Source organism: Triticum dicoccoides, chromosome 5B (assembly GCF_002162155.2).
Source record: "Triticum dicoccoides isolate Atlit2015 ecotype Zavitan chromosome 5B, WEW_v2.0, whole genome shotgun sequence".
NCBI classification, from domain to species: Eukaryota; Viridiplantae; Streptophyta; class Magnoliopsida; order Poales; family Poaceae; genus Triticum; species Triticum dicoccoides.
Genome location: NC_041389.1, coordinates 25,494,578 through 25,566,666, shown reverse-complemented (window position 1 = coordinate 25,566,666; position 72,089 = coordinate 25,494,578). Strand labels below are relative to the sequence as shown.

The 72,089-nt window shown below is 45.3% G+C and overlaps 3 protein-coding genes and 1 pseudogene across 3 annotated transcripts; 1 reads left to right on the top strand and 3 right to left on the bottom strand.

Annotated features, from left to right (window-relative positions):
• Positions 1-2,627: 2,627 nt before the first annotated feature.
• On the bottom strand, positions 2,628-3,290 carry LOC119305058. Its single transcript, XM_037581684.1, has one exon. The coding sequence runs from the start codon at positions 3,176-3,178 to the stop codon at positions 2,810-2,812; it is 369 nt and encodes a 122-aa protein (XP_037437581.1). The 5' UTR covers positions 3,179-3,290; the 3' UTR covers positions 2,628-2,809.
• A 5,182-nt stretch (positions 3,291-8,472) lies between these two features.
• On the bottom strand, positions 8,473-9,232 carry LOC119305057. Its single transcript, XM_037581682.1, has one exon. It carries the CDS (start codon positions 9,164-9,166, stop codon positions 8,696-8,698), a length of 471 nt encoding a protein of 156 aa, XP_037437579.1. The 5' UTR covers positions 9,167-9,232; the 3' UTR covers positions 8,473-8,695.
• Positions 9,233-37,971: 28,739 nt separating this feature from the next.
• On the bottom strand, positions 37,972-39,059 carry LOC119307157. Its single transcript, XM_037583251.1, has 2 exons — positions 38,786-39,059; positions 37,972-38,664 (listed from the first exon to the last, which is right to left on the bottom strand). The coding sequence occupies exons 1-2, from the start codon at positions 39,011-39,013 to the stop codon at positions 38,056-38,058; spliced, it is 837 nt and encodes a 278-aa protein (XP_037439148.1). The 5' UTR covers positions 39,014-39,059; the 3' UTR covers positions 37,972-38,055.
• Positions 39,060-52,341: 13,282 nt separating this feature from the next.
• Positions 52,342-61,201, top strand: LOC119308951 (annotated as a pseudogene).
• The last annotated feature ends 10,888 nt before the right edge of the window (positions 61,202-72,089 follow it).

Genomic DNA, 72,089 nt, shown 5'->3' with positions numbered 1-72,089 from the left:
GGGAACTTGCTAGAGCATATGATGGCCACGAATGAACCTAACCCCATGTCATGGTTGTCCTCTATGTTATATCACGTGAATAGCTTTTCGCCGGAAAATGCCAATGGTGGCCGAGCTTTAGGGAGCTCGTTTTCAAATTTCATTTTTCTCGAGCGTGATTTTGTTGAATTTATTTGTGAACACACATACACATGTATACTACATATGTGTAAATTTTCACAGTATTATGTTTTCACATGTGGCGTACAGAAAAAGGGAAAATGTTATTTTAAATGGGTCTTTTATTTTTGTTGTTGGGCCGGCATTTTCTTTTTTTTTGTACAACCTACAAATCATAACATTTTTAAATGAAATTTAACACATTCTTGTGGAATACATATATGTTTTCATGGAAAAAAATCATTTTTTTTTGAAATCTAAATATGCATTTTGATAATTTCAAAATATCGAGCTCCCTGGGCTCGGCCTCAATAAATCCGCACTCGTCTGTTTGGAAGTTACCTTGTGAGCGATCTGGACGGCGAGGAAAAAAGGCCATCCATGAGAGTATTTTCCAAACTACTTTCGCTACGCATGAATTTGTAAATCGGTATATCTCTGAGCTTGATGACTGAAAATGTTTAAGCTGATAATACCATCCATGCATGCGGCAGCGGAGGATAATACTCCGGTTTCGGAATTTCCTCAGGCAGTGTATGTAAAGATCAATGTGGATGGCGGAATTTCTAGGTCTGGGACGACTGGTGTTGCTACTGCGGTATGCAGGGATGACCAAGGCCTTTACTTGGGTGCTTCAACTCTTGTTTTACTAGGGGTCATAAACCCTCCCACTCTGGAAGCGATAGCATGTGAAGAAAGCTTTGCGTTGACAATGGATCTAAACCTCCAAACCTCCAGAGATTACACATACTGTCGGATTGCCAAAGTGTGATCAATGATATTGCGCCAGGCAAGGTGGCAAATATGAAGGTGTGATCAGGGGAAATTGTAGCATCAAGACCCTCATTCGCTCTTTATAATTTTGTCCATGCAAAAAGAGACTCAAATTATGAAGCCCACAATCTAGCTAGGTTTGCTTCTACTCTAGTTCAGGGGAGGCACACATGACTGGCCTCCCTCATGATACTCTTTTGTATTCTGATGATCATTAATCAATAAAACCTAGTGGATTGTCATAAAGAAACTACTGTTCAATATATCTATTATTACTTTTTCTTTATTTTTTTCATCTGAACTGTGGTTCAGTATTAACCGAATAAACATCATCGTTACAAGAAATCATGGACGCAAAAAAGAAAATACAACCCTCCACCATCTCCATCCCACACATAGATTTACGACTAGCTCGATGGAATAGCAAAATCGGCGCCGCCGGTGCCAAAGCACCAATGGTATATATTACAAGGCTTGTTCAACATTGAGGTTCAAGTTGGGTTCAACATTGAGGTTTTCAATCTATACAAGGCTTCTACGATGGTGCCTTCTTCTTCAAGGCGTTGGTCCAAGTAGACCTTTGCATGACGACTTCTCGACCGTAGGATACAATGTCATGCTGAATTTGGTGATGGAGTGGTACTAGCTGGACGCCTTCGGTTCATTCGGGAGATTTTAGTTTATTTGGCTTTTTTCAGAACCTAGGTTGTCATTTCCCTGTTTTTTGAGATGCCTTATATCAATCTATATATGTACCTAATAATAATAATAATAATAATAATAATAATAATAATAATAATAATAATAATAATAATAATAATAATAATAATAATAATAATAAAGGGAGAAAGATTTCTTAGTTCTCCTTTCATCACCCATTTATATCCGTTAATTTTATGTAAACCATAAAGATTGATGGTTGAGATTTAAAAGGAGAAAGGCTTCTCTATACCTAAAAAAAGGTTTAAGTTCCCTTTCCGTTTGGTTTCGGCAAGCCTTTCCCATGATCGATACCGGTACCTCACATACGCCTGATTTTTCCTTTGTTAGTCTTTATACTTTCGGACTCGGTTTATACCTACCCCATGCACGCCTAATAATTTGGGCTGGCTGCAACATAATTTCATTGTTAGGAAATAATAAGCATAGGAAAAAGCAATAGATGATAAGACATAGTTGCTTGTAGATGAAAACGGCCGAAGATGTACGGCTGGATCCAAAAGAATAACAATGGAGACGAAGATGTACAGCGGGATCCAAAAGAACAACAATGGATATGCAAATCGAGAAAGGCAAATGCTGGCGGTGAAATTTGCACAAAAAATTATGTGAGCAAAAACTAAACTTCATGACTTACATAGTTGCCTCACTACACAAACCAATGTTGAACTATGACATACTGAAATCTATGTCATACCGAAATTAAACATACTCCCTACTTGTCATAATGTAAGACGTTACATTATGAGACAGAGGAAGTATTATATTGCACATGAAGGAAGTAGCATGTCTTGCAGAGGGGAATACATATTAACTATTATTCCCTCCGTTCCTAAATATAAGTTTTTTAGAGATTTCAATATAGACTGCATACGGAGCAAAATGAGTGAATCTACACTTTACAATATTATATCTATATACATCCGTATGTAGTACATACTAAATAAAATTTCTAAAAAGACTTATATTTAAAAACGGAGGGATTACTAGCATAGAGAGATTGCTCCAACATATGAGTGCATGAGAGGCAGATAAGATAGATGGAAATTGTAGGGTAGATATTAATACATTCAAATACTGCAAACTATATAGTGCTCCACTCAATACTACTAGGGAGGGATAGATAGACGGTGAATACTACTAGTGCTCCTTCGATCTACTGGTAGAACTTAGCTGGTGGTTCGGTGCCAAAAACCTTGAGGTACGCCTTCCTGTGAGCTTCATGGTTGATTCGCTTGTTGTCTTCCCGGAAGTTGTCGGGGATCTCGACGTAGCCCTTCTCCTCAAACTCATCCCTGATCTCCTGCTGGTACTTGAAGTTTTCATCCCTCAACTTGTTGAAGAAACCGGCGTACTTGCTCTTCTTTCGGTCGAAGCGGGCAGGCTTTTCCCAGGACAGGATGGACCTCACCTCCTCTTCAGACATCATGTTCTTCTCCTTAAGAGGACCCTTCTTGCACTTGTCATGGCCCCCCTGCGAACCGGCCTTAGGAAGCCTCTTCTGTCGACCATGACGCCCTTGCATGATCACTGACTCCTCCTGCGAACCGGCCTTCGGAGACCCCTACTGTCCACGACGACGACGCGTCGGCTTGGTCGCCGCCGCCACCACCTCCACCTCCTCCGACGAACCGGCCGAGAAAGAAGGTCCCTTTGGAACCCTAGCTTCCGACTCGAGGCGATTCAGATTGGGGAGGAGACGACGCCGCGTCTTCTTCCATCTTATAGGGAGCGGCGGAGGCCAGCCTAGTCGGTGTCGGCTCGCTCTTGGGCTCCAGCTGGGCTTCTCGTGCCACGCCAGGTAAGATGAGCGCCCGATGCGGCCCGGCCAGCCCAGCTCCCAAACGAACGATTCTCATACGAGACAGACCAGGGACCTCCTATATGCCAGGGGCCAGTTCTAAAATCAAACCCGTGATATCTACATGCGCACGCTATCGCTAGCCACTCCGCCAGGCAAGCTATTTCTGAAAGAGTGGCAGCGCCAACGTAAAAAAACCAAACAGAAGCAGCAAAAAATAAAACAAATTCACAAAACTCCATAAAAACTTGTGGGCGAGGGATCGAACACAAGTCCTCCCGCCATGAAAACGCGTCCATAGGCACTGTATAACTGAGATTTAGTGTGTAAAATGGCAGCCGGGTATATATGAACAATAATACGTGTCAGATTAAAACTTTTTACAAAAATGCCAAACAAGATGGTTTTTAAAAGGAATTACTTTTTGAAATGAAAACATTATTTGGGAAACTCAAAAAGGTTAAAAAATGGAACAAAAAATTTAAATACAAGATTTTTTTCGAAATAATGAACTAGTTATTGTAAACACAAAACAGTTAAAGAAAAACAATAAGAAATTCGAAAATTAAATACATTTCAAAATTTAAAACTACTTTTACAAAATTCTAGCATTATTTTATTTTGTGAACTAATTTTGAAAAACATGAACCTTCAACATGTGAAGAAAATTTGGAAAAAGGAATATTTTTAAAAATTCGCAAACACTATTGAATTTTGAACAAAAAATAAACATGAGAAGATTTTTTTTCATATGTGAACAAATTTTGAAACCAAAGTTTTTTTTTCAATTTGTGAACAAATTTGAATAACATGAAGAATTTTCGAAATTCTTGAATAGCTTTGAATTTGTGAACAACGTTTGGAACAATTTTTTTAAAATTCACATACATTTTTGCATTTGCAAAGAAAATTTAAACATGTGAACTGTTTTTGTATTTGTGAACAAATTTTTTAAATGGGAACTTTTTTGAAACAAAATATTTTTTGTTTTGTGAATAAAACATTAAAAGGTGAATAGTTTCTGAAACGATCCGAACAATTTTTTAAAGCACGAACAACTTTTGAATGTTGAGAACAAATTTTGAAATGGAGAACAAATTTGGAAGCTCAAACAATTTTTGAAAGCACGAACAATTTTTGAATGTTGAGAACAAAATTTTGAAATGGAGAACAAATTTGGAAGCGCGAACAATTTTTTTAAATCATGAACAATTTTTAAATGTTGAGAACAAATTTGGAAGCGCGAATTTGAAATGGAGAACAATTTTGAAATGGGAAGATTTTTTGAAACTCCCCAACATAATTTGAAACGTGAACAAAAAGAAAAGAAAAAGAGAAGAAAAGGGAATTGAAAGATGAAATAATGAAACAGAAAAACAAAGAAAGAAAAAGAGAAAAACAGGAAAAACAACAAAGAAAAAGCAAACAGAAAAAACCAGTGAAAACCCGGTTCAAGAACCTTCTAGAAGGTTCCCAAAACCGTTCAGGAACCCTCCAGAAGGTTCCCAAAACCGGACGGTGTAATGCCAGCGCTATCTCCTAACTAGGCCGGCCCATCTTGATCGCTAGTCGCTCGCCTCTCTGTGTGAAGCCTCACAACTTGACGCAGCGAGCGTCCGTTAGGAAATTCCGACAGACCATCCATCCTCTCGCCTGAAGAGACATTGTAATGGGCCAGCCCAGTAGCATTGTTTGTTCATCTTGTTTTAAGTTCGTTCGCTTCGTTACTACTGTACTAGCACATATGCCCGTGCGTTGCAATGGGAGAGAAAATTGACATATCATCAGAACATTTGTTGTTACAACTAAATTATATGCAATTGTTCCTCCGATACGGTTGTCGCTAGGCATAAGCTGTAGTCGACTCTGAAGAAGAAGTTTGTTGCAATAGTGGCATCCGACTTTACAACAATGATGGTCAACTAATACGGTATAGGCGAGCCTCGCCGATAATGAGGTTGAGGAGGCACTCAAGAGAGGGTGCCTCGTCTTTGAACATGATGTTGTTCCGGTGCTTCCAAAGAAGTCGGACACCAATAAATAGCAACGAGGAGAGGCCTTTGCGGGGCGGAGATGGCGCTGCAACACAGGAGGTCATGCAACAATCCTGGGAACAGCTGTTGAGCTGCGGAGGCCCAGATGTGCAACGACACCAAGCGAGGAGCTCATGCGAGAGCTGCATCGAGAAAGAGGAGCCGACAAGGAGGTGGTGCATACTCTCGGGCTCCAGCCAGTGAGCCGACCAGAAACGACATCTCGAGCCATCGCCCAGGACCCAAGATGTGGGGGCGCACAAAATCGCCAGAGCATCAGGGTCGTGCGGGTTCAGGAGATTGGAATTTATGAGTTTAAATTCCTTTGTTTCTATACGCATGCACGTTCTTCCTTTATTGGGGGACACAATCTTTCTTATGCACAAATTCACGGAATTAAATTCCTTCATTTCCATATGCACATTTGTCCTTCCTTTATTAATGGACACCTCACCCTCAACCTTTCATGCAAAGCCGCATCTTTTCAGTTCTCTCGAATAGGCGCCAACCTTTTTAGGTTCTTTCCTTTCTTTATTTAGTATCGGTTCTCTTTCTTTGCTTAATTCCTTCCCGTTCAACCCACTTCTTCGCACGACTTACTGAATTTGCGTCACGGAGGTATATAAGTTGATGCAATAGAGTGTGATGAGGCGAGGTGGTCCTATTAATCAATAGACGAATTCATATTTGTGCAGACTAACATGAGCTTGTTCAGGTGGTAGTGCCTTTGTGTTTGGTGGTGAGGTTGGGAGTTCGATCCCTAGTACTAATCACCTAGGCGAAACGAAAAAAAAATCTAAAATTAATCTAAGCGGGACGAAACCAAACCAAGAATACCTAGGCGAAACGAAAAAAAATCTAAAATTAATCTAAGCGGGACGAAACCAAACCAAGAATACCTATTCCCTTTAATAGTAGGTATAGATATAGATAAGTTCACTCACTTTCGTTTTTTATTTTCATTTATTTACTTTTGCTTATATTCTAAAAAATATATCTAGAATACACATATTCCTAAAGAAGTACTTAAGTATAAAAAATGATATTTATGCAATGTTAAAAAAGTAGACATCAAAAAATATATCTAAATACACATACTCCTAAAGAAGTACTTAACCATATATTTGGAAAATTATAACCTTATATAAATAAATGTTTCAATGTATGCAAAAAGTACAATGTGTATGAAAAAAGTAGACATCAAAACATGTATTTGAAAAAAGTCATGGTCTTTGAAAAAAGTAGACATGAAAACATATATCTTAAAACATGCTTACCATATATATTTTTTCATGTGTACAGAAAAACAGAAAATATGTATAAAAATGTAGAAATCAAAACATATCTTCAAAAATAATGTTAATCATGTATTTAAAATATGTTAAACATGCATAAAAAATGTTTCTTGTGTATAGAAAATGTATAATTTGTATGAAAAAAGAAGGAAACACAAACTATATTTTAAAAACCCAAAGAGAACTGAAGGAAAAAAGCAAAAAATCCAAAGAAAAAAGCAAGCTTATGAGAAACATAAGGATAACATGTAGAAAAAGAATAGAAAGAGAAAACAATGAAAACCGTAAAAGGAATAGACAAGATAAAGAAAAAAACAAAAAATGAACGAGCCCAGGCAATGTACAGTAAATAATAAGAAAAAACTAATAGAGAACAACGTCCGAGCGAGCGAACGAACCGAGCAACCTAGCAAGTGGCCGAGCAAGCATTCACTCTAATGGGCCAGCCCATACCTGCCGACGCCATAATACGAATCGCAGTAAGGGATATATAGCTGTAGAGAGCAACTAATCAAAGGGTGCTCCTTTTGAAGTATCAGTAAGGGTCACTTTTGGTGGGCGGGCTGGGAGGCGACACTTGGCATGCTCTCACTCGCCGCCACGTGGCATAGGCGCTCCCTCCAAGTTTTTTCAGTACGCATTTTCAGTTTTTAGACCATAAAATTTGGGTTTTTCGGCTTTACCCTGATTTTTCCTAGATTTTGGACAAAAAAAAGTTGAAACAAAAATTATTTCCGTTCGTATGTCTTGGCTCTCGGGACAAGCTACGCCAACGCGTGAAGGGGAGGGCGAGCTGCGCTGGCGTCGGCCAGCACCGGCGGCAAGCTGTGGTGGCTCGCGCAGGCACCCGTGAAGCTGCGCCGGCATGTGCAGACGTGCACGAGCACCGACGGCGAGCTGCAGTATCTCGTGAAGGCATCGGCAAGGCGAGGGTGAGCTGCGCCGGCGCGAGTAGGCGTGGGCAAGTACCTACGGCGACCTGCGGATGCTCACACGGGCGTGGTCAACGCGAGCTGCGATGGCGCACGCAGGTGTGGGCGAGCAACGGCGGTGACCTGTGGTTGCTCGGGCAAGCATCAGCGACATGACGAGCTAGCCAGCCTCGAACAATCCCCCATCCAACCAGTCCCCATCCAACCAGTCCACTGACGCATCGGATAAGGTTGAAAGGTCCAAGGGCACTTTGGTCCTTTCACGTGCCAGAAAATGGAAAAGAAAAAAAAAGCAACGGGAAAAGAAAAAATGGCATGTTAATTAAAACACATGAGCTGGGTGGCATTTTTACGAAGTTAATTTTGAGAGTGGCATTTGTGCGAAGCCCCGTATTGAAAGTGGCAAATAGCCAATTTTCTTGGTGAAATTTGCACGAAAAATTATGTGAGCAAAAACTGAACTTTCATGACTTACATAATATATATTGCCCCACTACACGAACCAATGCTGAACTATGTCGTACCGAGATCTATGTCATACCGAAATCAAACATACTCCCTACGTCTCATAATGTAAGACGTTACATTATCAGACAGAGGAAGTATTATATTACACATCAAGCAAGCAACATGTCTTGGCACAGGGGAATACATATTAAATATTATTCCCTCAATTTCTAAATATAAGTTTTTTAGAGATTTCAATATAGACAACATACAGAACCAAATGAATGAATTTACACTCTACAATATATCCATATACATCCGTATGTAGTTCATATTAAAATCTCTAAAAAAAACTTATATTTAGGAACGGAGGGATTACTAGCATAGAGAGATTGCTCCAACATATGAGTGCATGAGAGGCAGATAAGATAGACGGAAATTTTAGGGTAGATATAAATACAAATACTGCAAACTACAGTGCTCCAGTCAATGCTACTAGGGATAGATACACGGTGAAATAACAGCTCCTCCGATCTAGTAGAACTTAGCTGGCGGTTCGGTGCCAAAAACCTCCAGGTACGCCTTCCTGTGAGCTTCACGCATCATTCTGTTGGTGTCTTCTCGGAAGTTGTCGGGGATCTCGACGTAGCCCTTCTCCTCAAACTCATCTTTGATCTCCCGCTGGTACTTGAAGTTTTCATCAATCAACTTGTTGAAGAAACCGGCGTCCTTGTTCTTCTTTCGGTCGAAGCGGGCAGGCTTTTCCCAGGACAGGATGGACCTCACCTCCTCTTCACTCATCATGTTCTTCGCCGGAGGAAGAGGACCTCCCTTGCACTTGCCATGGCCCCCCTGCGAACCAGCCTTGGGAAGCCCCTTCTGTCGACCATGGCGCCCTGGCATGATCGCTGCCTCCTGCGAACCGGCCTTCTGTCCACCACGACGCGACGGCTTGCGCTCCGCAGCCTTGGAAAACCCCTTCTCTCCACCACGACGCGTCGGCATGGTCGCCGCCACCTCCTCCGACGAACCGGCCGAGAAAGAAGGTCCCTTTGGAACCCTAGCTTCCGACTCGAGGCGATTCAGATTGGGGAGGAGACGACGCCGCGTCTTCTTCCATCTTATAGGGAGCGGCGGAGGCCAGCCTAGTCGGTGTCGGCTCGCTCTTGGGCTCCAGCTGGGCTTCTCGTGCCACGCCGGCCAGGTAAGCGCCCGATGCGGCCCGGCCAGCCCAGCGCCCAGACGCACGATTCCATCCTCTCGCCTGAAGAGACATTGTAATGGGCCAGCCCAGTAGCACTTTTTGTTCAGCTCATTTTTTTGTCCGCTCGCTTCATTACTATTGTTCATTACTATTGCAAAATTTTGAACTTCTCTTCAAAAGTGATGAACTTTTTTTCAAAATCGATGAACTATTTCAATTTTGTGAACTTTTCTTCCAAGTTGATGAACTATTTCATTTTTGTGAACTTTTCTTCAAAATCGATGATCTTTTTTCTAAATTAATAAAGTTCCTGAGTTCGATGCAAAAAAAAGAACTAAAAAGAAAAAGTACCCGCAAAAAAAGGAGTAAATTGCAACTATGGTCCTTGTACTAGTTGGCATGTAACACGACGGTCGTGCAACTCGTGAAATGCTCCAATACGGTCCTTGAAGATGGAAATACGTCACACGTGTGGTCCTGCCTACGTCTCCTGATATGCACAGTACCACATGAGTGTACAGTACAGATACGAACCCACATGTCAGCATGCGAAAGAGGAATAAAATGGAAAAATAAATTGCACGCTGGGATTAGAACCCGACACCTCCTGCCAAATTGACAACACAAGCTAGCCAAATGCCACGCAGAGCTACCCGCGTAACAAAAATACTCCCTCCATTCCGAATTACTTATCGCACGTATGGATGTATCTAGATGTATTTTAGTTCTAGATACATCCATTTCAGTGACGAGTAATTTGGGACGGAGGGAGTAGCTCTTTTTTTTAGACAAGCATAGGAATAGCTAGAACACTACTATTGTGCTGATGCATTTTCTTACGATTTCTTTTTTATATACTCCTTGGTTTGTGTCCATTTTCCCATATACAAAATAAAACAATTATTACTCCTATTTAAATCTTTATACAATATACTCCTTGGTTTAAGATATAATAAAGAGTAATATACAATAAGCTGTATATTTAAATCTTTATTATATCTTAAATATTGTGTTTCATGAACTTTTTCTAAAATTTGTATGAATATAAAAAAGAAAAAGAAAGAAAATATATTTATCTTTTCAGGACCACAAGCGTGCACAAGTGTTATGTATCCTCACTGTATTTTAAATTACATAATTATTTGAAAAATAAACATGTATTTTGAATAATGTTCAGCATGATTTTAGAAAATGGTTATCTTTTGCCCTATTATTTGCCCAACAACCGTTTTTGTTTCGTCCAAGTTTGTGTTTATTTTTGTATCTTAAATTAGGTGGACAAGCACGAACAATTGTTGTGTCTTCAATGTATTTTTTTAAAAATGCAAAATTATTTAAAAAGTTAACAACATGTTGAGCCATAGTCAACGTGTTTGGAAAATTATTGTGTAATAATAATAAGTTCTAGAAATGTATTTAAACTGTTTAACTTGTACGTGTTTCCTCATATGTAAGACTAATTTTACACTATTGTTTTAATGCACGTGAAATAGTGCATGACGAACTTTTTTCAAAAACATGTCAACAATTTTAACACACCTCCAACATTTTCCAAAAAGCTATTGTTGAGCATTTTTTTCTCTCCTATGCACAAGCACTTCTCTTAATTTTCATGACGAATGCAATTTTTCCTTACATTTAGTTTTTTCAAATGGGAAACATAAAAATGAACTTGAACTTGAATTATTATTTTTAAAAAGAAACGGTAGAAAATGGACGCCATGATAATTCCTTGAAGAGTCTATTAAACAGTGGCAAGTGATTTTCCCTTAAAAAAACAGAGCCAGACCTTCCATGCTAACATGTGGTGTATGCTTTTTTTTTTTTGCATGGACATGTGGTGTATGCTGATGTGGCATTGGTCTGATAACTGCGCCTATAGAAAGCGTAGCCAGGACCGTACATGTGACGTATTTTCGTCTTCAAGGACTGTATTGAAGCATTCCACAAGTTTAAGGACCATTTTGTTACACGCCAACTAGAATGAGGACCGTAGATGTAATTTACTCCTGAAGAAATTAAGACGCCCACGTACGTAGGTTCGACGTGTGTGCTGGTTGCACCTTGCACGAGCTCACGCGTGGCGTGGCGAAATCCCGTCTCCACCCTCGGTCTTCGTCTTCGTCCTCACGATTGACTTAACTCCTCAGCAAACGACACACGCTACCCTCAAAAAAAAAAAAGCAAACGACACACGCATCCGCCCGCCCGCCCGACGCCCGTGTGCACGGCTGCACGCGCACGAGCTCGACTCACTGTCATGGGTTCACGGCCACACTTATATGGAAGAAAGGAAGGGGAGAGTGGACGCGAAACAGAAATCATCCAATGTTTTGTAGTGGGTCCACCTCGTACGTAAAACACGGAGGGGCGATTGAGGCGATCGCTAGGCGATCGACTTGAGCGCTAAGGTTAGGGTTTTGCGAGCGGTGGTGGTGTGGATCACGGTGGCACGGAAGGAGATGGCGGCGTCCCCGTACGTGTTTGAACCGGTGTGCGGACCTCTCGCAAGGGAGGAAGTCATGGCGGAGAGGAAAAAGGATGGTGTGGCAACGCCGAGAAGTGCGACGGCAGCGGACAAGTCCGCGATGGCGGCGGGGACGAAGACACAGAAACCGGCGGCAACGCCGAGGCCGTCGGTGGAGAAAGAGGCGCTGTTGCCAGCGATGAGGGCGCCACTGGGCTCCCAGAGCAGGAACGCATCTATGTCCCCGGGCTTGATGGCTAGATTGGGAGGACTGGTTTTGACAGAGAAGGAGGCAAGTGGATTTGTCTTCAAGGAATCTGAGCAGGAGCAGGTTAGACCGGCAAGATGGTCGGCGATCGGTAAAGCTTTCACGCCAAGGCTGATGAACAAGAGTGCTCTGGAGAAGTCGATGGCAAGGGCTTGGGATCTACATCGAGAAGCGCAGTTCAAGATCATTGGGAGGAATATGTTCGCGGTGTCGTTCGGGAGTGAGGGAGACTGGAAAACACGCACTGAACAACGGCCCATGGCAATTCGATTTTAATGTGTTGGTGCTCAAGGATTATGATGCGGCACCTAGGCCATCAGAGATGAGGTTCGAATCTGTGGATGTATGGGTCCGGGTGGAAGATCTTCCCTTAGACAGACGGTCAAGGGCATTTGGGGAAGCACTCGGGAACTGGCTTGGCAAAATCGTGAGGGTAGATGTTGAGAAAGATGGATTTGCAAAGGGGTCAGAACTGAGGTTCAAGGTTAAGCTACCTGTTTTTGAGCCACTAGTGAGGGGTTTCTATCTGAAGAAATCTGAAGATGACCTTGAGAAAACCTGGTTTGACTTTAAGTATGAAAAGATCCCGCACTTTTGCTTCGAGTGTGGGAGGCTAGTGCATGGCGAGGAGGGCTGCGTCCCGGCGGTGGATCCAGATCAGCAATGGGGGGAGTGGCTCCGGGCATCCCCAGGGCGTTCATGGGGGACAAAAGAAGTGACTAACCGTGTTCCGGCGGGCAGTGCAACTAGCTTTGGTAGTGTGAGGTCAAGTGAGGGAGAACGTCACAGAAAAATGACAGGTACAGTTCGCGATCTTCCGACGAAAAGAAACCTGCAAAATGAGTTCACCACCCCGACTGTATCCCGCACTGGCGAGGAAGGCAAAGGGGTTTTTGAGGACACTGGTAGCCAGAACAAACAGAAGCAAAGTATGGAGACAACGCGAGAGAGGGATCTCTGCGGTGATCTGGAGCAGAAGAGGGAGAGAGATTTGTGGTCTGAGCCGAGACAGAGGCAACTAGGAAAGCAGGCCGAACTAAGGTCCAGGTACAGGCAGTTTGGGCAGTGGGATCAGGAGGGAGCTGGATCATCGAGCCAATTCAGGGGGAGGGAGCGCAAGCAAGGGCACTACATGAGGAAACCAAGGCCAGAATATTATAGGGAGAGGCGTTCTCCTAACAGCCCAAGACATGACGCCCTGAAGGAGAGGAAGAGGAGACCGAAGCAGCACTGGGTAGCAAAGGATGATCTAGATAGACATGTGGGTATCGATACTTTCGTTCGCGACACGAGGCAGAAAACCTCGTCTGTGTTTGATCGTATTGAAGAGAACAATGTTTTATCGGCGGACCCTGCAAGGGAGCGGGGCCGCCGGGAGCAATGATTTTCCTAGCCTGGAACTGTCGGGGGTTGGGGTTGGACCCGACAGTAGGCGAGCTACGGACCTGATAAGGTCATACAACCCAGCGGTGGTTTTTTTATTAGAAACAAAGAAATCTTCGCGTGCCATGGAGAGATTGAAGTGGAGTCTAGGGTTCAGGCAGGGGGTTGTTGTTAATTGCAATGGTAAAAGTGGAGGATTAGCTCTTTGGTGGAGGGAATCGGTGGAGGTGACAGTGAGGCCTTGGTGCCAATTCTATGTTGACGCACAGATTGTGTCTAATGGTGTCACCTTTCGATTCACTGGAATCTACGGGGAACCGTGTGTGGAAAAGAGAAAGAAAATTTGGGATGTGCTTCGCTACCTTCGAACACAAGATAATCTTCCTTGGTTGTGCGTGGGGGATTTCAACGAAGCGCTACTACAGAAAGAACATATTGGTGGCAATCCGAGGAGTTTGAGGCAAATGGCCAATTTTGCAGAATGCATGCCGACTGCAGACTTGCATATCTTGGGTACTCTGGCTACCCTTTCACTTGGGACAACAAACGCGACGGTAGCGACAACATTCAAGTGAGATTGGATAGGGCCACATGCAAATGCTGAATTTGCACAACTATTCCCAGCGGCCAAAGTGGTACATGTGATGACCGAGGAGTCGGACCATCAAGCGTTGGTGATTAAGGTGCAAGCAGCACCGGCTGCGGTGCACTCGGGGGGCCAACGGTCGTTCAGGTATGAAGAAGCATGGTCAAGACATGAAGGTTACGAGGCAATGATAGCTAATGCATGGGTCGATGCTCAAGCAGCCAATCAGGTGCATGGTGCACTCGGGGCGGCATGTAATTGCTTCAGGCTTACGTCACAAGCTATGCAGGTGTGGAGTCGCCAAGTTTTTGGATCCATCAAAAAATAGATAGCTCATTTAAAGGTGCAGCTAGTTGATGCAAGGAGCGTGCTCTGCGAACGGGTACAGGCAGGAAATTAAAGACATCGAGGACCAACTACACGAGTTATATGCGAGGGAGGAGGTCTATTACAAGCAGAGATCCCGTGTTGACTGGCTCACCGATGGGGATCAAAACACTAAGTATTTTCAGAATCGTGCTTCTCATCGCAAGCGGAAAAACACTGTCAAAGCCCTTAAAAGGGAAGATGGATCCAAGTGCACCGGCGATGAGGGAATGAGGGCAATGGCAGCTCAGTTCTATGCTCAGTTGTTCGCGTCGGAGGGATCGCGTGAAGGTGCTAGGGTTCTGCAGCACATTGTAGGGGCTGTCACGGCGGATATGAATCACAAGTTGGATGCAACATTCACGGACGAGGAGATCGAGACCGTCCTTTTCCAAATGGGCCCTACGAAATCGCCAGGGCCGGATGGGCTGTCGGCCATGTTCTATCAGAAGCACTGGGTTCTGGTAAAACATGAGGTGTGCAACGCGGTACGCGAGTTTCTAGCGGGTACTGCTGCTCCTACTGGTTTTAACGACACAATTATAGTGATGATACCGAAAGTAAACTCACCGGAGCTACTTTCTCAATTTCGATCTATTAGTCTATGTAACGTTCTGTACAAGATAGCCGCGAAAGCACTGGCTAACCGGCTGAAGGTTGTATTACCTTTTATGATATCTGAAGAACAGAGCGTGTTTGTTCCTGGGAGGCTAATAACAGACAACGTGGTGGTGGCATATGAGTGTGTGCATGCGATTAGGAAGCGAAAGAGAAGGAAACCTTTGTGTGCGGTGAAGCTCGACATGATGAAGGCTTACGACAGAGTAGAATGGGATTTTCTTGAACAAATGATGTTGAAATTTGGTTTCTCCCATCACTGGACGGAGATGATCATGAGGTGTGTTAAAACAGCTACTTTCTCAGTAAAGCTGAATGGAGGGCTCTCTAATAGGTTCATACCTTCGCGTGGTCTTCGGCAGGGAGACCCTCTCTCCCCATATCTATTCCTTTTCTGCGTTGAAGGTTTCTTTGCAATGTTGAAGAATGCACAACGGGAGAAGGAGTTAAAGGGAGTGTCGTTTGGGACAAATGGACCGACGATTACTCATCTATTGTTTGCAGACGATAGTGTGGTGTTCCTGGAGGGGTCCCGAGACAATTTTGAGGCACTTTGTGCGTGTTATTTTGCAGGATTATGAAGTAGCTTCGGGAAAGAAGGTTAACTTACAAAAATCAGCTATATTTTTTGGGAAGGGCTGCTCGGATGAGATAAAAGCGGAGGTGCACCAGGTCAGCGGCATTCATGTGGAAGCTTTGGGTGAAAGATATCTAGGGCTCCCTACAGTTGTTGGGAAATTGAAGGATGGTACCTTCAAATGTGTTGAGGAAAGTGTGAGAGGAAAAGTGTCTGGATGGAAGGGTCAAGGGCTATCCAAGACTGCCAGAGAGGTGCTTGTTAAGTCAGGACTCCAGTCAACTCCAGCTTTTACCATGAGCTATTTTCAACTCACAAAGAAAATGTGCGGGAATTTGTCATCTATTTCCTCGAACTTCTGGTGGGGTGAAGCGAATGGTCAAAAGAGAGTGCACTGGATCGCATGGGATAAAATGTGCAGAAGGAAATATGAGGGTGGACTGGGTTTTCATGATCCGGAGGCCTTCAACCAAGCCATGCTTGCTAAGCAAGCCTGGAGATTTTTACAGGTTCCTGATTCTTTGTGTGCACAAGTCCTGAAAGCTCGGTATTTTGTGGAGGGGTCAATTCTTAATGCAACCTGCCGAACGGTGGCTCCTTTACCTTCAGAAGCATTTTACATGGCAGGGATCTCTTGTTAGATGGCCTCATATGGAGAATAAGGGATGGGACTATGATTAAAGTGCATCATGACAATTGGATACCGAGGAAGGGAAGTCTGAGGCCACTGGGCCAAAGATATATACATGGAATAACGAGAGTATGTGATCTTCTCAATGCACAAAAGAATGCATGGGACCAAGGGAAGGTATATTCCATGTTCTCTCCGGACGAGGCTGAGGAGATTATGCATATTCCGGTGGGAGGGCCGACCATGCAGGATTTTTTGGCGTGGAATTACACCAAGAATGGTGTGTTAACAGTACGTTTGGCATATCACATGAGGATGGTGCAGAAAAGTCTCGATGCAGGCCGGCCAGAATCCTCGACTACTGTGGCAGATCATAAAGCGTGGCTCAGCTTGTGGGATACGATCGCACCGGGCAAAGTGAAAACGCATATGTGGCACCTGATTCGAAACGGACTGGCGGTAGATTCCGAGCTTAAACGGAGAAAGATAAAAGAGAGAGTGTTCTGTGTGGCATGTGGAAGGGAGGAAACAAATTATCATCGTTTTTGGGGCTGTTTTCATTCCAGAATGTTTTGGAAGATAATGCATTCAGAGTTGGGGGTGCCGGTGATGATCCCACCGGAATCAGTTAGCCCCCAGAAGGCATTAGAGAGATGGCTCCTGGACTGGTTTGTGGAAGCAACGGATGATGCGAAGGCAGTCATGGCCCAAGGGGTTTATGCCATTTGGCTGGTACGGAATAACGCAAGAGAGGGGCAACGAATTGAAGGAGCAGATACGATCGCGAGAAGGGTGTTCGCCTTGATGGATGAGTGGCAGTCCATCCATGGGAGGAAGAGAAAGCAAGGCAATCCAGTCACTCATGAGAAATGGTGCCCGCCAGATGATGGGTGGGTGAAAGCCAATGTGGACGGGGCCATAGCAAAGGTTGGAGAGCTAGGAGGAGCAGGAGTGGTCCTTCAGAATCACGACGGTGCGTTCCTGGGAGGAGCCTGTCAGGTTTTCCCTTTGTGCACGGGACCGGCAAGGGTCGAACTCTTCGCCTGCAAAAGAGCAGTACAACTCGTGGAGGAGCTAAACATACAAAACCTACATGTCGAGATGGACTGTCGTGAGATTATTTGCAAGCTGTAGAGGAATGAGAAGAATATGTCGCTGCTGGGACCGATTATCGAAGAGGTGAAGCAACTGTTGGCATCAAGGGTAAGGTGGAGAGTGACTTGGATTAGACGATCGGCTAATAATGCAGCTCATCTATTAGCTAAGGATTGTGTGGCAAATAATCGTTGTAATGTGTGGTTGCATGAACCACCTGACTGCATCTTGCAGACTGTGGCAGACGAGATCCCTGGTTGTGAAATTTAAATAAAGTTCTGAGTGAGTTTAAAAAAAGGAAGTGGAGAGTGGAAAGGATGGAATGGGCCGCGGCCGTGACCTCGCATGCTAGTTAACCTGTCGGACCTAAACGCAAGGTTCATGGCGTTTGCCTTTGCCACGTGGAGGGTAAAAAAACTAACCAAAACGTCATGGTTGCTAGCGTTTTGAGATGGGTCAAGTCCAAAATAAGTTTCAACCATAGGATAAATCATGCTAATCTTTTGTTAATGGGTCAGAACAGTGAAAAACTCCAGCATACATCACCACACAGAAAGCATACATAAGACATCACTCTCGGTGACATTGTTTACCTTGCGGCAGCGGTGAAGAACAGAAGACTCGAGGCGAGGAGGCAATTTCTGGCGACGGCGGCGGCGGGACGGCGGTGAGAAACCGTCGATCCCTTCCGTGTCCCAGTCGTGTCCGTGCGGTCGAACAGAGAGGTGCAAGGCTATTGCCTATTGGGCTCGCTGGCTGCGGAGAGCTACGCTCTGTCGCTCACCGTGTCCCAGCCGTGTCGCGAGCGTGTCGCCATCGTATCAGCTTTTTCTTTGGGCACTGATCTGTGCCGGTGCGCCGGCCGAACAGTTCGACCGGTCAAATGCCCAGCGTTCGATTGCTTCGCCCGGGACCGTTAAATCACGCCCTTCCATCGTATCCTTTCTTCTCTCTCTGCAAAAAACAAACACAGGAAAAGCAGAGAGCAGCAGTGCCTCCTCCACTTGCGAGCATCGCCACCACCCACCCCGCTTGGACCACCGGTGACACCGCTCATCTCCTCGCCGTCGATGCTGCTCTCCCCTCCTTGCCTTCACTGGTTGCAGCTCTTCGTAAAAGTCAACATCGCTCGGTTGAAGCAAAAAAAAGCAGATTCCAGCAAAAATTAATGGCAGTTCCTGAAGGAAATATGCCCTAGAGGCAATAATAAAGTTATTATTTATTTCCTTATATCATGATAAATGTTTATTATTCATGCTAGAATTGTATTAACCGGAAACATAATACATGTGTGAATACATAGACAAACAGAGTGTCACTAGTATGCCTCTACTTGACTAGCTCGTTAATCGAAGATGGTTATGTTTCCTAACCATAGACATGAGTTGTCATTTGATTAACGGGATCACATCATTAGGAGAATGATGTGATTGACATGACCCATTCCGTTAGCCTAGCACTTGATCGTTTAGTATGTTGCTATTGCTTTCTTCATGACTTATACATGTTCCTGTAACTATGAGATTATGCAACTCCCGTTTACCGGAGGAACACTTTGGGTGCTACCAAACGTCACAACGTAACTGGGTGATTATAAAGGAGTACTATAGGTGTCTCCAAAGGTACATGTTGGGTTGGCGTATTTCGAGATTAGGTTTTGTCACTCCGATTGTCGGAGAGGTATCTCCGGGCCCTCTCGGTAATGCACATCACTATAAGCCTTGCAAGCAATGTAGCTAATGAGTTAGTTACGGAATGATGCATTACGTAACGAGTAAAGAGACTTGCCAGTAACGAGATTGAACTAGGTATTGGATACCGACGATCGAATCTCGGGTAAGTAACATACCGATGACAAAGGGAACAAAGTATGTTGTTATGCGGTTTGACCGATAAAGATCTTCGTAGAATATGTAGGAGCCAATATGAGCATCCAGGTTCCGCTATTGGTTATTGACCGAGAATAGTTCTAGGTCATGTCTACATAGTTCTCGAACCCGTAGGGTCCGCACGCTTAACGTTACGATGACAGTTTTATTATGAGTTTATAAGTTTTGATGTACCGAAGGAGTTCGGAGTCCCGGATGAGATCAGGGACATGACGAGGAGTCTCGAAATGGTCGAGACGTAAAGATCGGTATATTGGACGACTATATTCGGAGTTCGGAAAGGTTCCGAGTGGTTCGGATATTTTTCGGAGTACCGGGGAGTTATGGGAATACGGGGGAGAAGTATTGGGCCTTATTGGGCCATACGGGAAAGAAAGAGGGGCTGCCTAGGGCAGGCCGCGCGCCCCCCCAAGGCCTAGTCCGAATTGGACTAGGGGGAGGGGCTGCCCCCCCTCCTTCCTTCCCTTCTCCCTCCCCCTTCCTTGTCTCCTACTCCTAATACTTGGAAGGATTCCTAGTTGGACTAGGAAAGGGGGAATCCTACTCCCGGTGGGAGTAGGACTCCCCTAGGACGCGCCATAGAGAGGGCCGGCCCTCCCCTCCTCCACTCCTTTATATACGGGGGCAGGGGGCACCCCATAGACACACAAGTTGATCTACGGATCGTTCCTTAGCCGTGTGCGGTGCCCCCCTCCACCATATTCCACCTCGGTCATATCGTCCTGGAGTTTAGGCGAAGCCCTGCGCCGGTAGAACATCATCATCGTCACCACGCCGTCATGCTGACGGAACTCATCCCTGACGCTTTGCTGGATTGGAGCCCGGGGAACATCATCGAGCTGAACGTGTGCTGAACACGGAGGTGCCGTACGTTCGGTGCTTGGATCGGTCGAGTCGTGAAGACGTACGACTACATCAACCGCGTTGTGATAACGCTTCCACTTACGGTCTACGAGGGTACGTGGACAATACTCTTCCTCTCTCGTTGCTATGCCATCACCATGATCTTGCATGTGCGTAGGAATTTTTTTGAAATTACTACATTCCCCAACAGTGGCATCAGAGCCAGGTTTTATGCGTTGATGTTATATGCACGAGTAGAACACAAATGAGTTGTGGGCGATACAAGTCATACTGCTTACCAGCATGTCATACTTTGGTTCGGCGGTATTGTTGGATGAAGCGGCCCGGACCGACATTACGCGTACGCTTACGCGAGACTGGTTCTACCGACGTGCTTTGCACACAGGTGGCTGGCGGGTGTCAGTTTCTCCAACTTTAGTTGAACCGAGTGTGGCTACATCCGGTCATTGCGAAGGTTAAAATAGCACTAACTTGACGAACTATCGTTATGATTTTGATGCGTAGGTAAGAATGGTTCTTGCTAAGCCCGTAGCAGCCACGTAAAACTTGCAACAACAAAGTAGAGGACGTCTAACTTGTTTTTGCAGGGCATGTTGTGATGTGATATGGTCAAGACGTGATGCTATATTTATTGTATGAGATGATCATGTTTTGTAACCGAAATTATCGGCAACTGGCAGGAGCCATATGATTGTCGCTTTATTGTATGAAATGCAAACGCCCTGTAATTGCTTTACTTTATCACTAAGCTGTAGCGATAGTCGTAGAAGCAATAGATGGCATAAACGACAATGATGCTACGATGGAGATCAAGGTGTCGCACCGGTGATGATGGTGATCACGACGGTGCTTCGGAGATGGAGATCACAAGCACAAGATAAATGATGGCCATATCATATCACTTATATTGATTGCATGTGATGTTTATCCTTTATGCATCTTATCTTGCTTTGATTGACGGTAGCATTTTAAGATGATCTCTCACTAAAATTATCAAGAAGTGTTCTCCCTGAATATGCACCGTTGCCAAAGTTCGTCGTGCCCAGACACCACGTGATGATCGGGTGTGATAAGCTCTACGTCCATCTACAACGGGTTCAAGCCAGTTTTGCACACGCAGAATATTCAGGTTATACTTGACGAGCCTAGCATATGCAGATATGGCCTCGGAACACAGAGACCGAAAGGTCGAGCGTGAATCATATAGTAGATATGATCAACATAGTGATGTTCACCATTGAAAACTACTCCATCTCACGTGATGATCGGTTATGGTTTAGTTGATTTGGATCACGTAATCACTTAGATGACTAGAGAGATATCTATCTAAGTGGGAGTTCTTAAGTAATATGATTAATTGAACTTTAATTTATCATGAACTTAGTCCTGGTAGTATTTTGCAAATTATGTTGTAGATCAATAGCTTGCGTTGTTGCTTTCATATGTTTATTTTTATATGTGTTCCTAGAGAAAACTATGTTGAAAGATGTTAGTAGCAATGATGCGGATTGGATCCGTGATCTGAGGTTTATCCTCATTGCTGCACAGAAGAATTATGTTCTTGATGCACCGCTAGGTGACAGACCTATTGCAGGAGCAAAAGCAGATGTTATGAACATTTGGCTAGCTCAATATGATGACTACTTGATAGTTTAGTGCACCATGCTTAAACGGCTTAGAATCGGGACTTCAGAGACGTTTTGAACGTCATGGACCATATGAGATGTTCCAGGAGTTCAAGTTAATATTTCAAGCAAATACCCGAGTTGAGAGATATGAAGTCTCCGACAAGTTCTATAGCTAAAAGATGGAGGAGAATCACTCAACTAGTGAGCATGTGCTCAGATTGTCTGGGTACTACAATCGCTTGAATCAAGTGGGAGTTATTCTTCCAGATAAGATAGTGATTGACAGAGTTCTCTAGTCACCATTACTAAGTTAGTAGAACTTTGTGATGAACTAAGTATGCAAGGGATGACGAAAACGATTCCCGAGCTCTTCGTGATGTTGAAATTGACGAAGGTAGAAATCAAGAAAGAGCATCAAGTGTTGATGGTTGACAAGATCACTAGTTTCAAGTAAAGGGCAAAGGGAAAGAAAGGGAACTTCAAGTAGAATGACAAGCAAGTTGTCACTCCCACGAAGAAGCCCAAAGCTGAACCAAAGCCTGAAACTAAGTGCTTACACTGCAAAGGAAATGGTCACTGGAAGCGGAAATGCCCTGAATATTTGGTGGATAAGAAGGATGGCAAAGTGAACAAGGGTATATTTGATATACAGGTTATTGATGTGTGCCTTACTAGTGTTTATAGTAGCCCCTCAGTATTTGATACTTGTTTGGTTGCTAAGATTAGTAACTCGAAACAGGAGTTACAGAATAAACAGAGACTAGTTGAAGGGAAAGTGACGATGAGTGTTGGAAGTGGTTCCAAGATTGATATGATCATCATCGCACACTCCCTATACTTTCGGGATTAGTGTTGAACCTAAATAAATGTTATTTGGCGTTTGCGTTGAACATGAATATGATTTGATCATGTTTATTGCAATACGGTTATTCATTTAAAATCAGAGAATAATTGTTGTTCTGTTTAAATGAATAAAACCTTTGATGGTCATACACCCAATGAAAATAGTTTGTTGGATCTCGATCGTAGTGATACACATATTCATAATATTGATGCCAAAAGATGCAAAGTTGATAATGATAGTGCAACTTATTTGTGGCACTGCCGTTTGGGTCATATCAGTGTAAAGCGCATGAAGAAACTCCATAAAGATGGATTTTCGGAATCACTTGGTTATGAATCATTTGATGCTTGCGAACCATGCCTTTTGGGCAAGATGACTAAAACTCCGTTCTCTGGAACAATGGAATGAGCTACTGATTTATTGGAAACAATACATATCGATGTATGCGGTCCAATGAGTGTTGATTCTCGTGGCGGGTATCGTTATTTTCTGACCTTCACAAGATGAATTGAGCAGATATGAGTATATCTACTTGATGAAACATAAGTCTGAAATAATTGAAAGGTTCAAAGAATTTCAGAGTGAAGTGGAAAAATCATCGTAACAAGAAAATAAAGTTTCTACGATCTGATCGCGGAGACGAATATTTGAGTTACGAGTTTGGTCTTCAATTAAAACAATGTGGAATAGTTTCACAGTTCATGCCACCTGGAACACCACAACGTTATGGTGTGTCCGAACGTCGTAACCGCACTTTATTGGATATGGTGCGATCTATGATGTTTCTTACCGATTTACCACTATCGTTTTGGGGTCATGCATTAAAGACAGTTGCATTCACGTTAAAAAGGAGCACCACCTAAGTCCGTTGAGACGACACAATATGAACTGTGGTTTGGCAAGAAACCAAAGTTGCCGTTTCTTAAAGTTTGGGGTTGCGATGCTTATGTGAAAAAGTTTCATCCTGATAAGCTCAAACCCAAATCGGAGAAATGTGTCTTCATAGGATACCCAAAGGAGAAAGTTGGGTACACCTTCTATCACAGATTCGAAGGCAAGACATTCGTTGCTAAGAATGGATCCTTTCTAGAGAAGGAGTTTCTCTCGAAAGAAGTGAGTGGGAGGAAAGTAGAACTTGATAAGGTAATTGTACCTTCTCCCTTATTGGAAAGTAGTTCATCACAGAAATCTGTTCCTGTGACTACTACACCAATTAGTGAGGAAGCTAATGATGATGATCATGTAACTTCAGATCAAGTTATTACCGAATCTCGTAGGTAAACCAGAGTAAGATCCGCACCAGAGTGGTACGGCAATCCTGTTCTGGAAGTCATGCTACTAGATCATGATGAACCTACGAACTATGAAGAAGCGATGGTGAGCCCAGATTCCGCAAAATGGCTTGAGGCCATGAGATCTGAGATAAGATCCATGTATGAAAACAAAGTATGGACTTTGATTGATTTGCCCAATGATCGGCAAGACATTGAATTTAAATGGATCTTCAAGAGGAAGACGGACGCTGATAGTATTACTATCTACAAAGCTAGAATTGTCGCAAAAGGTTTTCGACAAGTTCAAGGTGTTGACTATGATGAGAGTTTTTCACTCGTATCTATAAGTCTGTCTAAATCATGTTAGCAATTGCCACATTTTATGAAATCTGGCAAATGGATGTCAAAACTGCATACCTTAATGGATTTTTTAAAGATGAGTTGTATATGATGCAACCAGAAGGTTTTGTCGATCCGAAAGGTGCTAACAAAATGTGCAAGCTCCAGCGATCCATCAATGGACTGGTGCAAGCATCTCAGAGTTGGAATATACGCTTTGATAAGTTGATCAAAGCATATAGTGTTAATACAGACTTGCGGTGAAGCCTATATTTACAAGAAAGTGAGTGGGAGCACTACAGCATTTCTGATAAGTATATGTGAATGACATATTGTTGATCGGAAATAATGTAGATTTATTCTGCAAAGCATAAAGATGTGTTTGAAAGGAGTTTTTCAAAGAAAGACCTTGGTGAAGCTGCTTACACATTGAGCATCAAGATCTATAGAGATAGATCAAGACGCTTGATAAGATTTTTCAATGAGTACATACCTTGACAAGATTTTGAAGTAGTTCAAAATGGAACAGTCAAAGAAAGAGTTCTTGCCTGTGTTGCAAGGTGTGAAGTTGAGTAAGACTCAAAACCCGACCATGGCAGAAAATAGAAAAGAATGAACAGTCATTCCCTATGCCTCAGTCATATGTTCTATAAAGTATGTTATGTTGTGTACTAGACCTATTGTATACCTTGCTCTGAGTTTGGCAAAGGAATACAATTTTGATCTAAAAGTGGATCACTAGAACAGCGGTCAAGAATATCCTTAGTGAGGACTAAGGAGATGTTTCTCGATTATGGAGGTGATAAAAGAGCCAGTCGTAAAAAGTTACAACGATGCAAGCTTTTACACCAATCCAGATGACTCTAAGTCTCAATCTGGATACATATTGAAAGTGGGAGCAATTAGCTAGAGTAGCTCCGTGCAGAGCATTGTGGACATAGAATATTTGCAAAATACATACGGCTCTGAATGTGACAGACCCGTTGACTAAAATTATCTCACAAGCAAAACATGATCACACCTTAGTACCCTTTGGGTGTTGGTCACATGTCGATGTGAACTATGGGTGTTAACCACATATAGATGTGAACTATTGATGTTAAATCACATGGCGATGTGAACTAGATTATTGACTCTAGTGCAAGTGGAAGACTGAAGGAAATATGCCCTAGAGGCAATAATAAAGTTATTATTTATTTCCTTATATCATGATAAATGTTTATTATTCATGCTAGAATTGTATTAACCGGAAACATAATACATGTATGAATACATAGACAAACAGAGTGTCACTAGTATGCCTCTACTTGACTAGCTCGTTAATCGAAGATGGTTATGTTTCCTAACCATAGACATGAGTTGTCATTTGATTAACGGGATCACATCATTAGGAGAATGATGTGATTGACATGACCCATTCCGTTAGCCTAGCACTTGATCGTTTAGTATGTTGCTATTGCTTTCTTCATGACTTATACATGTTCCTGTAACTATGAGATTATGCAACTCCCGTTTACCGGAGGAACACTTTGGGTGCTACCAAACGTCACAACGTAACTGGGTGATTATAAAGGAGTACTACAGGTGTCTCCAAAGGTACATGTTGGGTTGGCGTATTTCGAGATTAGGTTTTGTCACTCCGATTGTCGGAGAGGTATCTCTGGGCCCTCTCGGTAATGCACATCACTATAAGCCTTGCAAGCAATGTAGCTAATGAGTTAGTTACGGAATGATGCATTACGTAACGAGTAAAGAGACTTTCCAGTAACGAGATTGAACTAGGTATTGGATACCGACGATCGAATCTCGGGTAAGTAACATACCGATGACAAAGGGAACAAAGTATGTTGTTATGCGGTTTGACCGATAAAGATCTTCGTAGAATATGTAGGAGCCAATATGAGCATCCAGGTTCCGCTATTGGTTATTGACCGAGAATAGTTCTAGGTCATGTCTACATAGTTCTCGAACCCGTAGGGTCCGCACGCTTAACGTTACGATGACAGTTTTATTATGAGTTTATAAGTTTTGATGTACCGAAGGAGTTCGGAGTCCCGGATGAGATCGGGGACATGACGAGGAGTATCGAAATGGTCGAGACGTAAAGATCGATATATTGTACGACTATATTCGGAGTTAGGAAAGGTTCCGTTCGGGTATTTTTCGGAGTACTGGGGAGTTACGGGAATACGGGGGAGAAGTATTGGGCCTTATTGGGCCATACGGGAAAGAGAGAGGGGCTGCCTAGGGCAGGCCGCGCGCCCCCCCAAGGCCTAGTCCGAATTGGACTAGGGGGAGGGGCTGCGCCCCCTCCTTCCTTCCCTTCTCCCTCCCCCTTCCTTGTCTCCTACTCCTAATACTTGGAAGGATTCCTAGTTGGACTAGGAAAGGGGGAATCCTACTCCCGGTGGGAGTAGGACTCCCCTAGGACGCGCCATAGAGAGGGCCGGCCCTCCCCTCCTCCACTCCTTTATATACGAGGGCAGGGGGCACCCCATAGACACACAAGTTGATCTACGGATCGTTCCTTAGCCGTGTGCGGTGCCCCCCTCCACCATATTCCACCTCGGTCATATCGTCGCGGAGTTTAGGTGAAGCCCTGCGCCGGTAGAACATCATCATCGTCACCACGCCGTCGTGCTGACGGAACTCATCCCCGACGCTTTGCTGGATTGGAGCCCGGGGAACGTCATCGAGCTGAACGTGTGCTGAACACGGAGGTGCCGTACGTTCGGTGCTTGGATCGGTCGAGTCGTGAAGACGTACGACTACATCAACCGCGTTGTGATAACGCTTCCGCTTACGGTCTACGAGGGTACGTGGACAATACTCTCCTCTCTCGTTGCTATGCCATCACCATGATCTTGCATGTGCGTAGGAAATTTTGTTGAAATTACTACGTTCCCCAACAGTTCCAACAAAAGAAACTAGTAGCAAAAACTGGAGAAGTCGATCGTAACAACAAATTGGCCACTTCCAGCAAATAAAAACGTTGGTTCCAACAAAAACATCTCAGCAGCAAAAACACTATTAGTCAATGGTAGCAGAAAAAATTGCCAGTTCCAGCAAATAGAAATGCTAGTTCCAGCAAAAACATCTTAGCAGCAAAAACACTAGTCTATACTACTATATAGTGTACGAGTTTTGAATGGATCTAGAATATCAATCCTGATCATTGGTGCTCTCAATCTAACGGTTGGGAGCAGTTGGATTCACATGAACAGTGGCTGCTCCAAACTTATGTCTGCTATTTCTAGAATTCGCTGTGTGACCCATCATCTGACTATGTTCTGGATCTTTCTACTATGGACTGGACTACACACTTGCTCCTCTAAATTATTTAATTCGTACTACCTGCCTACATGCATATGCATCGACCGCTTCACGAGAGACTAGCATGCGAGCCTAGCATTGCAATGTTGTATGCATGGTGAACTTTTCCATTTTCTTATCATTTGAAACAAGTAGTAAGGTACCTAGAATAATTAGAATGAGAATGTGCAAATAACCTATGAGGAAAGAGTACGTTTTGACTCCTTTTATTTTCTTAGCTGACATGAGCTTGAGAAGGTGAAAATTTATTATTAATTGTACTTCTTCTTTCACATCATTTTTCTAAAAAAAAGTTTTTAGTATGAGTCCAATAAATTGAAGGACTTCCTAAACAATTTTTATATATATAAAAGGGCAAAGATTGTATCGAATGTTTCATATTAAGATAATCATTGTACTATGTTTTTTGGGGAATAGTTGTTATCCGGCCTTGCGAAGCCCAAAAATGATTCCACAAATGCCTATCGGATATCTCCATTTGAAGCTTCTATAAAAAAAAATTAATCATAATATATGTGTGCTTTAGTTTTTTACACTAACTAGTAAGCGTGCACGTGCAATGCACGTCTAATTTGGGTTTAAACTCTGGACACTTGAAATTGTTTGTTCCAATCCACATATTGATAAAGTAGAGCCCTTGCATTCTGATACAAAGTACCTAAAATGTTATGTCCATGCTACCTAAAACGGTATGTCCTTGCATAAGCTTCACATGTGACACAAGAAAATAGAAGTAACCTCCGGTTCACACTGGCATCATTTGACATGGTCCGACATTTAAATGCGAGTCAGTATGACCCTAGAACAAAAGTGTATAACATTCAGAATAAGAGACTGCATGGATTATCACTTAGCACAGGAACTGAAGTGAGCCAACTGATGTGTGTTTCATTCTTCATGGTAAACGTGGAGTGAAAAAAGAGTTTGTACTCATCTGCCAAACATAACTAAACATTTTATGGACGGCACACACATTGTCCATACAAAAACAGGGGAAAATATAAAATCTTAAATTAAACCCTCCCAATTTCAAAACCAAGCGGAGCCACCGTTGGTTGTTTTCAGCAGCACGGCAATCCAAGCCACATCTTGCATAATGGAACCATGGAGCTGGGTGTCTACTCCAAGCCCTTTGTCGCTTGTTTGTGCTTCACCAACCCCTGCAATTCAAAATTGGCAACTCAATAAGCCATTTCCATCAACACTTTTACAACCACTACACTGAAATCTACAAGTGGCTGAAATTGTTCAAGCATTTGTGCAACATCCAGAGAATAAAATAATAACAATGATAGTTTCCTACCTGAAACTAAAAGAATTTGATCTCATGTTGGGAGTGGACGCATCATGCTACCGTACCACAGACTTGGTTAGTGCCGAGCCCTTGCCCTAGTTCGCCGCGGTCTCTCTCTCTCTCGCCACAAACGGAAGAAGAAAGGAGGAGAAAGCACTGTGGACACAGTGAGGTTTTCCGATGCACTAACGCCTGCCGCAACAAATGACTTTTCCAGAGCACAAACTCTACACCCCCGCCCATTGCAACGTACCCACGCGGGCTTTATACCCTGGGCCAGCTCTGGGCACTAACCCCACGCCTCCTACATAGCCGGGTGCCCGATCGGCCTACGGCGATCTCCACGCTCGCCCTGACTGGTTCGCCAACGGCCTACTCCTACTATGGTGTGTCGCACGCACATACACACGCGGACCCAAACACTACACACACATGCACGCCACGGTCCGGACCGCACCCGGCGCGCGCACGCACAGGCACCCGACGCATTCGCCGTGGCTTATTAGCGAACAGACTTGATTCATGGCGTTTGAAGGGACATGTTGAACTTAAATAATTAGAAACAAGGTATGCAGACTCATAATGTAATCAAAATCTGGACAAAAAAATGCTACTATTAACAACAACATAATGAAGGAGGTGCTAAAATAAGGAACAGATTATTTACTTTTATTTGCTAATGGGTTATCATTAGGTAAAGACAACAAAGCAACACTTCAAAAATGATACAAATTTTTGACTATAGGACATTTTTAAACTTATACATACAGATCCACGCTTTAGTAATATAACTCAAGCTCATGGGATACCTGCATGTTTGAAGCTATCCATTTCATATTATGCGAGATAGTTGATGCTTGATGGTACCTTCTCTTACACAAAAACTCAAAAGGATAGAACACTTTTGCAGCTACTTAGTCTGGTCTGTGTAAAAAAGGAAATAGCCAAACTGAACTTTCTTAGTTGGAACTTAGTACACACCCTGATGTTCATTGCTACAATATTGAGCGTCATGCCTGGTTATAATTTAGATTGAATACCAAGAGTCCAGAACAGATCTGGGATTGCCAAGTGAGTACAACATTTTAGGGTTCAAAATTAAAATATGGAGCTTCAAATTTACTCAGGGTAGGAGGGGATGTATGGCCTTGGCTACAACAGACACATGATTGAAATCATATCTTTGTGCCAAATTTTATTATAATGCAAGCTTAGAATGAAGGATTCTAACAAAAATATTAACGAACATGGTCGCCAACGAACTTGAGGCTCTTCTCATCCTGTATTGGAATAGCTTTCTTTTTAGACTTATTCCATTCATAGTTTGGTAGTTGCTTTACCCAACTTTTGTAGAAACAAACAAGCTAATCTTTCAATGATGGTCAGGATCTCCTCCAACGGGATCGTCTTCCTGCACATTTTCACCATGTAAAGATAGCAATTAGTGTTTATCTGAAAGCTAAGACCTTCTACACCCGTGTGCACATGCTCACGAAACTCAGTCACTCAGCCCTTGAGGCAAACATGGACATACCCGTGTAAACCCCCAAAAAAAGAAAAGGAAACAAGCTAACATGGAAGGGCTAATACATCAAAGACCACCATTCTTTAGACAAACTTGCAAGCAGGACTCACCTGTTCACACCTTCAGCACCAGATTCAAGCAAGAATAAACATACACACACACAAGGAGTCTATAATTCCACCCATAGAATGGATCCATAACTGAATACTTCCTACGAAATTCATCAAATAAGGTTTGATTAGCACAACAGTCCAGAAAGTTTGCATGACTTTACTCTGGAGATGACATTATTAATATGTGATGGGCAGTGTTCGCTTTCCATCTTTTGTATATCTGTCAAGTAAGCAATGAGTAACAAAGATGGCAATGTGAAATAGTACATGAGCAGTCCGGAGTTTCAAGAAGTAGAAGCACCTTTTTTTTACCAAGGCCACAAAATTTTGAAATCTCAGTTAAACTTTGCTTCTCCATGATTGCCCCCCGTAGACAGATAATGCAGTACAGATAAAACAAAACTCAATTCTCCTTCACCTTTTCAATTGGCACTGACATACAATTCTTTGTGTGGTGACAGAAAAAGAATCCAAATTCCCTCTGATGACCGAAATCTAAAAGACTGTAAAACATGTTTCTCTTTGATATCAATATCAGAGGATCATTTATCAGAAGATGATTTGAGGAAATTGAGAATAGATGATTGGCGGAAAGAAACAACATTCAGTTACATAGTTCGCAGGCTCCTTTGATCCGTCGCTTGTGTGCAAGCGTCAAACCAGCGAGGCTCTCAATGCCAAATGTTGCTCGCGTGCGTCCTTCGGTGGTTCCTGATGAACTGGTCGGAGAACACCTGCGACTGCGATTGGGCCGGAGAGGCGAAGGGGACGGCGCAGTGCGACAAAGGAGCATGTGAGCACAACACACCAAGCAGGGCAATGGTACGTGTTGCTTGAGAGGCGGCAGGCAGTGCACAGAGTAAGATTTGGTGGAGAGGGGAAGGGATCCATACCACAAAAACTGAAGTTCGAGGCGGAGTTCCGGCGGCATGTGGATGCAGAGGACCAGCAGAGCGTCGAGGTGGAGATCTGGCGGCGCGTCGAGGAAGAGATTGCGGCGCGCAGCACCTCCTCAACCGCCGACAGGCCTCTCCTTCTTCTCCCCTCTCCCCCTCTCGCAAAGATGCGCCGCTGTCCCGGTCGGTTTGACCAGCAGCCATCGGCTGCCCCGCCGCTGCCCGTGACCGGCGCAACACCGGCGACCCGTCACGTGAGGAAGCCGCCAGTGCCCAGCCCCTCGCTCGTGCGGAGCGGACGGGTCGGAGGAGAGGGACCCGTCCCCGCCGACGCAGACCGATCGCGCTGCTCGACAGAGGAGAGGAACCCTGCCGCCAACGAAGGCCGAGTCCGCTGTGTCTCGTGCCGCCGCCGCTGCTGGAGGGAGGAGAGGGACCCCGGCGGTGTCCTGTGGCGGCGGCGAGGAGGAGAGGGAAGGGTGGGAGGGGAGTGGGGAACGATGGAGGCGAGGCAGGACAAAACGTGGCCTCTCCTTTTCTTTTTTTTTTCCCGATGGCAGACGTGGGCTTTCCTTTTTTTTTACGGGACACGTTGGCTCCCCTTTTCGTGCCGATCGTGGATGGCAGAGTTTTCGTTCGCTCCTAGAGATGTTCTCTTGTTTAATAGTAAAACTAGGAAATATGCCCGTGGGTTGCAACGGGAGAAAAAACTTATGGCATGCCCATCCACTACCTATCTTACATCGACCATAACTTACATGAAAACGAACGTTGCCCACTATGAACACCACAACATCCCTGTGGCCCATGCAAGTCCTTTGACACAACGTTGAGCATGTGATGCAACCTCCACTCTACGCCCATAACCCACAGCGTCATCCAATAGCAATGCACAATGCTGCTTTACAGGGATTCAAGACGCTAATAAGCTTTAATGAAACCAGGATATTAGTAGCTCTCAGTTTCTCTCTTTAGCAAAGCCTATAAAGCAGATTTAATAATTGATTTCCGATTCACCTTGCTTTCTACTGGGTAACTGGAATTTGTTACTCCAATAGGTACCAAACCACCAACTCCATCTAAAATTTTCATAGCCACACTTAAGTTATACTGGTTCCAAGTTCTATTCGGCTACCCCAAGTAATCATCAACCAAACATGCATATTATATTTTGTAAATTGGCATTTCCATTCCTGTGTAGCACAAATTTCACATACCATGTTTACGTACGGATCCTTGTAGCCACCAGTTGCCTACATGACATAAGCCACTCTACTGCTTCAGCAACCTCAAATTCTCAACAGAGATATGGACACAGATGAGGCAGTCAGGCAATAAATTTTAGAACGTCTTAATCCAATAGTTCGATTGGATTTGGAGAAAGTTCTACTCACCAGTGCAGAGCCATGCTTGTTACAACGTTGTTATTGATGGTGGCACAAATGGATGGCTGTCTCTGTTGCTAGCGTTGCCTTTTGCAGCGATAGCCACTCCATGATCGAGTAGGCCTTCCTTGACAAACTCTCACAACCACCGCTCATCCACGGAGGTTGTCGACATCTTCTCGACGTTGCCTTCTATTAACACGGCTCCCGTGATGGTGCTCCCCTCACTGGCCACTCTATGAATGAAAAGCCAATCTGGCAGTTTCATAAAAAAAAGAACTCTTGGTTTCTAAGGAAACAATCTAAATCCAGTATGTAATTTGAAGTTCGAATTTCGATTTTACTCAACAATAGTATCCACTAAATGTACACAGTATAATTATGTTTCAAGTAATACAGGCAAGCTATGTAACTGAATAAAAGATAAATAAGGTGTGCCATAATGAGAACAAATAGTCATACAACAAATAATAATATCAAACCTAACCCTCTAACTATTGTCAGCAGCTTGTATCAAGTTGTGGAAGGCCCGTGTCTGAATTATTGGAAGATAAAACACATCAAGTCTTATTACATAAGAACATGGAATCATAAAGAGCATTTACTCGGGCATGTTCGCGTGGATCTGGAGCATTGCCCGTAAGCTAATGGTGGACAGAATTTTAGTAGTGAAAGAAACAAACCAGTGTCATCCATATCCTCAAATTCCATATGAATCAAAAAGTGATAACTATCCTCGAGAACAAGCCATATACTCGTATTTAGTATCAATCAGTGAGCAGCATCATAGAAGTGTTATTTGTTTGGTTTCTGGCAGAGAGCAGCAATATATATAATGGGGTCAACGCCTTCTTCGGAACCCCCAGATATGAATGCTCATGTTCCTGCCTGCAAGGCTGCAAGTAACAAAAGACTAAGCACTTAGCTTAGAATTCAATGTAAAAAATGTAAATAAAGAACATGTAAAGGGGATAAGTACACCATTGATTATTTCTCACTGGAGCGCTACACCGGATCCATGGCATAGGAGGAAACTCTTTCAGATGTATACTGCTACAGCACACAGTACTGTTGAAATGCTAGCGGAAGACAAAATTCATGGTAGAACAATTATCATTAAAATCATGAGGCCAAATGGCCAACAATTTAGTGGGGCCCTGTGATTTTGGGCCAACAGTGTTCATATATTTTCCAGTGCATATATCCCAAAGAACTTGCATCACTTTCTTGCTTTTATTGTAACACCAGTTGATTAATTGACCACAAAACTGATAAAATATTCCTAAGCAAAATTTCTTCTAGTTAGAACTGAAGCCCTTTGATGTTAGCAACTCATCTGGAGTGTCTTGCCCAACATCAAGAAATTAGGATGAGAATGAGGAATGAAGGATTCAACCTGGGCAGATAAAAGTTAATGCATTCCAAAATTGTTGTGGTGGACAGAGCAGCAGACGCAGCTTGATCTCATCCTTATTGAAGTCGTTGATGAAGAGGTCCAGATTTTAACACATAGATGAGCAAACAATTCCCCTATGCATCGCTGGCTGAGAACAATGATAACAACTTTTGAGATTGATCTTAGGCTTCCTCCTCTGTGTCCACGAGCTGCAAGTCAGCCTCTGCCTCTGAATCGGTGTGCTAACGACGGGGGACAGGAGCCTGAGAGTGTGGCATGCTGCTGTAAACTGAGAAGGGGAGAAGAGGCCTACTGCCATGTTACTGACGGTGACGGGCTAGGCTGCTGTCTGCGCTCCCCCTCGCCGACGAGCATGGACCTGCAAGGTCCCCAGCAGCATACATGGCTGGAGATCCGGAGAGGCAGGGTTCGGCAAGCAGGGGCGGGGCATAGAGCGCGGCGGCCGCGGCCAGAGCATCCGCGTCCGTGTCGCCGTAACCATCGGCCGGATCCAACGCGCGCGATTCTGACACCGCCCTGCCTCCTGCGCGTCCTCCTCCTCCTCCCGGCCGTTTACCGTGGCGGCGCGGAGCGTGTTGAGCAGCCCGTCACGGTCGGCGGCGCGTGCTCGAGCCCGCCGGTGCAGGCCCGAAGCGCGGCGGAGAGGAAGCAGGCCGGGGTGCGGGGAGGACGGCAGCACGGAGCGGGGAGGAGGGCGCGGCGGAGAGGAGGCAGGCCGGGGTGCGGGGAGGACGGCAGCACGGCGCTGTGGAGGATGCGGGCCGGCGGCGGCGAGGCAGCGGATTCAGATGGGGTGGGAGACGCAGTCGCTCGATTCGGGGGTGGGTTTTTCTTTTTCTTTTTCTTTTTCAAGCGCGTCCGTGGGGCAGACACACGAAACGTTTTCCCCACTTATTTACTGGACTGCGGGTTTATTTTCATAAAAGTCAAGGGGTTTTCTGTAAAAATGCCGATGACGGACGACCAGAAGCATTAGCTGGTTTATTAGTAGGTAAATATATAAAATATAATATAGATTTAGTACCATGCTTATACGTAATCAGCTATGTGCAAAGCACGTACAAATTACTAGTAGTTGATTGTAGCAAAAAAATTAGCTAGTTCGAGCAAATAAAAACACTGGATCCAGCAAAAAAAACACGTCCAGTCGGCCAGTCGTTGGTTGTAGCACCACGACATCACGGTCGTAGCTCGACCATCGGTGGCAGCTCTGCATCACCGCGGCGTGGGAGCATGGCTGGATGTTGGTTCCAGTACTGGAGGTCGCCGAATCCAACATCTCCATGTGCCGATTCCAGCATGGCCAGACGCCGCGGTTCCAGCGTAGCCGTGCATCGCTTCTAGCACGACTGGTCGCTGCATGCAGCACGGGCCCAACTCCACCGGATGCAGCATGAGGGAAGCTTTGATGCGGGGATGGGAGATAGAAGCAGATGGATGCTACTAGCGAGCATACGAGACGGAGCGCTGCTGTGGATGGTGACGATTTTGCTCGGATGGACAAAGGACATGGCGTAGGAGAGAGTGTTGGGGAACGTAGTAATTTCGAAAAAATTCCTACGCACACGCAAGATCATGGTGATGCATAGCAACGAGAGGAGAGAGTGTGTCCATGTATCCTCGTAGACCGAAAGCGGAAGCGTTAGAACAACGCGGTTGATGTAGTCGTACGTCTTCACGGCCCGACCGATCAAGCACCGAAACTACGACACCTCCAAGTTCTAGCACACGTTCAGCTCGATGACGTCCCTCGAACTCTGATCCAGCCGAGTGTCGAGGGAGAGTTCCGTCAGCACGACGGCGTGGTGACGATCTTGATGTTCTACCGTCGCAGGGCTTTGCCTAAGCACCGCTATGATATTATCGAGGTGGACTATGGTGGAGGGGGGCACCGCACACGGCTAAGAGATCCAAGGGATCAATTGTTGTTGTGCCTAGAGGTGCCCCCCTTCCCCCGTATATAAAGGAGCAAGGGGGGAGGGGCCGGCCGGCCTAGGAGGGGGCGCGCCAAGGGGAGTCCTACTCCCACCGGGAGTAGGACTCCCTCCTTCCTTGTTGGAGTAGGAGAAGGGGGAAGAGGGGGAGAGGAAGAAGGAAAAGGGGGCTGCGCCCCTTGTCCAATTCGGACCAGAGGGGGGGCGCATGCCTCCTTCCTTTTGGTCTCTCTCCTCTATTCCCGTATGGCCCAATAAGGCCCATATACTCACCGGCGAATTCCCGTAACTCTCCGGTACTCCGAAAAATACCCGAATCACTCAGAACCTTTTCGAAGTCCGAATATAGTCGTCCAATATATCGATCTTTACATCTCGACCATTTAAAGACTCCTCGTCATGTCCCCGATCTCATCTGCGACTCCGAACTCCTTCGGTACATCAAAAATCATAAACTCATAATATAACTGTCATCAAAACCTTAAGCGTGTGAACCCTACGGGTTCGAGAACAATGTAGACATGACCGAGACACGTTTCTGGTCAATAACCAATAGCGGAACCTAGATGCTCATATTGGCTCCCACATATTCTACGAAGATCTTTATCGGTCAGACCGCATAACAATATACATTGTTCCCTTTGTCATCGATATGTTACTTGCTCGAGATTCGATCGTCGGTATCCAATACCTAGTTCAATCTCGTTACCGGCAAGTCTCTTTACTCGTTACGTAATGCATCATTTCGAAACTAACTCATTAGCTACATTGCTTGCAAGGCTTATAGTGATGTGCATTACCGAGAGGGCCCAGAGATACCTCTCCGACAATCGGAGTGACAAATCCTAATCTCGAAATACGCCTACCCAACATGTACCTTCGAAGACACCTGTAGAGCTCCTTTATAATCACCCAGTTACGTTGTGACATTTGGTAGCACACAAAGTGTTCTCCGGTAAACGGGAGTTGCATAATCTCATAGTCATAGGAACATGTATAAGTCATGAAGAAAGCAATAGCAACATACTATACGATCAAATGCTAAGCTAACGGAATGGGTCAATCACATCATTAGGATGATGTGATCTCGTTAATCAAATGACAACTCTTTGTCCATGGCTAGGAAACATAACCATCTTTGATAAATGAGCTAGTCAAGTAGAGGCATAATAGTGACACTCAGTTTGTCTATGTATTCACACATGTATCATGTTTCCGGTTAATACAATTTCTAGCATGAATAATAAACATTTATCATGAAACAAGGAAATAAGTAATAACTCTATTATTGCCTTTAGGGCATATTTCCTTCAGAGAGATGGTGGGGGATTGGGGATTTTCTGGGTTGGACGAAGAAGAGAAACATCTAGTGAAGGGATAAGGTCAAGCCACCGAAAAAAAAACTAAGTAGCGACACCTACCTCGGCCCCACGTTTCAGGCACCCACGCACGCAAGCGACCGGCCGAGCTTTCCGCCGGCAGGCCGATTCCAAACATTTTTCTTTTTCTTTTCTTTTCTTTTTTCAAATAAAAAAGGGATACTTCTACGCGTATCGAAGCCGTCTCGGCGTATCGGTGCTTCTACTAGTCAATGGTCAAAAATTCAAAGCTACCACGTACTAGTGTACGTACTTAATTAGCTGCCGTCCAGTCGATGAGTCAATGCATGCACATGTATCGATCTCTTCCGTGCAGACTGGCTTGTGCACGTACGGGTATAGGTAGCAAAATTGTTTTCTCGTGACCGTGACTTGCCAAGTTCCTTTCTTGCCTGAACCCTGTCGGAGGCGCACATCGCCGCCGGTCGCCGGAGAGGATGGAGCTCTCGGCGCGTACCGTAAACCTACGGTCTGTATACGGTTAATTTTTAGTAAACTTTATTTTTTTAGTAAACCCAAAGGCCAATGCAAACGTTAATTTTTAGTAATAACATCGAGTGTGCAGAGTATATGAACCAGGAGCTTCTAGAACTCGGTTAAGTTTTCATCTTCTTCTCCCTTCTTCTTTCCTCCGTCGCTGACCACGTCCAAGCTGCGCGCCGGCGTGGTCCTGCCGTTGGCGCAGGACCACCGCTGTAGGCAGTGTCGGAGGCGACGTCGACGAGGAGCCACCGCCGGAGCTGCGACCGCGTGCTGATGCTCCTCTTCTCCGCCTCCGCCTCCATGTGGATGTGGTGGTAGCCGCTGTTGCGGTTGCGGCACGGCGTGTTCACGCGGCCCACCTCCCCCTGCTGCAGCTTGCAGGAGGCCGTTCTCCGGAGCTGCTGCGTGCCCTGACGGCGAGGGGGGCGGGTGGCCCTGCCTGTGCCCGTGATTGACCGCGTCCAAGCTGCGCGGCAGCATGGTCCTGCCGTTGGCGAAGAGCCACCGCTGTAGGCAGTGTCGGAGGCGACGTCGACGTCGACCAAGAGGAAGAGCCATCGCTGGAGCTGCGCCTGCGTGCTGCTCCTGCTCTCCCCCTGCTGCAGCTTGCAGGAGGCCGTCCTCCGGCGGTGCTGCGCGCGGCGACGGGGCCGGGTGGCCGTGCCCATGATTGAACTTTAAGGGCGTCGTCTCCGGCGCGGAGCTGCCTTCCTGCAAATTAAGTTACACCAACACCGGCCGGCAGAAAGCCAGAAATCAATGGACGGCGGCGGCAGGGCTCGCGCGCGCCGGGGGATGAGGCGCCATGTATAGTACTAGTAGTACGTGTTACCTTGAGCTGGTCGAGCGTGCAGCTGTGGATGATCCCGCCGTGCCCGTACGCCGCCGTGTCGTTGGCCGGGCCCATGCAGGAAAGCAGGACGAGGAATTGCCCGGTGAAGGTAAAGGTCGCGTTGTACTTGTACCCGGTGGGGGGCGCGCGGAAGAGGCCGGCGGCGTCCGCTCCGAACGCCGAGGCGAGAAGGACCGCGAGCGCGAGGAGCCGGCGAGGACCGTCCATGACGGACGGGCCTCTCCGTTTCTTCGCCGGTCTGGTCTCTGGTGTACACGTGTAGTAGCCCCTGGTCGCACTGTACTAGGAGTATTATATATGCCCCGCCGGCGCCGTGTGGACCCCGCCAGCGCCGTGTGGACCCCACCGTCCCGTCTAAGATTGAGATGGTTGCAACCGTAACGCTTAACGTCATATACGCGAGTCCAGTGTTCGAGTGTGAACATACCGTACCGATGGTGGGTGTCCGTCTCTGAGTTATTTATCCAAAACCACCTCATTACAAGCTAAGATAATAGATCGGTGTCATATTTGAGACAAGGCACAAAAAACCATCAATAATGAGGCTAATCTGTAACACGGAGCACTGATTGTCTTATTTACTCACGAAAACAGCGAAACCGACAGGTCGAACACATCGGTCAGGCTGACGTGGCAAAGACCAAGCACAAAAAAAAAAGTAAACAGCTGAGTTGGCAAATGATATGCGGACCCCGCATGTCAGTGACTACATGATCATCTTCTTCCTACCTGCCTTTCTATGGGGCATTACATCGAGCAACTTGTGGGCAGCCGGACTCCAGCGACCAGAGGCACCGGCGATTCAGTGCCGAGCACCATGGTGGTGGTGGGGGTGGGGGGCACCGTGAGTCCTCGAAGGCCGATGCTGCCCCCGTCGGCATGGATGCTCGAGTCATCTGCGTCCGTGCGAGCCGAGAGCTCCATGGCCACCGTGGCCATGGCAGCCGAGCCCCTGCTCGAGCTAGCCCCTAACCGCCTCGCCCTGTAGCCCACACGCCTAGCTGCCGCGCGGCGCACGACCGAAGCAACGACGAGACGAGGGGTGGTCTGTGCGGCGGCCGTGGGCTCGTGTGGCGACTGGCGGAGCAGCTCGGGGCGACGTCGTCTGCAGAGCTTCAGGAGGATAAGGTGGGTGGCGGGCTGCCTTGGCCTACGGTGGCCCAGGCGGAGCTCCTCGACGAGCAGGCCGGTGCGCGAAGGCCTCGGGTCGTCGGCGACCCTGGTGGGATAGGATGGGGAGAGAGAGATAAAGATGAGGAGGAAGAAAAAGAAAATAAGGAGAAAAATATATGAGGCTGACATGTGGGACACCCCTCCAACTCAGCATATTGTCCATGCAAGCACGCCACATCAGCCCAACGGGTGGGCCTAACTTGTCAGTTTAGCTATTTTCTCGACCAAATATGAGCATCAATGCTCCTCGTTACAGATTAGACACAATTTTGATGATTTTTTATATCCTACCTTAAATATGGCATCAATCTGTTACCTAGCCCATAATGCGGTGGTTTTGAGTAAATAACTCTCCATCTGACAATCGCAGGTCAGATCAATCACGAATCGGTCCAACTTTCAAGCCAAGCTATGCGGCAAACCGGTAACTAATGCCAACCGCACGCGCAAGGGCGGCGTGTGAGGTCCACCACACCATGTCAACTTGTGAACGCGACCTCATGTGCCTAGGGATGACTCTAAATTTGGAAATTACTTGCATGCTTTTATTTTGCCGAGGAAACTTACAATCTACTGTACTATTCATCAAACATCGTGACAGCAGTTTATAAGTGATGCGCACATATCTAGGTTGGCAAATAGACCAACATAATACAAGTTATACATCACAAAAAATATACTTTCTAATGGTATAACTTTTAGACTATACAAGTATCCCTCCTCTAAAAGTATAGGCCCTGCGGCGAATTCAGGCTGAGAAGAGCTCAGGCGGAGGATAGGAGCCATACACCTCAAAGTACGCCTGCGTGTATGCGTTATCGTTGGCTCGGGTGATCCTTTCCTCGTGGTCGTCGGGGACCTCAACGTAGCCCTTGCCATCCAGCTCCTTCTGGAGCCTCTGCTGGAAATCGACAAGATCATCATGCAACTCGTCAGTGGCCGCACCCTTTCGGTCGGCGGTGGATGTGGTCAACCCACTCGCTCGGCATCGTGTTCTTCGCCGGAGCCACCTTCGACTTGACATCTTTCTTCGCATCAAGACGCGCGGGCGCAGTCGCCATCTCTCGATCTAAGCGATTTGGGGATTTTCGATCGATTTGTTACTCTAGCTTCCGACTCGAGACGATTGAGATTTGGGGAGGGGACGGCACCGTGTCTTCCTTCTTATTATATAGGGGCGGCGGAGGCCAGCCCTAGTCGGTGTCGTCTTGGTTTTTTTTTTTGAGACAACGGTGTCGTCTTGGTTGCCCCAGGGCTCCAGTTCGGCCTCGAACACGGCCTTCTGCGTTAAGAAGATGAACGCGGACGTGGCCCGGCCCAACCCGCGTCGCCCACCTCTTCTACGATTTTCTGACCAAGCCTATTGATTTTTTTTCTTTTTTTTCTTTGAGCTAACCAAGCCTATTGAATTTTAATTTTTTTTGGATATAACCTGTTCCACGCGAGCTATGTCTTGCACTTTTAATTAAAAACAAAAGCATGAGCAAAGGGAGATCGCACGGGTTTTGATCCCTATAACCTCCAGGGAGAAGTTCGGCGTTGCTAGCCACTCCGCCCGCTTCTCGTTCGTTTCTAGTGATAGGAGGTGTCCTCAGAGGCGTAGCTAGCATAGAAGCATTGGATGCAAATGACACCAACAAAGTTTTAGTTGATAACGTAGCGCTTTACATCCCTTTACATGTACTTGATGCCTGAACCCAACAAGAAATCATGTTTGAACCCATTGACTACCTAGTTGCATTAGACAAAAAGCCTTTTAGTCCATATATTCAGTGCAAGTGTGCAAGCCCAAATAAAATAAATCAATTTGGTAGCTCGCAGCTGGCTAGACGCATGATATTCAGATTGAGTTGCTTCACCGCCGCAATGAACAGAAGTAAATAAATCTATTTTTGTGAATGGAAAATAAATTTGAATACTCTCGTCACCTTCTTCATCGCCCTCACGCTGACATACGGCATATGTCAACGGCAAGCCGGCATAGAAAATATCTGTATTATCTCTCTCACCGGCCTCACGCTGGCAACCGGCAGCGGCAAGCCGACAATTGCTATTTAAAATATTATTACACGCGATAGCATATCCTGTCCCGCTTGTACAAGTTTTATCCAATCTTAATTATATGATAGCTTTTTTGTCAAACCTTGATCTACTCCCTCCGTTCCTAAATATTTATCTTTTTAGAGATTTCAAATGGACTACCACATACGGATGTATATAGACATATTTTAGAGTGTAGATTCACTCATTTTGCTCCGTATGTAGTCACTTGTTGAAATCTCTAGAAAGACAAATATTTAAAAACAAAGGGAGTAGTATGGAACAACATTTTGCAAAAAGGACCGTCATTATATCATGATAAATATAATAAATCATGTACTTCAAGGCCACCCTTATAGGCAAGCAAACAAATGATGCGCTACTCCTAGTCCCACATAGCCTTTTATTCAGATAGAATCTGGTTTAAATTAATTTTCATATTACGACTAATCCGAAGGGAATTCCAGAATACATAAAAAGTTTTAATAAAGTAAGATTGAGATTGGGAGAAGAGTTATGTGTTGTCTATAATGTGAGTAGCTTACTAAACTGGCTGAGTTTTATCGAGATGATTTTGATTCAGATAAACTACATGATGTTGGTCCTGATGGAATTACCGATATTGCTAAATTAATGGTGCAAGGCAAGTAAACATACTCCTTTTACTTTGGTCTATCAACCTGTAAAGCTAGTATTGATATTGCCAGTTTCCATTGAATTAATTGACCAGTGCTTTTGATATATGATTGTTGTCAACAAAATATGTAATAAAATGGGTGATCAATCAAAGAGTGGTTTTCTAATTTGCTAATGGATGAGAGTTTTCTTACTATTAGTAAGTAGTAACGATGAAAGATCAAAGAAACTTGGAAATGACAGTGACTCTACATGTTCCGCTTAATAGTACTTATTTACAACTTAAGACATTAACATGTCATTTTGCTTTTTTTACAAGGAATACCTTATCTAACTACCTATGAAAGTATAAAGTTGTGCGTTTGACTACTTTATTTGAAACGTTTGAATAGGGGTTTTATGTTTTCATTCAACTGATATTTATTCATCATGTAGTTTTATGTAACAATTATATGAGGTATGCTATTTCAGTTTCTTATGTTGTCCTTTGAGTGTCAGTATGAGGTTGTAAAACTAATCCGAGGTAGACCTATGTACATATCATCCGGGGGGGCATTAGCCCCCACCTTGGATAAGTTCGTCAGATTTTGGGAGAGCTTACCTGGATTTATTAGCACCCTCTACCACCGCAGACGATCGTTAGTTCATGTCGAAATCCTTAGTGAACCCATTGGCAAAACTTCCTGGCTCCGCCCCTGGGTGTCCTTATTGAGGGCTTGTTTGGTTAATCTCTCCTATAAGGGGATTGGGGAGGACTAAAGGGATTGAGGTGGATTTTGACTTGCAGGGGGTTCAATCACTCTCAATCCCTTTTAAACTCCTGCAAATCTCAAGGAACCGAACAAGGACTCACGCAATTTCAACCGGTTTTATCAGGGTTTTTCTTATTTATTGTTCTATTCTTTTTTTTGCTTTTTTATTCTTTTTTGCGTTTGTTTCTGTGATTTTATTTTTTATTTTTATTTTCTCTTTGGTCTATTTTCACATATATTTTTTGTTTCTTTTGTTTCTTTCGGTTCCATTCTACATTTTTATTATATGTCAACAACAGTTTTGTAATACACATTTAACATTTTTAAATACAAATTTAACATTTCTTTAACACATGGCCAATATTTTTTCTATACACATTTCTAGTATATTTAAATGTTTGATTAACATTTTTTGAATACTTGTCAACATTTTTATATACATTTTTTAAATGCTGGAATAACAATTTCAAATGAAAAGTTTAACTTTTTTTAATACATTGTCAACATTTTTTCTATACACATTTAACATTTTCTAAATGCTTGACTATTAACATTTTTCAGCACTTGTTCAATATTTCTTCAAATGCTTGATTAATTTTTTTATATACATGATAAAAAAATCATTATTTTTTAATACATTTTCAAAAAAAATTATACACATTTGACATTTCCCAAAATTTTGATTAACATTGTGCAAATAATTGTTCAACATTCTTTTTTCAAATGCTTGATCAACATTTTTATATAAATGATAAAAAGATTCATCATTCTTTCAATACATAATCAACAATTTTTCTATATATGTTCAACAGTTTTCAAATGTTTTTGTAGAGTGCTTTTGTAATATATTTTGAATATTTAAAATTATAAACAAAAGTACAAAAAAAAGCAAAAAATGAAAACAAAAAACTAAAAAAAATAGACAAAGAGGTCGTGGCCTCCCGCGCGCGTGGGCCGGCCCGTCTTGATCGCTCCTTCAGCGAGTCACAAGCTGAACTCGCTGAAGCCGAGATATAGGGGTGCCCCCTGTTCTACCCTATTTCATCAAGCCTTTCCGGATCAATCAAGTTTCACTTTTGTCAAGCCTTTCTCGATCGATCAATCGCTAGCACATGGGCCCGGCCCTAGCGTTCGATCTTTTTCTTTTCTTCTCAAGCACATGGGTCGTTCACCACGTTCGTCGCCCCTCCCCCAACTACTCAAGGGTTATTTTTTTATGTGGCTGACTTTCTCCCTCCACAACTCTTTAATGTATGGGTTATAAAAAAAGGGGGAACACTTAAAATCGGTCGGCTAGCGGAACGCTCTGTCGGTCGCTCTTGAGTGTTGCGCATGACGAGTGGGTCCTAAGCGCCGCTCAGCTCATCCTCTTTTTTCATTGCGCAAAACCTTATCTCTTCACAAACCACACATCCCTGAGCAATCTATAGGCCACCGATACAAAACGCTTGCTCCATGTGAGAGAGAAGAGAGCACGCACAGCGATGCTCAGATCCTCATGGTCGTCGGTGTCAAAACCGGCAGATCTTGAGTAGGGGGTCCCGAACTGTGGATCTTGGATCGATGGGTAACAGGGAACGCATAGACACAATTTACCTAGATTCGGGCCCTCTCGAGGAGGTAAAACCCTACGTCATGCTTGGATGTATTGATGTATGTGTATGACAATTACAGAGTTGATCTACCACGAGATCGGATGAACTAAACCCTAGGTGGGTATGGTAGTAATGGTTCTCCCCCCTCCCACGGGTTAAATCCTCTGGTTTATATAAACACCAGGGGTACCTAGGGTTACACATGGTCGGTCATCATCGGAGGATAAACATGTCGATTTTGCTAACAAGACTTGGATGATACGCCAAGTCTTCAGAGATTTCCTTCCATAGTACGGGGTCGCCTGCAATCCAACCCTCCTTTGATGGATCAAGAGGGGCCCACCAATCCGGCCGATGAGAGATATGCCGACAGCCCAAGGACCCCTTAGTCCAGGACACCTTCAGTAGCCCCCGAACTTGACTGCAACGCCGAGGTTGAAATCCCCGTCCGCTCCATGCTTCTTAAAGTCTTTGGCTTGAGGGGCGAGTTCCTTCCTTCACCTATATTCGGCTGATGATTGCTCGGCCACCTGCAACACTTCGGTCAGCGAGGCATAGCGGATATCGTTGTATCGTTTCCTTCATCTAGTCTTAGTGAGACCTTTTGTGCGTCAGAGGAAAGCAAACAGTCTATGGTATTTTACAGAAATGCCCCTTATGGGCCAAGGGAAGACACATATTTAATAGCCTAAGGGCGTAAAAGTTGTTGCACCCCACTTCCAAATCACCAAAAAGCCAGATTCAGCAAGCATTGAACAATGGCGAGCACCCCAGGCTCCTCTTCGTGCCCTCACGCCCCCCTTGAAGGTGAGTGGGCGAGATGCTCCATTTCCCGAATGGGATTGAGAAACCTTGAGGCACAGGGGTATCTACTCGCATCAGATCGCACATCCACCTGCCCCGAATTGACTTCTGCGAACAACGAGGCCTTTGCGGAGAACTTCCCCGCCCCACGGGGGGAAGAAAGGGTATGCTTTGCGCCCTTTATCTTACGAGGTTTAGGCTTCCCCCATCCATCCCTTCCCGAGGGGTTTATTAGAATTCTATGGGATCAAACTCCACCATCTCACCCCGGGGTCCATTCTGCATATCTCGGGCTACGTTGCCCTCTATGAGATGTTCTTGGGTTGTGAGGCCCACTTCGAGTTATGGAGGAAGTACTTCTGTCTTGTCCCTCGTACCCGAGAAGGGGCAATTTATGAGGTCTACGGAGCCAAAGTGTGGCGCATAGCCGGGATGGTGTATCGATAGGAACTCCCAAGAAGGATGCCGAGGAGTGGACCTCGGAGTGGTTCTATATTGAGGACGCCCCCTGCTCGATCCAACTAGGAGGGGGATGCCTGCATTCTCTCTTGCCCCTCCGAAGAAATGGTTCAATTGGTGACCGAAGAGCCCTTCCCAAAAGGAAAGTGGCGAAGTGTCAATTTGGAACCCTAGCTTCCGACTCGAGGCGATTGAGATTAGGGGAGGGGACGGCATCGCGTCTTCCTTCTTCTTATAGGGGCGGCGAAGGCCATCCCTAGTCGATGTCGTCTTGGTTGGCCTAGGGGCTCCAATTTGGCCTCGAACACGGGGTTCCGTTAAGAAGATGAGTGTAGACGTGGCACGGCCCAACACGCATCGCCCTCCTCGTCTACCATTTTCCGACCAAGCCTATTGTTTTTCTTTTCAATTGTTTGGACTGTTTTCCACATTTGTAACGCTTCCAACCAAGTCTGTTATTTAAACAAGAAATGATATCATCACTCGTCACTAATAGTTATAGAGGTGCTTGATTCTCAAAAATATAGGGGCGGCGGAGGCCAGCCCTAGTCGGTGTCGTCTTAGTGAAGGAAATATGCCCTAGAGGCAATAATAAAGTTATTATTTATTTCCTTATTTCATGGTAAATGTTTATTATTCATGCTAGAATTGTATTAACCGGAAACATAATACATGTGTGAATACATAGACAAACATAGTGTCACTAGTATGCCTCTACTTGACTAGCTCGTGAATCAAAGATGGTTAAGTTTCCTAGCCATGGACAAAAGAGTTGTCATTTGATTAACGGGATCACATCATTAGGAGAATGATGTGATTGACATGACCCATTCCGTTAGCCTAGCACTTGATCGTTTAGTATGTTGCTATTGCTTTCTTCATGACATATACATGTTCCTGTAACTATGAGATTATGCAACTCCCGTTTACCGGAGGAACACTTTGGGTACTACCAAACGTCACAACGTAACTGGGTGATTATAAAGGAGTACTACAGGTGTCTCCGAAGGTACATGTTGAGTTGGCGTATTTCGAGATTAGGTTTTGTCACTCCGATTGTCGGAGAGGTATCTCTGGGCCCTCTCGGTAATGCACATCACTATAAGCCTTGCAAGCAATGTAACCAATGAGTTGGTTACGGGATGATGCATTACGTAACGAGTAAAGAAACTTTCCGGTAACGAGATTGAACTAGGTATTGGATACCGACGATCAAATCTCGGGCAAGTAACATACCGATGACAAAGGGAACAACGTATGTTGTTATGCGGTTTGACCGATAAAGATCTTTGTAGAATATGTAGGAACCAATATGGGCATCCAGGTCCCGCTATTGGTTATTGACTGAGAATAGTTCTAGGTCATGTCTACATAGTTCTCGAACCCGTAGGATCCGCATGCTTAACGTTATGATGACAGTTTTATTATGAGTTTATAAGTTTTGATGTACCGAAGTTTGTTCGGAGTCCCGGATGTGATCACGGACATGACGAGCAGTCTCGAAATGGTCGAGACATAAAGATCGATATATTGGAAGCCTATATTTGGACATCGGAATTGTTTCGGGTGAAATCGACATTTTACCGGAGTACCGGGAGGTTACCGGAACCCCCCGGGGGTTTATTGGGCCTACATGGGCCTCGAGGGAGAAGAGGGAAGGAACCAGGAGCGGGCCGTGCGCCCCTCCCCTTCCTAGTCCGAATAGGACAAGGGAAGGGGGGCGGCGCCCCCCCTTTCCTTCCTCTCTTCCTCCTCTTTCCCCCCTTCTCCTACTCCTACTTGGAAAGAAGGGAGTCCTACTCCCGGTGGGAGTAGGACTCCCCCATGGCGCGCCCTCCTTGGCCGGCCGCCTCTTCCCCCTGGCTCCTTTATATACGGGGGCTGGGGGGCACCCCATAAAAACACAAGTTGATCTACGGATCGTTCCTTAGCCGTGTGCAGTGCCCCCCTCCACCACATTCCACCTCGGTCATATCGTCGCGGAGTTTAGGCGAAGCCCTGCGCCGGTAGAACATCATCATCGTCACCACGCTGTCGTGCTGACGGAACTCATCCCTAAAGCGTTGCTGGATCGGAGCCCGAAGATCGTCATCGAGCTGAACGTGTGCTGAACTCGGAGGTGCCGTACGTTCGGTACTTGGATCGGTCGGATCATGAAGACGTACGACTACATCAACCGCGTTGTCATAACGCTTCCGCTAACGGTCTACGAGGGTACGTGGACATACACTCTCCCCTCTCGTTGCTATGCCATCACCATGATCTTGCGTGTGCGTAGGAAAATTTTGAAATTACTACGTTCCCCAACACTTAGTTGGCCCAGGGCTCCAATTTGGCGTCGAACATGACCTTCCGCGTTAAGAAGATGAACGCAAACGTGGCCCGACCCAACCCGCGTCGCCCACCTCCTCTATGATTTTCTGACCAAGCCTATTGATTTTTGAGCAAAATGCATTGGCGGTCATTGTACTTATCGTATAAGCTCACTTTGGTCACTGTACTCAGGAATACAATCACTATATACATGTTGAGGTGATTATACGGTCACACTACAAGAAATATGTCAATTAGTGACCTTCTGTCAGTGACCCTGGAAGAATTGGTCATAGATCTATGACCATTTCAGACCAATTGGTCAAAAGCTGTTCGAGGGGCTCCAAACCCTAAACCATTGCGACCATTTTGGTCAGAAAGGTCGTAATTTCCTTACACGAAAAGGTCATAAAGCAAACAGCGCTAGTCCGCTGCCTTATTTCTAGTTGTTAACGACCAATATAGATGGTCATAGCCTTGTAAATTGTGGTGGGTTGCTATGACTAGGCGCCACCTCATCAGTTTTGCCTATGTGTCATGTCCATGTGGCAGTTTTTGCCCTAGGTTGTGAAGCAACCTATATTTCTGTCATTCCCAAAAATTCCCAAAAAAATCTCATAAATTCTTTGGGTCATATCTTCGTCAAATTTGTAAAAACCTTCCGTGCCTAGTTCAAAAATAATTCAAAAATATTCATTTTCCTATTCTATTCAGAACAACAGTTTGTGAAGGAAGTACCACTTTGGCATGTCCATAAAGTATCCATTTTCTACAGTGCTTTTCTATGCCCAAATAACCATCCTCCACCAAATGCCAGCTCAATCCATTCATTATTTTGAGCCGAGCTTCAACATTCGTATTTATGTCCAATGTGGTAGTTTGCAAAGAAAGTACCACATAGGCTCCTCCTTTTGAGCTGAAAATTTGTGAAGACGGTCTTCTTAGTAACTGATCATCCTCAGCCAAACACGCCCATTAGCCATGTACATTTCCCGTACCGCTAATCAAACACTTGGCTGCTAATTCATGTTTGAGCATCGATCGGTCTCCTCGTGAGAATCTTATGTTGTAATTTTCTTCCTAGCACCTACCTGGGGAGTGCCCAACCCACTAGACATGTCTAGGCCGCCCAGAACACATGGCAACGCCACGGTCACGCGGTGACCGTGCGGCGGGCATGCGAGTTTACGCGCTCTAGAGTTGGGGCCCTTGGCCACCGCCCAAAACCTTGACGTATCGCCACCAAACCATGTATTTATGATTAAATAGGTACTTATGTAACTAGAAATGATTTTTGGAACAAATAAATAGCAAACTATGAGGCAGCTGCAGTTCAAATTTGACTCGTTTCCAACTGAATCGACGGAAAATTGTCTTTTTCACCAGAGGTGGATCAAAACCTTTTTCACCCAACCATTTTGTCAATTGTGCATTATATATGGCCTGGTATTTTATAAAATTGATTTGGTCCATTTTTGCAACAATTATTTGGTAGTTCCTTCACAAAAAAAACCTCCTTTTGGGCACTCAGAAAATGAAAAATGAATTTTCCGTGCAAAGAAAATGAAAAATTCCTTAGGAAACATTGTTTGGAATTCCAAGATGTACCCTTGTGCACAATATGAGATCATTTGAACAAACTATGCCATGAATGTGGCCATAAGATTGATCATTTGGCTTGAAAGCCATGAATCTTCACGCATGATAGCTCATTTCTGAGAACACTTTTTTAAAATAATTGCCGTATTACAAGTTTATTATTTTTCCTGGAAACTTGGTCACATATAATGACACAATGCGAAGGTTTTCCAATTTTTTGATTTTTTTGAATTTTTTATGCCCGTTTCAAAATGCGGTCAAAACGGCGTGCTTAACCGTTCCTAGCTAGTGGTAGAATCTTGGAATTTTTTTGGTGTTTCTATGATTAAATAGATACTTATTTACCTAGAAATGATTTTTGGAAAAAATAAAGAGCAAACTATGAGGTAGCTGCAGTTCAAATTTGACCCGTTTCCAACTGAATCGACGATAAATTGTCTTTTTCACCAGAGGTGGATAAAAACTTTTTTCACCCAACCATTTTGTCAATTGTGCATTATACATGGCTAGTATTTTGTAAAATTGATTTGGTCCATTTTTGCAACAATTATTTGGTAGTTCCTTCACAAAAAAACCTCCTTTCGGGCACTCGGAAAATGAAAAATGAAATTTCCGTGCAAAGAAAATGAAACCTTCCTTAGGCAACATTGTTTGGAATTCCAAGATGTACCCTTGTGCACAATATGAGATCATTTGAACAAACTATGCCATGAACGTGGCCATAAGATTGATCATTTGGCTTGAAAGCCATGAATCTTCACGCATGATAGCTCATTTCTGAGAACACTTTTTTTAAAATAATTGCCGTATTACAAGTTATTATTTTTCCTGGAAACTTGGTCACATATAATGACACAATGCGAAGGTTTTCCAATTTTTTGATTTTTTTGAATTTTTTATGCCCGTTTCAAAATGCGGTCAAAACGGCGGGCTTGACCGTTCCTAGCTTGTGGTAGAATCTTGGAATTTTTTTGGTGTTTCTATGATTAAATAGATACTTATTTACCTAGAAATGATTTTTGGAAAAAATAAAGAGCAAACTATGAGGCAGCTGCAGTTCAAATTTGACCCGTTTCCAACTGAATCGACGGCAATTTGTCTTTTTCACCAGAGGTGGATAAAAACTTTTTTCACCCAACCATTTTGTCAATTGTGCATTATACATGGCTAGTATTTTATAAAATTGATTTGGTCCATTTTTGCAACAATTATTTGGTAGTCCCTTCACAAAAAACCTCCTTTCGGGCACTCGGAAAATGAAAAATGAAATTTCCGTGCAAAGAAAATGAAAACTTCCTTAGGCAACATTGTTTGGAATTCCAAGATGTACCCTTGTGCACAATATGAGATCATTTGAACAAACTATGCCATGAATGTGGCCATAAGATTGATCATTTGGCTTGAAAGCCATGAATCTTCACGCATGATAGCTCATTTTTTAGAACACTTTTTTAAAATAATTGCCGTATTACAAATTTATTATTTTTCCTGGAAACTTGGTCACATATAATGACACAATGCAAAGGTTTTCCAATTTTTTGTTTTTTTGAATTTTTTATGCCCGTTTCAAAATGCGGTCAAAACGGCAAGCATGACCGTTCCTAGCTAGTGGTTGAATCTTGAATTTTTTTTTGGTGTTTCTCTGATTAAATAGATACTTATGTACCTAGAAATGATTTTTGGAAAAAATAAAGAGCAAACTACGAGGCAGCTACAGTTCAAATTTGACCCGCTTCCAGCTGAATCGGTGGAAATTTGTCTTTTTCACGTGAGGTGGATCAAAACTTTTTACACCCAACCATTTGGTTAATTGTGCATTAAATATGTCCTAGTATTTTATAAAATTGATTTGGTCCAATTTTGCAACAATCATTTGGGAGGTCCTTCACAAAACCTCCTTTTGGGCACTCGAAAAATAGAAAATGGTTTTTTCGTCCAAAGAAAATGAAAACTTCCTTAGGCAACATTGTTTGCCATTTCCCGGTAACTTGGCCACATATAATGGCACAATGCGAAGGTTTTCCATTTTTTTGAATTTTTATGCCCTGTTTCAAAATGCGGTCAAAACGGCGGGCATGACCGCTCGTAGGTAGAAAGATCGAAAATGCAATCAAATTGGTGATCATCCATAAAATATGGTCTAAATTAATTGAAAATTTTAGTGATGGCATTTTGCAAAATATTTTTGGTAGTTGCTTCACCCCCCTTGTTTTTAGCACTAAGAAATAGAGTAATTTTTAATGGCTCATATTTTGAACCAATCAGGACGCAGCCCACGGATCACCCCATTATAGTCGATCTAAGCCGTCCACCTCCTACGGATCCAGCGCCTCTCCTCCCTCGATCCCCTTCCTTCCTAAGAAACCCTAGGTCTCTACCCCTCCTCCCCCATCCAGATCCAGGTCCCTCCTCCGCCGCCTCCCTCTTCCCCGATCCCTGATCTAGGTGCTACAACCGTCCCGGCCACCGCGCCCGCGACCGTCCTTCCGGCCGCCTCGGACGCCGCCGCCACCTTATTGCCTCCCCGGACCCGGCCGCCACGCGCGCTTCCTAGGCCGCCTCTATGACTCGGCCAAGCGCTCCCTCTTGGGCGCCCGCCCCTGGCCCGAGCTCCTGGACCGTGCCGCGCTCTCGCGCCCGGACTCCCTCTTCGACACCATCGCCCGCCTCCGCAAGAACCTCGCCTACTTCCGCGTCAACTACGCCACGCTCATCGCGCTCTCCCTCCCCGCGCACCCCTTCTCCCTCGTCGCCCTCCTCGTGTTCCTCGCCGCCTGGTGCTTCCTCTACCTCCTCCGCCCCACCGACGCCGCCCCGCTCAACGCCTTCGGCCGCACCTTCTCCGACCCCATCGATACGGCGACCCTGCCGAAGGAGGCGGCGACGCTCCCCGCGGCCAGGGCGAAGCTGGAGAGGATGCAGCCTCTGGAGTGGCCCCAGAGGGATGCTCTCTGCGGCGAGCTCGGGGCGGGCGACGCCGGGCGCCGGGTCCGGCTCTGCGGCTGGGTCGCCCTCCGCCGCTCCCACGCTGGCCTCACCTTCCTCACCCTCCGCGACTCCTCCAGCATGGTCCAGGTGACCCACCGATGCACCGCGGCCCGCCTCCGCCCCGAACCCATCGACCGCGAGAAGGTCAGCCAGGCCTCCGCAACCCTAACGTTTTTACTTGTTATACTAGCGTGCGGGCAGATGCTAGTGTGCAGTTCAGTAAGCACTGTATTTAGGCATGTTATTCAGTTTTGCGTTTAGAGGATTGCGAGGACTGATTGACTGAATTCTTCTTGTGCAGACCTGCCCCCTCCTGCTCCGGGTTTTCACCAAGGTAAGGCCCAGTTGTCTCTTTTCTTCTACTCTTTCGTCTTCTTTTTAGTGCACCTGCAGTCGAGAGCGCATTATGATATCCTCAATTCGCTTGGTTTGTGCAATATTTGATTGGATCTTGTGGTCCATGGATGGTCGGTAGCGAAGTAATCGGAACGTATGGTGCTATCCGAATGATGCTACTAAAACATGGTCCATTACCACTGTGCTCACACTGCTGCATTTTTTAAGGATGTATAAGTTCTGTTCCTGATGGTGTTGTGTAGGTCGGTTCGACCATATGGCACCTGTAGTTGAGCAGCACTTGATCAGGTGTTTAACTATAGTTTTGGCTAATAACAAGCATGACTTGGTGATACAACGGAGGATCCCAAAACTTATTTATCATAATGTTGGTTATTGTGTATCACATTTAAAAACAAAATGCACAATGACTTACCTTTGTATGTCAGGATTTATTCTTCATCTGTTACTCTTCCTTTTGCTAGCGACTTCATTGTCTTGTGAGATTTTGCTTCTTTATTATAGGGTTAAATAGTCCACTGTTTTTTCTGGTCTCTGTGTCTCTCAATGACAACAATCTGAACTGATGTATTGTGTGCCTTAAAAAGCATGGCTGCAACCATTCCTAATTTTTTATTCGGTTTGGATTTGGATGCAGTAGGTGCTCTGCTCTTGCGCACGGTGACCGGCGTGACGACGGCTAATGTATGGCAGCGACCACAAGCTCATCGGTGAGCGGCTCCCTCTCCTACCCCTAGTTCTCTTTTATAAGATGTAGTGTTCTATGCAGAAGATCTATTTGCTAGTACTTGGGCTCACTGTTGTTTATATTTGATTATTCTATTATTATGTATACTGAAAATGCTACAACGAATTTACTGCTCATATTCCTGTACAAAAGCCCTCGTGCGAATTAGTGACATGCTTCATTTCTGAACAAACAGGGAAGTTGAAGATTTCGCTAGGAGGCTCAATTCTGTTTGGCCTGAAAGAATGCATTTGGGTCAAGAAAGAAGAATTGAGTCGCAACTGATTGGTGGTAATGGTTCTCTGCAGAGATTTTCTGGTAATTTTTTCCATATAGAATAGTTGAAACTGTAGTGAGTAAAGAATTTAGCCCACTCTACTGAATCTTTTGGAAGAACATAAGGTTTTACATACTAAAGGATAGTGTTTGGTTAGTCCAACGTAAAGTAGGAATTACCTCATTCTTGCACCAGCTCATTCCATAACCGGGTCAAGTGATAATTTGTATGTGCCCGCAAGGTTCAATCACAGGTGAATGCCGTGGGGTAGTGAGTAAAGAATTTGCATTGCCCCATTAATTGAGTTTCTTTTATCTATTCAACACACTCCAACATTTTGGTTTAATCAAATCCTCTAGTAATGCCACAACTTGTCATGGATGTCGCATTTCCTCTATTTTTGGGGAATTTCGAGATGTACCATTCTCTGTTTTGGGATTTTCTTTGCCGTAAATTATTATAGCCAACTGTTCAGAATTGTTTTTAGGAGCAAATCTGTATATGTATAGTGTGTGTGTGTATCCAGTGAGCAAATCTGTAGTAATTATAGAGTATATTATCTTCTTTCTTTTATTGGAAATTTTCTGCTCAGTTCTCTTTTGACATATAGTTTGTTCTCTTTGAATGTGCTGATGGTACGATGTGGTGGTTATCTTTTTTCGTTGCTGGAACCTGGATGTCATATGTTATGTGATTTGAGCCAAATGGCATATTGTAATATTTTTATTGCTGGTTTTTATGTACGATGTCATGAAGATGTACGTTTGAAATGTTGCTTTGATAGCAAAATTGTATTCCTGTGTACATGCTGCTTTGACAGCAAAATTATGAAAATTTCTCAACAATATATATGCGCAAAATTGTATTCCTGTGTACTGTGCCTGAAAAGGCTACAGCCAACTGATGATGTTACTAGAACCTGACAACTGGGACCCATCTGACTAGTGGACCCTTCTTTTGGAAAAAAAAGAAAAACTAAATTCGTTCAGACAAAAAGGCCACAACCCAACAATAAAAAAGGCTGCAATATAGGGCTTGGCCCATGAACCCAACCAAAAATTGACACACAGAAAAAAACATAAATGGGATGAATTAATGGGCTAGGCCCATGTAGAAAACCGAATTGGACCGGGCTGATTCTTGGGCCACATCAGCTTGCCACGCTGGATGCCTACGTGGCCTGGGGAGGTTGTTAGTGACCAAAACGCCACAGTAGGCATATTTTGGTCGTAAACTTCTATGACCTTCTCACAGAGAAGGTCGCTATAGTCAGTTAACGACCGCCAGCTTTTGACCTTCTGTTTTTGGTCACAAAAAGGTCGCAAATGAAAAACTATGACCTTTCAGTGACCAATAGTGGAGGTCACAAGATAGCATATTTCTTGTAGTGTCACTGTCAAATCGTATAGCTTCGTATTTCATCTATTTGACCGGTCAAACAATCTTGTCAGCTCATTTTTTTCTCTACCTATGTGGGTCCTACCTCTCAGTGGGTGGGAGAAATAAGCAGAGCGAAAATAAAATTACACGCGAACCCCAGAGCTCTCACGTATGTGCGAGCCGTCTAACCAGATGCACTGCTCTCGTATTGTGCTTTAGCTAGTGGAAACTTTTACCTGTTGGTAGAAACTGTCACGTGAGTTAAAAGCTTCCAGATATGTGTTGAGTTAAAATCTTCAAGTATATAGCTATTGAGGTTTTTTTATATACGTGTCGAGTTAGATGCTCTTTTCTGCATGCCTCTTCATGTTCTCATATCATTACTCTCCTCCAATTTTCAGCTCCATCCATCATCTATATGAGCACAGCATCAAATCTTTGATTCTGTTAATATTTTCAGGTTATGAAGCAAGTATATTTTATATTGCTTCATTAATTCTAAGAAATTACCAGATCATGCTCCTACCAATCTCACTTCTCTCCACCAAATTTGGAATCATTTCAATAATCCATTTTCTCTCCAAAATTATCTCAAGCTTCTGGACAGAGAGGATAGCTGTGAAGGAAGTACCATTTTAGCTGAAGCCGAGATATAGGGGTGCCCCCTGTTCTACCCTATTTCATTAGGCCTTTCCGGATCAATCGAGTTTCACTTTTGTCAAGCCTTTCTCGATCAATCAACCGCTAGCACATGGGCCCGGCCCTAGCGTTCGATCTTTTTCTTTTCTTCTCAAGCACATGGGTCGTCCACCATGTCCATCACCCCTGCCCCAACTACTCAAGGGTTCTATTTTTTTACGTGGTTGACTCTCCCTCCACAACTCTTTAATGCATGTGTTATAAAGAAAGGGGAACACTTAAAATTGGTCGGCCGGCGAAACGCTCAGCCTGTCACTCTTAAGTGTTGCACATGATGAGTGGGTCCTAAGCGCCGCTCAGCTCATCCTTTTTTTCACTGTGCAAAACCTTATCTCTTCACAAACCACACATCCATGAGCAATCTATAGGCCACCCATCCAAAACACTTACTCCATGTGAGAGAGAAGAGAGCACGCATGTTGATGCTCGGATCCTCATGGCCATCGGTGTCAAAATCAACAGATCTCGAGTAGGGGGTCCCGAACTGTGGATATTAGATCGATGGGTAACAGGGAACGCATAGACACAATTTACCCAGGTTCGGGCCCTCTCAAGGAGGTAAACCCCTACGTCATGCTTGTTTGTATTGATGTATGTGTATGACAATTACAGAGTTGATCTACCACGAGATCGGATGAACTAAACCCTAGGTGGGTATGGTAGTAATAGTTCTCCCCCACGGGTTAAATCCTCTAGTTTATATAGACACCAGGGGTACCTAGGGTTACACATGGTCGGTCATCATCAGAGGATAAACATGCTGATTTAACTAACAAGACTTGGAGGATACGCCAAGTCTTACGAGATCTCCTTCCATAGTACGGGGTGGCCTGCAATCCGGCCCTCCTTTGATGAATCAAGAGGGGCCCACCGGTCCGGCCCATGAGAGATAGGCCGGCAGCCCGAGGATCCCTTAGTATAGGACACCCTCAGTAGCCCCAGAACTTGCCTCCAAGGTCGAGGTTGAAATCTCCTTCTGCTCCATGCTTCTTAAAGTCTTTGGCTTGAGGGCCGAGTTCCTTCCTTCACCTACATTCGGCTGATGATTGCTCGGCCGCCTCCAACACTTCGGTCAGCGAGGCATTGCGGAGCTCGTCGCGTGGTTTCCTTAATCTAGTCTTAATGACACGCTCATTTTCATTGCGACAAAGGAAAGCAAACGGTCCAACATTCTTTTACAGAAATGCCACTTATGGGCCAAGGGAAGACGCCTATTTAACAGGCTAAGGGCGTGAAAGTTGTTGCACCCCGCTCCCAACTCACCAAAAAGCCAGATTCAGCAAGTGTTGAACAATGGCGAGCGCCCCAGGCTCCTCTTCGCCCTCACAGCCCCCTTGAAGGTGACTGGGCGAGCTGCTCCATTCCCGAATGGGATTGAGCAGCCTTGAGGCGCAAGGGTATCTACTCGCATCATATCTCACATCCACCAGCCCTGAATTGACTTCTGCGAACGGCGAGGCCTTTGCGGAGAACTTCCCCGCCCCACGAGGGGAAGAGAGGGTATGCTTTGTGCCCTTTCTTTTACGAGGTTTAGGCTTCCCCCATCCATTCCTTCCCGAGGGGTTTATTAGAATTTTATGGGATCCAACTCCACCATCTTGATGCGGCTTGAACTACGTCGGTATTTCCCCAAAGAGGAAGGGATGATGCAACACAGTGCTACCTCTTGAGCATGTGTTGGTTTTCCCTTGAAGAGGAAAGGGTGATGCAGCAAAGTAGCATAAGTATTTCCCTCAGTTTTTTAGAATCAAGGTATCAATCCAGTAGGAGGCTACACTCAAATCCCTCGTACCTGCACAAACAAATAAGAACCTTGCAACCAATGCGATAAAGGGGTTGTCAATCCCTTCACGGCCACTTGCAAAAGTGAGATCTGATAGAGATAATAAGATAAATATTTTTGGTATTTTTAAGATACAGATTGGAAAGTAAAGATTTCAAAATAAAGTAGATCGGAAACTTATATGATGGAAAATAGACTCGGGGGCCATAGGTTTCAGTAGTGGCTTCTCTCAAGATAGCATAAGTATTACGATGGGTGAACAAATTACTGTCGAGCAATTGATAGAAAAGTGCATAGTTATGAGAATATCTAGGCATGACCATGTATATAGGCATCACGTCCGCGACAAGTAGATCGAAACGATTCTGCATCTACTACTAGTACTCCACACATCGACCGCTATCCAGCATGCATCTAGAGTATTAAGTTCATAAGAACAGAGTAACACATTAGGCAAGATGACATGATGTAGAGGGACAAACTCAAGAAATATGATATAAACCCCATATTTTTATCCTTGATGGCAACAATACAATACGTGCTTTTCTGCCCCTGCTGTCACTGGGAAAGGACACCGCAAGATTGAACCCAAAGCTAAGCACTTCCCATTGCAAGAAAGATCAATCTAGTAGGCCAAACCAAATTGATAATTCGAAGAGACTTGCAAAGATAATAAATCATATATAAAAGAATTCAGAGGAGATTCAAATATTGTTCATAGATAATCTTGATCATAAACCCACAATTCATCGGATCTCGACAAACACACCGCAAAAAGTATTACATCGAATAGATCTCCAAGATGATCGAGGAGAACTTTGTATTGAGATCCAAAGAGAGAGAAGAAGCCATCTAGCTAATAACTATGGACCCGAAGGTCTGAGGTAAACTACTCACACTTCATCGGAGAGGCTATGGTGTTGATGTAGAAGCCTTCCGTGATCGATTCCCCCTCCGGTGGAGCTTCGGAAAAGGCCCCAAGATGGGATCTCACGGGTACAGAAGGTTGCGGCGGTGAAAACAGGGTTTCGCGGTGCTCTCGGATGTTTTCAGGGTATATGAGTATATATATAGGTGAAAGAAGTCGGTCAGGGGAGCCACAAGGGGCCCACGAGGGTGGGGGCACGCCTACCCCCCTGGGCGCGCCTCCCTGCCTCGTGGCCGCCTCGTTGCTTCCTTGACGTCCACTCCAAGTCTCCTGGATTGCGTTTGTTCCAAAAAACGACTCTCCCAAAGGTTTCATTCCATTTGGACTCCGTTTGATATTCCTTTTCTGCGAAACACTGAAATAGGCAAAAAACATCAATTTGGACTGGGCCTCCGGTTAATAGGTTAGTCCCAAAAATAATATATATATGTATAATAAAGCCCATTAAACATCCAAAACAGATAATATAATAGCATGGAACAATAAAAAATTATAGATACGTTGGAGACGTATCACACAACTACGGTAGGTATTTCCCTTAGTGATGAAACCAAGGTTATCGAACCAGTAGGAGAACCACGCAACACTACGTGAACGGCACCTACACACAAATAACTAATACTTGCAACCCGACGTATTAAAGGGGTTGTCAATCCCTTTCGAGCAACGACGCCAGAAATTGGCAAGTAGACGGAATAAAAATATGATAGATTGGATAAATAGTTCTCGCGGGAATGCGAGATAAAATAAATAACAATAAATTGCAGCAAGGTATTTTTGTATTTTTGGTTTAATAGATCTAAAAATAAAAGAAAATAAAAATAGATTGCGAAGGCAAATATAGTAAAGAAGAGACCCGGGGGCCGTAGATTTCACTAGTGACTTCTTTCGAGAAAAATAGCAAACGATGGTTAAACGGATTACTATTGGGAAATTAATAGAACTTCAAATAATCATGACGATATCCAGGCAATGATAATTATATAGGCATCACGTCCAAGGTTAGTAGACCGACTCCTGCCTGCATATACTACTATTACTCCACACATCGACCGCTATCCAACATGCATCTAGTGTATTAAGTTCATGGAGAAACGGAGTAATGCAATAAGAACGATGACATGATGTAGACAAGATCTATTTATGTAGAAATAGACCTCATCTTGTTATCCTTAATAGCAACGATACTGTCGGCGTTCTGGGAACCGGGGTACCCAGACTTGCCTGCCTACGGCCTGCGGCGTGGCTCAGGGAGTGGCCTAGTACGGCCCATCTTCATCGACACATGCTCATGACCCTCGCGAGGGGCCAAACCTCGCGGGGCGGACGATGGGAAGCTTCCTCGGGCATGGCCTCATCAGGCTGGCTCGCGAGGAGGCAGAGAGATCAAGGCAGGGTACCTCACGAGGTGCCCACGACGCAAGCCATGACGATTGAAGCCAGGCGGGCGCCAGGCGGCCGCCGGCCCATGCAGAGTCCTTGTTTCCTCTTTGGTGCAAAGGGGGCAAGTGCAGGCAAGAGTATCAAGCAAAGGCAACCATTTTGGTGCAACAAGACCAAGACCAGCAGAACGGCAGGATGGAGGTCATCGTGGAGCCCAAGCCGGCGTCACCGTCAGAGTCTTTGGCAGGCGATGACCGACTTTAGCCAGGATAAGTGTACTAGATGTTCCCCTTCAAAATGGCCAATTGTTGGCGCCCTTACCGCTCAATATTTGGGAAGAGGACCAAGGCCTCGCTCTATAAATAGGACTAGCCACCATAGTGGGAAGGCAGAGAGACAACAACCTGGATCCGGATCCAATCCTTCCCAAGAGGCATCACCTCCACAAGAACTCCTCCCCTTGCGAGGCAGTTCTTCCTTTGTATTGTTCATCACCAGCCTCGGAGGCAATCTACCACACCACAAACTAGAGTAGGGTATTACACCACAATGGTGGCCCGAACTAGTATAAACCTCGTGTCCCTTGTGTTGTTCTTCATGTAGTTTAGATCCTTGCGAGGCGACGAAACATGAGTAGGTGGGAGGTGTGATCTCCGCGCGCACCCCAGAGTTCGAACCTTGAGGGTCTACTGGAACCCGAAATCCGACATTTGGCGCGCCAGGTATGGGTGCGCCGGAGCTTTCCCTTCCACCGACCCGCTCTCCGCCAACACCGTGATTCGCCCTCATGATGGGCAACGCGCCGCCTGCTCCGGTTGCCAGCGCCAGCAGGGGGGCCAGGGGGCTCCGAGCCTTGGCCCCCGCCTTGCGGTAGGTGCGGTGGCCGAACAAGTTCAAGCCAAAGATTCCACCGCGCTACAACGGCACGACCGGTCCGCTGGCTTTCCTGCTGGCGTACGATGAGGCCGTCCTCAAGGCCGGGGGCGACGACAGGTCATGGCTAACTGGTTTCCCATGGCCCTCGCCGGCATCCCACGCATATGGCTGCTCCACCTGCCAACGGCTTCCGTGGCCTCTTGGGGGGAGCTGCACGGCCTCTTCCTTGCGTAGTACGCTGCACCGGCGCCCCTGGTCATTGCAGCTCTCCTAGGTGGCTCGCAGGCGCCACCTTCAGGCCGCCACATCAAGCCATTCGTCCGCCAGATCGGCGCCACTTCCACGTAGCATGGGGCTCCTCCGGGTTGGGCGGCGCCTAAAGCCGATCTGGCCTTGAGCTCGGATGATCACCCTCCAACTCAGCCTGCTCGGGCGCGCTCCCAATGCTGTGCACCCCCACCATCTGCCAGATGGCCGTCACCAGGACCCTCATCAATGGCGGTGCTGGCCTCAGCGTGCTCTCGGTGGAAGCCTTCAGCCTCCTCCACGTACCACCGGAGCGGCTTCAGCCCAGCATGCCCTTCTTGGGCGTCGGAGGCGGTTCCACCGGCTCCCTGGGGCAGATCCGCCTTCCGGTGACCTTCGGCACCTATGACAACTTCCGCACGGAGCTAATCGACTTCGACATCTCCCCCATCGGCCTCCCATACAACGCCATCCTCGGCTACCCAGCACTAGCCCGATTCATGGCCGCAACTCACCCAGCGTACAACCTCATGAAGATGCCCGGGAGTAGCGGCATCCTCAGCGTGTCCGAAGACACCGGGGATGCGTTGCTCAAGCTTGCCTTCAAGACTGCGGCGGTGGCACAGCCCGCCGGCTTAGACGCCCCTGAGCCCAAGGGGGATGCACCGGCCAAGAAGAAGTAGCTATTCACCCAAGACAAGGCGGAAACCAAGCAGGTACTGGTCGACAAGGACGGATCCACTAATGCCACCTTCACCATAGGCGCCAACCTCGAGCCCGAGCAGGAGGAGGCCTCGGTGAAGTTCCTACGCGCGAACAAGAAGGTGTTCGCGTGGGAACCTGATCAGCTAGCAGGGGTCCCGAGGGGCGTAATTGAGCATCACCTCAACGTGTGCCCCAACATGCGCCCCGTGAAGTAGAAAGCGAGGTGGCAGTCCACCGAGAAGCAAGATTTCATCGTCCAAGAGACCCGCAAGCTAGAGGCGGCAGGGGTCATTCGCGAGGTCCGCTACCCAGATTGGTTGGCTAACCCGGTTGTCGTGCCGAAGAAGGGGAGGAAGGAACGCATGTGTGTCGACTTCACCAACCTCAACAAGGCCTGCCCGCAGGATCCATTCCCGCTCCCTCACATCGACCAGATCGTCGACTCCACCGCTGAGTGCGACCTGTTATGCTTCCTGGATGCCTTCTCCGGCTATCACCAGATCAAGATGGCAGTAGAGGACGTGGAAAAGACGGCTATCACCAGATCAAGATGGCAGTAGAGGACCATGCATGCCGTTCGGGCTGCGCAATGCGGGTGCGACCTTTCAGCGGCTGATGCACATCGCCTTGGGTCGGCAGCTCGGGAGGAATGCTGAGGCTTACGTTGATGACATTGTGGTGAAGTCTCGGGAGGCAAAAACCCTGATACAGGACTTGTAGGAAACCTTCGCGAGCCTCAACGAAGTGGACCTGCGGCTCAACCCGGAGAAGTGTGTGTTTGGAGTCCCCTCGGGCAAGCTCCTGGGCTTCCTCGTGTCCCACCGGGGCATCGAGGCCAACCCAGAAAAGGTCAAAGCAGTCGAGGACACAAGCCCGCCGAAGACCCTCAGAGAGATGCAGAAGCTCACCGGGCATGTGACCGCACTAGGACGCTTCATCTCCAAGCTGGGGGAACGAGCGCTGCCCTTCTTCAAGATGATGAAGAAAAAGGGCCCCTTTGAATGGACTGAAGAGGCCGACAAGGCGTTCCGGGATCTCAAAAGGTACTTAACCAGCCCTCCGGTGATGGTGGCTCTGCATCCTCAAGAGCCCCTGGTGCTCTACCTTGCAGCCACCCCCTACTCTGCCAGCGCAGCCCTGGTGGCGATTAGGGAGGAGCGTTGGACCAAGGCCGCAGCAACCGTCCGGGTCAAAGCAAAGTAGGACCAAGAGGGCCTCGCAGAGACCGCGATTGCAACCAAGAAGGATAAGCCGTTGCAGGGAAGCACACCCGGAACAGAAGAGCCCCCCCCCCAAGCGACCAGCTGCTGGGGGCTCCATTGTCTTAGGAGGCGCCCCGGCCTCCAGAGGACGCTAGCAGCGCCGACACTCCCAATCTCATCGAACACCCTGTGTACTTCGTCAGCATGGTGTTACGGGACGTGAGGGCGCGGTACCCCATGCCTCAGAAACTCCTCCTCGCGCTATTGGTAGCCTCGCGCAAGGTGCAGCACTATTTCCAAGGCCATCCCATCAAGGTCGTCTCAGCGTACCCCTTGGAAAGGGTGCTCAGGAGCCCCAACTCAGCTGGAAGAGTCGCTGAGTGGAACATTGAGCTGCAAGCGTTTCAGCTAGAATTCAGCACAACTAGAGTCATCAAGGGGGCCGCGCTGGCGGACTTCATGGCGGAATGGGCAGAGGTGCCATGCCTCGAAGCTGGCGAGGATCGATCACTCTCCCCGGGAAGCGAGGCACCGGACGGTTGGGTCATGTACTTCGACAGGGTGTTCTTCTGACACGGCGCGGGAGCTGGTGCAGTGCTCGTATCTCCCACTCAAGACAAGCTCTACTACGCCATGCAACTCTGTTTCCAGCACGGAGAAAAGGTCTCCAACAACATAGCAGAATACGAAGGCCTGATAGCAGGCCTGAAAGCCGCAGTCGCCCTGGGGGTGAAGTGCCTCACCATCGAGGGTGATTCGCAGCTCCTCGTCAACTTCTCCAACAAAGTATACGAGCCGAAGGACGAGCACATGGAAGCCTACCTCGCGGAGGTTCGCAGGATGGAGAAGCAGTTCTGGGGGCTGGAGTTGCAGCATGTGCCTCGCGGCACCAATCAAGATGCTGATGACATCGCCAAAAGGGCATCCAGGTGGCTATCTCAGGAGCCTGGCATCTTCGAGGAGCGGCTCTTCAAGCCCTCGGTGACGCCATCACTGTCAAGCATGGTGCAGCCTCGGGAGGAGCTCCCCCAGCCACCTGACACAAGGGACCTTGCCGGAAAAGGAGGAGGAAGCGGAGCGTGTGGCGTGGCAGGCCACGACATACTGCATCAAGGATGAAGAGCTCTACCGGAGACGAACCGAATGATGTGTCCCTACGTTGCATTTCCAGGGAGCAAGGGAAGGAGCTGCTGGCAGACATACACGATGGAGACTCTGGGCATCACTTGTCATCATGGACCCTTGTTGGCAAGGCGTTCCGCAGCAGGTTCTATTTGTTGGGGAACGTAGTAATTTCAAAAATTTTCCTACGCACACGCAAGATCATGGTGATGATATAGCAACAAGGGGAGAGTGTTGTCTACGTACCCTCGTAGACCGAAGCGGAAGCGTTGACGCAACATAGAGGAAGTAGTCGTACGTCCTCCGGTTCAACCGATCCAAGTACCGTTACTCCGGCACCTCCGAGTTCTTGACACGCGTACAGCTCGATGACGCACCCTCGATCTCCGATCCAGCAGAGGCGCCGAGGGGGAGTTCCGTCAGCACGACGGTGTGGTGACGATCTTGATGTTCTCCTGTGCAGGGCTTCGCCTAAGCACCGCTACAATATGACCGAGGTGTAATATCGTGAGGGGGGCACCGCACACGGCTAGGGAACGATCAATGATCAACTTGTGTGTTCTAGGGTGCCCCCCTACCCCCGTATATAAAGGAGGGAGGGAGGAGGTGGCCGCCCCTAGGGGGGGCACGCCATGAGGAGGGGGAAACCTACTCCAAGTAGGTTTCCCTCTCTTTTCCTTATCTTATTTGGAGGGGGAAGGAAAGAGTACTAGTATTAGGAAGTAGTACTAGTAGTAGTAATAGGAAGAGGGGGAAGGAGAAAGGAAAGGGGGGGCCGGCCCCCCTCCCCAATTCGGATTGGGCTTGGGGGGCGCGCCCCCTTCCCTTGCTCCTTCTCTCTTCCTCCTACATGGGCCCAATAAGGCCCATATACCTCCGGGGGGTTCCGGTAACCTCCCGGTGCTCCAAACTTCTCCGGAACCTTTCCGGTGTCCAAATATATCCGTCCAATATATCAATCTTTATGTCTCGACCATTTCGAGACTCCTCGTCATGTCCGTAATCATATCTGGGACTCCGAACAACCTTCGGTACATCAAAATACATAAACTCATAATATAACTGTCATCGAAACCTTAAGCGTGCGGACCCTACGGTTCGAGAACGATGTAGACATGACTGAGACACATCTCTAGTCAATAACCAATAGCGGGACCTGGATGCCCATATTGGTTCCTACATATTCTACGAAGATCTTTATCGGTCAAACCGCATAACAACATACGTTGTTCCCTTTGTCATCGGTATGTTACTTGTCCGAGATTCGATCGTCGGTATCCAATACCTAGTTCAATCTCGTTATCGACAAGTCTCTTTACTCGTTCTGTAATACTTCATCTTATAACTAACTCATTAGTTACATGCTTGCAAGGCTTAGGTGATGAGCATTGCCGAGAGGGCCCAGAGATACCTCTCCGACAATCGGAGTGACAAAACCTAATCTCGAATTATGATAACTCAACATGTACCTTCGGAGACACCTGTAGTACTCCTTTATAATCACCCAGTTACGTTGTGACGTTTGGTAGTACCCAAAGTGTTCCTCCGGTAAACGGGAGTTACACAATTCTTATAGTTACAGGAACATGTATAAGTCATGAAGGAAGCAATAGCAGAATACTAAACGATCAAGTGCTAAGCTAACGGGATGGGTCATGTCAATCACCTCATTCTCCTAATGATGTGATCCCATTAATCAAATGACAACACATGTCAATGGTTAGGAAACATAACCATCTTTGATTAATGAGCTAGTCAAGTAGAGGCATACTAGTGACTATATGTTTGTCTATGTATTCACACATGTATCATGTTTCCGGTTAATACAATTCTAGCATGAATAATAAACATTTATCATGATATGAGGAAATAAATAATAACTTTATTATTGCGTCTAGGGCATATTTCCTTCAGTCTCCCACTTGCACTAGAGTCAATAATCTAGATTACATAGTAATGATTCTAACACCCATGGAGTCTTGGTGCTGATCATGTTTTGCTCATGAGAGAGGCTTAGTCAACGGGTCTGCAACATTCAGATCCGTATGTATCTTGCAAATCTCTATGTCTCCCACTTGGACTTGGTCCCGAATGGAATTGAAGCGTCTCTTGATGTGCTTGGTCCTCTTGTGAAATCTGGATTCCTTTGCCAAGGCAATTGCACCAGTATTGTCACAGAAGATCTTCATTGGTCCCGATGCACTAGGTATGACACCTAGATCGGAAATGAACTCCTTCATCCAGACTCCTTCATTTGCTGCTTCAGAAGCAGCTATGTACTCCGCTTCACATGTAGATCCCGCCACGACGCTTTGTTTAGAACTGCACCAACTTACAGCTCCACCGTTTAATAAAAACACGTATCTGGTCTGCGATTTAGAATCGTCCGGATCAGTGTGAAAGCTTGCATCGACGTAACCATTTACGACTAGCTCTTTGTCACCTCCATATAAGAGAAACATATCCTTAGTCCTTTTTAGGTATTTCAGGATGTTCTTGACCGCTGTCCAGTGATCCACTCCTGGATTACTTTGGTACCTACCTGCCAAGCTTATTGCTAAGCATACGTCAGGTCTGGTACACAGCATTGCATACATGATAGAGCCTATGGCTGAAGCATAGGGAACATCTTTCATTTTCTCTCTATCTTCTGCTGTGGTCGGGCATTGAGTTTGACTCAACTTCACACCTTGTAGCACAGGCAAGAATCCTTTATTTGCCTGATCCATTTTGAACTTTTTCAAAATTTTGTCAAGGTATGTACTTTGTGAAAGTCCTATTAAGCGTCTTGATCTATCTCTATAGATCTTGATGCCCAATATGTAAGCAGCTTCACCGAGGTCTTTCATAGAAAAACTTTTATTCAAGTATCCCTTTATGCTATCCAGAAATTCTATATCATTTCCAATTAATAATATGTCATCAACATATAAAACTAGAAATGCTACAGAGCTCCCACTCACTTTCTTGTAAATACAGGCTTCTCCAAAAGTCTGTATAAAGCCATATGCTTTGATCACACTATCAAAACGTTTATTCCAACTCCGAGATGCTTGCACCAGTCCATAAATGGAACGTTGGAGCTTGCACACTTTGTCAGCACCTTTTGGATCAACAAAACCTTCAGGTTGCATCATATACAACTCTTCTTCTAGAAATCCATTCAAGAATGCAGTCTTGACATCCATTTGCCAAATTTCATAATCATGAAATGCAGCAATAGCCAACATGATTCGGACAGACTTAAGCATCGCTGCGGGTGAGAAAGTCTCATCGTAGTCAACCCCTTGAACTTGTCGAAAACCTTTTGCAACAAGTCGAGCTTTGTAGACAGTAACATTACCATCAGCGTCAGTCTTCTTCTTAAAGATCCATTTATTCTCAATGGCTTGCCGATCATCGGGCAAGTCAACCAAAGTCCATACTTTGTTTTCATACATGGATCCTATCTCAGATTTCATGGCCTCTAGCCATTTTGCGGAATCTGGGCTCATCATCGCTTCCTCATAGTTCGTAGGTTCATCATGGTCTAGTAACATGACTTCCAGAATAGGATTTCCGTACCACTCTGGTGCGGATCTTACTCTGGTAGACCTACGAGGTTCAGTAGAAACTTGATCTGAAGTTTCATGATCAATATCATTAGCTTCCTCACTAATTGGTGTAGTTGTCACAGGAACCGGTTCTTGTGATGAACTACTTTCCAATAAGGGAGTAGATACAGTTATCTCATCAAGTTCTACTTTCCTCCCACTCACTTCTTTCGAGAGAAACTCCTTCTCTAGAAAGGATCCGATTTTAGCAACGAAAATCTTGCCTTCAGATCTGTGATAGAAGGTGTACCCAATTGTCTCCTTTGGGTATCCTATGAAGACACATTTCTCCGATTTGGGTTCAAGATTATCTGGTTGAAGTTTCTTCACATAAGCATCGCAGCCCCAAACTTTGAGAAACGACAACTTTGGTTTCTTGCCAAACCACAGTTCATAAGGCGTCGTCTCAACGGATTTTGATGGTGCCCTATTTAACGTGAATGCGGTCGTCTCTAAAGCATAACCCCAAAACGATAGCGGTAAATCGGTAAGAGACATCATAGATCGCACCATATCAAGTAAAGTACGATTACGACGTTCGGACACACCATTTCGCTGTGGTGTTCCAGGTGGCGTGAGTTGCGAAACTATTCCACATTGTTTCAAATGTAAACCAAACTCGTAACTCAAATATTCTCCTCCACGATCAGATCGTAGAAACTTTATTTTCTTGTTACGATGATTTTCTACTTCACTCTGAAATTCTTTGAACTTTTCAAATGTTTCAGACTTGTGCTTCATCAAGTAGATATACCCATATCTGCTCAAATCATCTGTGAAGGTGAGGAAATAACGATATCCGCCACGAGCCTCAACATTCATCGGACCACATACATCTGTATGTATGATTTCCAACAAATCTGTTGCTCTCTCCATAGATCCGGAGAACGGTGTTTTGGTCATCTTGCCCATGAGGCACAGTTCGCAAGTACCAAGTGATTCATAATCAAGTGATTCCAGAAGTCCATCAGTATGGAGTTTCTTCATGCATTTTACACCGATATGACCTAAACGGCAGTGCCACAAATATGTTGCACTATCATTATCAACTCTACATCTTTTGGCTTCAACATTATGAATATGTGTATCACTACTATCGAGATTTAATAAAAATAGACCACTCTTCAAGGGTGCATGACCATAAAAGATATTACTCATATAAATAGAACAACCATTATTCTCTGATTTAAATGAATAACCGTCTCGCATCAAACAAGATCCAGATATAATGTTCATGCTCAATGCAGGCACCAAATAACAATTATTCAGGTCTAAAACTAATCCCGATGGTAGATGTAGAGGTAGCGTGCCGACCGCGATCACATCGACTTTGGAACCATTTCCCACGCGCATCGTCACCTCGTCCTTAGCTAATCTTCGCTTAATCCGTAGTCCCTGTTTCGAGTTGCCAATGTTAGCAACAGAACCAGTATCAAATACCCAGGTGCTACTGCGAGCATTAGTAAGGTACACATCAATAACATGTATATCACATATACCTTTGTTCACTTTGCCATCCTTCTTATCCGCCAAATACTTGGGGCAGTTCCGCTTCCAGTGTCCAGTCTGCTTGCAGTAGAAGCACTCAGTTTCAGGCTTAGGTCCAGTCTTGGGTTTCTTCACTTGAGCAACAACTTGTTTGCCGTTCCTTTTGAAGTTCCCCTTCTTCTTCCCTTTGCCCCTTTTCTTGAAACCAGTGGTCTTGTTGACCATCAACACTTGATGCTCCTTTTTGATTTCTACCTCTGCGGCTTTCAGCATCGCGAAGAGCTCGGGAATAGTCTTGTTCATCCCTTGCATATTATAGTTCATCACAAAGCTCTTGTAGCTTGGTGGCAGTGATTGGAGAATTCTGTCAATGACGCTATCATCCGGAAGATTAACTCCCAGTTGAATCAAGTGATTATTATACCCAGACATTTTGAGTATATGCTCACTGACAGAACTGTTCTCTTCCATCTTGCAGCTGTAGAACTTATTGGAGACTTCATATCTCTCAATCCGGGCATTTGCTTGAAATATTAACTTCAACTCCTGGAACATCTCATATGCCCCATGACGTTCAAAACATCGTTGAAGACCCGGTTCTAAGCCGTAAAGCAGGGCACACTGAACTATAGAGTAGTCATCAGCTTTGCTCTGCCAGACGTTCTTAACGTCGTCAGTTGCATCAGCAGCAGGCCTGGCACCCAGCGGTGCTTCCAGGACGTAACTCTTCTGTGCAGCAATGAGGATAATCCTCAGGTTACGGACCCAGTCCGTGTAATTGCTACCATCATCTTTCAACTTTGCTTTCTCAAGGAACACATTAAAATTCAACGGAACAATAGCACGAGCCATCTATCTACAACCAAACATAGACAAGCAAAATACTATCAGGTACTAACTTCATGATAAATTTAAGTTCAATTAATCATATTACTAAAGAACTCCCACTTAGACAGACATCTCTCTAGTCATCTAAGTGATTACGTGATCCAAATCAACTAAACCATGTCCGATCATCACGTGAGATGGAGTAGTTTCAATGGTGAACATCTCTATGTTGATCATATCTACTATATGATTCACGCTCGACCTTTCGGTCCCCGTGTTCCGAGGCCATATCTGTATATGCTAGGCTCATCAAGTATAACCTGAGTATTCCGCGTGTGCAACTGTTTTGCACCCGTTGTATTTGAACGTAGAGCCTATCACACCCGATCATCACGTGGTGTCTCAGCATGAAGAACTTTCGCAACGGTGCATACTCAGGGAGAACACTTCTTGATAATTAGTGAGAGATCATCTTAAAATGCTACCGTCAATCAAAGCAAGATAAGATGCATAAAGGATAAACATCACATGCAATCAATATAAGTGATATGATATGGCCATCATCATCTTGTGCTTGTGATCTCCATCTTCGAAGCACCGTCGTGATCACCATCGTCACCGGCGCGACACCTTGATCTCCATCGTAGCATCGCTGTCGTTACGCCATCTATTGCTTCTACGACTATCACTACCGCTTAGTGATAAAGTAAAGCAATTACAGGGCGTTTGCATTTCATACAATAAAGCGACAACCATATGGCTCCTGCCAGTTGCCGATAACTTCGGTTACAAAACATGATCATCTCATACAATAAAATATAGCATCATGTCTTGGCCATATCACATCACAACATGCCCTGCAAAAACAAGTTAGACGTCCTCTACTTTGTTGTTGCAAATTTTACGTGGCTGCTACGGGCTTAAGCAAGAACCAATCTCACCTACGCATCAAAACCACAACGATAGTTTGTCAAATAGACTCCGTTTTAACCTTCACAAGGACCGGGCGTAGCCACACTCGGTTCAACTAAAGTGAGAGAGACAGACACCCGCCAGCCACCTTTAAGCACGAGTGCTCGTAACGGTGAAACCAGTCTCGCGTAAGCGTACGCGTAATGTCGGTCCGGGCCGCTTCATCTCACAATACCGCTGAACCAAAGTATGACATGCTGGTAGGCAATATGACTTATAGCGTCCACAACTCACTTGTGTTCTACTCGTGCATATAACATCAACGCATAAAACCTAGGCTCGGATGCCACTGTTGGGGAACGTAGTAATTTCAAAAAATTTCCTACGCACACGCAAGATCATGGTGATGATATAGCAA

Coding starts and splice junctions, on each gene's coding strand:
- LOC119307157 (XM_037583251.1), bottom strand. CDS start 39,013: ATGGACGGTCCTCGCCGGCTCCTCGCGCTCGCGGTCCTTCTCGCCTCG. Junction 38,665..38,785: donor GCACGCTCGACCAGCTCAAG/GTAACACGTACT, acceptor CTTAATTTGCAG/GAAGGCAGCTCCGCGCCGGA.
- LOC119305058 (XM_037581684.1), bottom strand. CDS start 3,178: ATGCAAGGGCGTCATGGTCGACAGAAGAGGCTTCCTAAGGCCGGTTCG.
- LOC119305057 (XM_037581682.1), bottom strand. CDS start 9,166: ATGCCGACGCGTCGTGGTGGAGAGAAGGGGTTTTCCAAGGCTGCGGAG.